This window comes from Sceloporus occidentalis, unplaced genomic scaffold, assembly GCF_023333645.1.
Source record: "Sceloporus occidentalis isolate IW3139 unplaced genomic scaffold, rSceOcc1.0.p SCAF_31, whole genome shotgun sequence".
NCBI classification, from domain to species: domain Eukaryota; kingdom Metazoa; phylum Chordata; class Lepidosauria; order Squamata; family Phrynosomatidae; genus Sceloporus; species Sceloporus occidentalis.
This window is the reverse complement of record NW_028317011.1, coordinates 3617339-3689427: the sequence shown is the minus strand read 5'-3', so window position 1 is coordinate 3689427 and position 72089 is coordinate 3617339. Positions and strand designations below refer to the sequence as shown.

The 72089-nt window shown below is 37.8% G+C and overlaps 1 protein-coding gene across 7 annotated transcripts; it reads left to right on the top strand.

The window, feature by feature from the left end:
* Nucleotides 1-25682: 25682 nt before the first annotated feature.
* LOC149298741 (filamin-C-like) lies at nt 25683-68386 on the top strand. 7 transcript variants are annotated; one of them, XM_089487213.1, is made up of 49 exons: nt 25683-26031; nt 39891-40139; nt 41943-42040; nt 42584-42734; nt 43720-43838; nt 44452-44529; nt 44713-44875; nt 45025-45225; nt 46299-46430; nt 47780-47917; nt 48235-48361; nt 48720-48856; nt 49298-49491; nt 50267-50380; nt 50570-50713; nt 50902-51025; nt 51282-51442; nt 51552-51642; nt 51911-52080; nt 52322-52439; nt 52609-52871; nt 54789-55386; nt 55691-55864; nt 56139-56301; nt 56411-56571; nt 56897-57064; nt 57458-57581; nt 57692-57848; nt 59317-59506; nt 59713-59736; nt 60227-60474; nt 60555-60650; nt 61706-61805; nt 62187-62327; nt 62424-62552; nt 62880-63053; nt 63246-63407; nt 63932-64135; nt 64244-64396; nt 64865-64987; nt 65108-65347; nt 65601-65873; nt 65958-66095; nt 66535-66650; nt 66783-66915; nt 67007-67183; nt 67337-67555; nt 67759-67968; nt 68145-68386. In XM_089487213.1, the coding sequence occupies exons 1-49, from the start codon at nt 25683-25685 to the stop codon at nt 68330-68332; spliced, it is 8304 nt and encodes a 2767-aa protein (XP_089343339.1). In that variant the 3' UTR covers nt 68333-68386. The 7 variants fall into 7 exon arrangements, with proteins under 7 accessions (XP_089343339.1, XP_089343341.1, XP_089343340.1 ...); XM_089487215.1 differs by lacking the exon at nt 46299-46430; XM_089487214.1 differs by lacking the exon at nt 60555-60650.
* The last annotated feature ends 3703 nt before the right edge of the window (nt 68387-72089 follow it).

Sequence of the window (72089 nt, the reverse complement as noted above, 5' to 3'; positions counted from 1 at the left end):
TATTGGGAAAACAAGGCTTCATAAATGGGTCAAGGTAAAGAAATAAGCCATTGAGTTTTATAAATATGATAGATCCTTTTCAAAAGGGATACTGTAAGAACTGTATACATTGATATAAATAACGCCACCACAATTCTGGAACCCCACTGATTCCAAAGATTATATGGACTGTGGTCCAGTAAGAGCTTGTAAGAGCTTAGTTCTTGAAATTAAATATCATTTCTGTCTGGAACTGTCTTGGAGTTGTATGTGTGTGACAGGTAAGATTTCCTCTGACATTTTCTGCTAATAACTTAATTGAGGTGTAGCACATAATTCTGCTTTATTTATGACTTTTTAATGAGAATGTTATAAAATGTTTGTATGAGTAACATGGCAATAAAATTGTATTAAATTACTTTATGCCTGACGCAATTTTTTTCTGTGTGAATTCCATAGTGTTGACAAACAAAATTTTGTATGAAGCAGTAAGCTCTAACTTTTATATTAAGACCACTGAATATACAAATATAGAGCTACAACTTACATTTTTAGGAATAGTCAATTCCTTTGTTAGTTTGGAATCCTATATGTAGTTTTTCTAGAAAGAAGAGTATTTGGAAGAACACTTCTATATTATAGATGCCCAAGCACTATAGAAAAACAAAAAAGAATCTGTGAATGGAACATGGAGCAGACCAATAAAGAGCAAGAAGATAACGGGTCACAGTGGCCTCTACTACGAGGGACGTTCAAAAAATTTCCACACTTTTGTTAACTCTATTTATTTCAAAACAAATTACATCACTTTTCTACATAGTCACCTCCCTTTGTGATGCAATTTTCCCAAAGTTGTACCAACTTTTCCCCAAAAGACGGCCAACATCAACTTTACAAACATCTAAGCGCTGGCGCTTATGCTCCTCTGTCAGCTGCCTAGGCACCCACCTGGCACACACTTTACTGAATGGCTGCCAACACTCAGCTTCCCTGTAACCTCTTCAATTGTTATTCTTCTCTTCCAGAGTTTTTTCTTCATTCCTCATGATTGTGGCTGTAGCTGGACGTCCAGAGCGCTCTGCATCTGTCGCACCAGTATGGCCATTTTCAATCCACTCATAGACTACTCTATGAGAGAGAACTTTATCCTCATACTGAGCACACACATGAAGCTGAATTTGTGCTCCTGGCACACCTTCTGCCCATAGAAAGAGTATGACAGAACGCTGTTCCTCTTTGGGGCAATTTATATGTTTTGCAGCCATCTTCACCCCAGGGTGAAAACTCTTACACTAAACTGCAAGGGCAGCCTGCTTGCCATACAGAACTAAGACACAACTAAATACTACTCACCGTTCACCTTTTCAAACGAAAATATAAAAGTGCAGAAACATCCATCATATTAATATTACTATATTAATATTACTATATACTGCTTGTAAATGTATAATTAATTAATAATAATTGTATTGATTAGTAATAACTCGGGCTATAATGTTACTTAAGCTATTAAGCAAGCATCCGCCACCAGATGGTGCATTTTACATTCTGATTGCTCCTTACATTTTGGAATAGATAAAGCAGGACTTCGTCATGGCATTTCATAGTATACAGTACTATGATATGCACATTGGGAAATGACCCAAAACTTCTAAGATGTTTTGGTATAAAGATTAAAAAGAAAAGTAATCTTTCCCAAAATGAATTTTGAGCTGTAATACGTAATGTGGGAAAGCTTCCAATTACTGGCAAATTCCCAGTACTTAATCCTTTGGCATTTTAAAACTGCTGATATAACATATTTAAGTTAAAGTGACTATGGCCTGTAAACTTTTACTCTGGGTATTGTAAATTTTACATTGAAGAAACATCTTTATAAGTTACTAAAACAAGTATTAAGTTCACAAGGAGTAACATATCACACAATTGTAAAAACATATAGGCAAACTCTGAATATAATGTCAAAGATAAGTAGTTGTTACCATAAAGGGGCAGTTAATTGCCCCTGACAGCCCTACTAAAGAATAATGCATTTTAAAGCACCCTTGGAGTACACGAGGTAGAAACTACAGCCCTGCAACTGAGCTCCACTTTCATGGGCTGACGATTCTTGCCACTGAATGGGAGTACTTTCCATGCACACAAGGGGTATGAACAGATCCCTGCCTGCTGTGTTCCCCAGTCAGCACTGGAGCTGAATGGAGGCAAGCAGGGCCGGCCTTAGGTGTTCAGGCGCCCTGTGTGGACTACTTCTCTGGCGCCCTCCTCGACAAAAAAGAAAGGGAATAAATCTAGTTTTAATTAGAGATTATTTATGTGCAAGCAAGCACAATAATATATAACTGGAAACACTGGTAACAATAATGTACTTTAAATACATTAAATATAGGAAAAAAGACAGCTAACAGTGCAATCTTTGTAACAAAAACATTTCCCCTAAATATTGAAAAAATTGGACCTAGGCAATTATTTCCTTTGCACCCCCTCCATGCTCCCTAGCATGCAATCACTCCCTCCGCTCCCACACCAATAAAAAAAAAATCCCCCCTGACTGCAGATTAGGGGAAGACTGTGAGAGTAAGTGCAGTCTTCCCTCCTTCTGACTCTACTGTACTCTCTCCCGTAGTCTTCACCAGAGTCCTTTTGTCCCCTCATTCACTAAGCCACACCTCTCTTTTTCTTCCTCCATGTAGTTCAGGTATAGATCAAATAAGCAACACGTGTAAACAACACTTGCGTGTATAGCATCGCAGGTATAGTCCAACAGATTAACACAAAAATCCAGTTTTGCAGGTATAGATCAACTGGGGATCACATGCAAACTCAGCACTGAAGGTATCAATCAAATAAACAACACATGGAAACAGCACTGCAGCTATAGATCAACTAAATAAAACCTACAAACCCTGTATTTGCAGGTATACATAAATAATGTATTGAAACATAGCATAGCAGATATAGATCAACAGAATAACACACAAATCCGGCTTTGCAGGTATAGATCAATTGGAATTCACATAAAAACTCAGCATTAAAGGTATAGATTAAAAAAAACTAAATTACAGGCATAGATCACAGGTTGCACACCCCAAAGACAGCCCACATAGAAGTTGACCAGCACCCAGATTACACACACAAATTACAGCACATCCTGAGCCATCTTTGTCCCCAAACAGCCCAGCGTGAGCCATCTTTGTCCCCAAACACCCTGCCTGTGCCATCCTTGTCCCATAAACACCCTGCCTGTGCCATCTTTGTATCAAAATCACCCTAGCCATGCCATCTTGGTCCCCAAAGCTCAAACACCCTGCTTGTGCCATCTTTGTCCCATAAACAGCCTGCTTGTGCCATCTTTGTCCCATAAACACCCTGCCTGTGCCATCTTTGTCCCATAAACACCCTGCCCTTGCCATCTTGGTCCCCAAAGCTCAAACACCCTGCTTGTGCCATCTTTGCCTTTCCCCAAATCACTTATACATCTATCATACACACAAAACACTTATACAGTCACTCTTCTATCTGTCATTTACACAATTCCTTCACACAATTATTCATTCTCTCACTCATTCACACAAATCATCTGCACATATTCATTAATGCATTTTCACCATTCATCCACACATGAATTCATTAATTTTCTAATTCATTCACACAATTCATCCACATCTGAATTTATTAATCCTCTATCATTCACATAATTTATCCACACATTAATTTATACTCTCACTCATTCATGCAATTCATCCACACATTAATTCATTCATTATCTCCCTCATTCACACAATTCATACAGACATTAATTCACATTAATTCATTATCTCACGCTTTCACACTATTCATCCACACATGAATTCATTTATTCTCTCACACATTCACAAAATTCATCCACACATTAATTCATTAATGATGTGTTCCCATTTTCCTTATCCACTCCTGCTTTTCTCTGTTACCCTCATTACCTTTTCTTTCTGTCCAAATTGTTATATCCTCTATGTCATTTCATGCCCCCCAAATGTCCCAATTTGGGCAGGACAGTTTGTGTGTGTAAGGGCAGTGTATGTGTATATGTGTGTTTATGGGCAGGCGTACGTAAGGGCAGTGTATGTCACCTGGCTGGCTGAGCATCATGGGAATTGTAGTTCGCATCTAACATCTGCAGCTTTATCTACTGTTAACTGCACTTCCAATGATTTAAAAAAAGTGTCCCTCTTTCACATTTTGAAATGTTAGGAAGCATGCCTATGATAGTGCTACATGAATAAAATAAAAATAATAATAGCCTACTACTTAACCCCTAAAAGCTTTTTGAGGCTCCATAAATTAAACATTCACAGTACTGGTGAAAAAGGAAAGGAACCTTTAGATTTAATAACTGGTCAAACCTCCTTTGGCAGCAATATTCTCAAACAAGCGTTTCTGTTATTTGTGTATCAGACCAGCACAACATTCAGGAGGTATTTTAGATTCTTTTTTACAGAACTGCTTAAGCTCAATCATATTCCTGTGATGTCTGTTGTGAATGGCTCTCTTGAGGTCATTCCACAGCATCTCTAATGGATTAAGGTCTGGGTTCTGATTGTGCCACTCCAAAAGACAGATTTTTTAGCCATTCTGAGGTACATTTACTTTGATGTTTAGAGTCATTGTCCTGCTGCATCACCCAACCTCTACTGAGCTTTAGCTGGCAGACAATCACCCTGACATTATCCTGTATGATACCTTAATAAGCTTGGGAATTCATTGTCCCCTTGATGATGGCATTCTGTCTAAGCCCCGAGTCAGCAAAGCAGCCCCAAATCATGATGCTCCCTACACCATACTTACATAGTTACATAGTTCATAAGGTTGAAAAAAGACATAAGTCCATCAACTTCAACCCTTCTACCTAACCTTCCTATTCTTGATCCAAAAGAAGGCACTTTACCATTGGGATGATGCTTTGGGTATGCGGTAGCATTTTTATACCATATGACCATATGTAGTGCTGCCTGCTCTTCCAAAACAATTCAACCTTTGTTTCATCAGTCCACAATACATTTTCCCAGTAGTGTTGTGGTATGTCAAGGAGCTCTATGGCAAACTTCAGGGAATATTGATGTTAAATTGGAGAGCAGCAGCTTTCTATGTGGTGTCCTGCCATTGACTCCATGCCTGTGAGTGGTAGACTCCATGAGTGGTAGACTTATGAACAGAGATGTTAATCAGTTTAATGATTCCTTCAAGCTTTTTGCTGCTACTCTATGATTTACTTCATTGAGCATTCAGCGTTGTGCCCTTGGAGTCACCATGGCTGGGTGCCCACTTCTAATGAGAGTAGCCACAGTAGTAACCCCTTCATGACAAAGCCTGTACAAGTATGGGCTCACAATGCATTGTTTTTAATGGGTTTAAGGTCAACCCATTGTCCTTAAGGGGCTAAGTTGTCTCCATTTATAAACAATTTGTCTAACTGTTGACTGATGAATATGGAAACTCCTTGAGATTACTTTATAACCCTTTCCAGCTTTTTGCAAATCAACAATTCCTGATTCTCTTTTATTGACTGCTACTAAAAGGGAAAAAAAAGCGGGCACACTGGAAAAACCACTTGTTACCTGCTGTCATTTGCAGCCACTCCTCTACAAATCATAAAATCACATAAAATTACCCTGCACCAATGTTTTTTAAACATATTATTATTATTTACAAATGGGCAAATGATTGCTTTAATTTTCCTATTATGTTCAAGGGGTTGGACCAATTATTACTGCAAATCAATTGAATACATGAGTAAATAGATAAAAAATTATGAATCCATATTTTATTAATTAATTAGAAGCAGCCATCTCAACACCAAAGATCCCTGCGACAACAATTTTATCTTATATGTAATTCACACATGGTGAATGGAACCAGAAGAAACTGCAGGTTACATATTGGGTTTGTTATACAGTTGTGGATCCATTCACTTCTCTAGTGCCTCTACATTCATACCTGGGAACTTCTTCACTCCGGCTTCCCGGAGCCTTCCCTTGTGAAAGTGGCCAGGACTACCCACTGGGCGGTCCTGTGATGTCAGTGGGAGTTCCCGCTGACATCTGTGGGAGTTTCTGCTGATGTCAGGGGCGGTCCCAATGACATTGGGCGCAAATGGGCGAGGAGCCAGGCATGTGAACACCCCACGACCCGGAGGATTTGGGTGTTGCTCTCCGGGTCAAACCTGGATATTTCCCAGGTATATCTACATTAGTTTTGTCATTTATTGGGGCTAAAGAAAAGTGGGGAGCCACCTGCATATCCCAAACATGACCAGTGTGTGAAATGGGTGAGCTCGAACCAAACAAAAAGAGAATAATTAGAAACGGTCAGACTCAGCCCCCACATGCACCCAGTGAGTGACACTAAATGCAGCAATGCAACACGAAGCTATGCACAAAGAAACTCTGGCATCATCTAATTTACTTGTGTACTTGACACAAAACAGGGGAATTCATGTACAGTACATACCGTGATGACAGTATTAATAGAAAAAGGTTCAACACATTAGAAACAGGTAAAAGAAAAAATGTCAGTGCGCTAAGCTAGGTTGTTGGCTCCTCATTAGTCTGGTTGCAGCTTGCTGTCCAGGGGTTGAATTGCACCTCCCCCAACACATTAATACGGTTTTGGTAGAAGTACAAACTGCTTTGTGTGCCCACTATGTAGGAGGTGACCATAGGTTCTCACCCTATTGAGAGTGTGCCTTGACATGGCGGGTGAGCTTAATTATGCTTTGGCCAATTCATACAACCAAAACGTATCATTTATATTATGTTTATATATTTGTTGCCAACTTTATTAGGGTGGGAAGCGCAGACAGTTTTTGTTTTTTGTATACATTAGCAACAGACCTGGGGAGGTGGGGTGGTGTTGTGACATGGGTGGGTATAAAGTGTGGGCTTGGGGTGAAGTAAATGTGGGGTTGAAGAGGAGGGGAGCGCGGCTAGTCCTCTTCCTTTTTGAGAGAGTAGTCCCTTAGCAGGGTGTGGAATGGCTTGTGGCAGTCATGGACTGTAATCTGCTCCCTTCTGGCAGTAGCTGGCAAACTATAAAACATCCTTTTAAACAGCTCATTAAAAGCCACGCATCCTCAATGGCACCCTCCATATGCGTGTTCCTGGAAGCACAATGTGATAAGACCAGTACTTTCTCTCAATAGAGTCCTTGAGTTTGAGCTCTGGGGCTCCCAACGAAGCCTGGGATGTTGTTAATTGCAACAGTACAGTTAATCTGTTGTCATGATTGGTATAGTAGGAAAGTGGGCTTTAGTAGAACAGTATAGTAAGCCCTTCTTACAACTCCATTCTACGTTTTGCTCACTTTCCATTTGTAAGGAGTGACAAACTATAGTTATGCAGAGCACTGTGCTTTTCTACCTCTTTCCACAGTAATAGAATGGTGAGGAATATTTAGCTGCATTAACTGACATCTTAGAAAGGTTGATGACTCTGGAGAGATCAAGAATACTCATAGATAGTTTTCTTTGTCTGCCAGCAAACACATCACATTCTGTCCAGTGCAGGGTTATGGAGACCACTAACTAGGTGATTAAAGTAATCTATTTTTATGTGGGTTTTTAAAAAAGGCATTTGCCTCGTTACTCACAATGTTCCAGGCTGACAAAGTGGGACCCTTTCATACACATACTGCATGTATACTTTCTCTGCACTCCTGAGGAAGTGCCAGAACATGGTGTCAATAGTGTAATTGGATTGGTTACAAGGCCCAACCTAGGCTGTGCCTTCAAGACCTTCTACACTAGGCCTAGGGTTAGTGAACTTAAGCCTAAACATTGTTAGGATAGGTCTAATTTGCTATAATTCCACAACAAATAATGAAAGGGATAATGGGGGAAAGGCTGAATATGTTTTAATGGTGCGGCAGAGGAGGTGGAAAGCTAGGTTAGACGGAGGGGTAGAAAAAATACTTGAATGAGAGAAAAATGGGAAAAAGAAAATTAATTAAAAGGGGAATTGGTAATACCATTTTAAAAGAAGAGATATATGGAAAATACAGCTGAAGAGGAAAATATTCTATATAATATAATACGTCATGGTTATTTTTATCACTTCAGCACATAAGGCCCAAAATGGTAACATCCAATAAATTATTACAACATTTCTGGATTTTCAAAAGAAACACCTTGTTTGTCCTCATGTTCTTAAATATGGGGCTGCCCTGACCATTCACTGTAACATTAAATATTATCAGTATACTTTTGAAACAAACATTGTACAGTGCTTTTTACAATTGAATGTATATTTTGTTTTATACAGTAATTTTAACAGTTTAAAATTATTTTATGCTCATTATTATAATAGGCACTTAGATGCTTTAGTGCAAGTATTCACTAAATCAGGAGTTTATAAGTTGGAATGTCCAACTCTCTAGCAAACTTTACTGTATGTCATCAAAAGTCAATTCTAGTAGGCTTTTCTTACAAGAAGGACTGAGGAGGAAGTGATGCCTTTCAGTGGCCCTGCTGGCTATTAGAAATACATTGAAATACATTGAAAACTGTAGGACATGAGTTCCAATACAGCAGACTAAAGCACTTGCTTAGGGCTCCCTTAAATATATTAAATATATATTATATATTATATTGTTTAACTTGTGGAGAATGACTATAGTATATGTGTTATATACTTACCTGGGAACTCTACCTACCAACCTATATAGATAGATTGATATAGATAGATATATATAGACACACATTTGTGTATCTGTGTGTTATGTTTAAATGTATACTTTAAATGTTTCATCATTTCCAGGAGTACCTGTTCTGAAGATAGTTCTTAATGATTTTGGCTTTATGTTTGGGGTTGTTGTTATATTGCAGAATAAATTTGGGGCCAATCTGATGCATCCCCAACTCTATTTGCAGAAATGCACCCCCAAACTTGCCTTCAAACACTCATTCTTATACTGCTCTTGGTAAACAAACTGTCATCACTCCAGAGAATCTGCTGCCATTTCTCTGCCGAATTTTCATTTCATTTCGGTGCATCACTACTATATACTAAGCCAGACACTGAAGTGGTAGGCTTACACCACATCAATGTTTGGCTTAGTATATAGTGATAGGGATTACGCAGTACCCCCTGTCAATGTCTGCCTCAGTATATAGTGATAGGTATTATGCTGTACCACAGTCAGTGCATGCCTCAGTGTATAATAATAACAGTTATCCTGTACCACCGTCAATGTCTGCCTCAGTATATAATGATAACAGTTATGCTGTACGCCCGTCAATGTATGCCTCAGTATATAGTGCTAGGTGTTATGATGTACCACCATCAATGTCTGCCTCAGTATATAGCGATAGGTGTTATGCTGTACCACCATCAACGTTTGCCTTCAGTATATAATAACAGTTATGTCTGCGATAAAAGCTATGCAGTTTTAAAGTGTGTGTGCCACATACAGGATCCGCCCCAGGTGCCAAATACTCTAGGTATGCCCCTGATTAACCTACATATTAAATTGATGATCATTAGCACCTGTTAGGTATAATTGTTTAATCATATACCTAACTATATGCCTACAAAATACCTGACTTTGTGCAAGTGTACCTAAAAGAATTGATGCTGTTTTTGAAGGCAAAGGTGGTCACACCAAATATGTAATTTAGATTTTTAGATTTTTAAAACTACTTTACAGCATTTTTTTCACACCTGTCTTAAACATTTGCAGAGTATTCTATGTAATATATATATATATATATATATATATATATAAAATATATATATATAATATATATATATATATTATACAGATATGTAGAAGTAATGTATTAGGCTTTGCTGGTATTCATTATGTGTGTTTATAACAGGAAATGCTTTTCAGAATACAGTTAGCCTAAATACACTTTATGTACAAGATGGAATGTCTAAGGATTGTGGTATGTAAGGCTTTATAGATCTCTGGAAATAAGTGGTCTGATCTATAAGACTCAATGTTCTGCAAAGACTCAGTCAGATGCTATGGATGTCATAGTCCTGAATTAGAGGGTGAGGCAGCCCCCTGTGCTCTCTGACTCACTCAGACTGGGACAGTTTGTATTCTGGGCACAGCTGACATTGCCTGTGAGGGGGGTAGAGGGGCAGCTGTCTATCTCACTCACTGATAACCCCTTCAAATCCTGGTTTTGTTATCAATTTAATAAGGAAAGAGTCAATGAACCAACCCAGTGATTACCATCATTGAATAGCCTTTGAGGGGTTGTTGACTATGTGCCCTCAAATAGGAAGATGTTGTTCGCAGATGAAAGTGGAGTTGATGGGGCAATTGGCCTCTCCTTTCTGCATTGGTTCTCTGTATTTTTCACTCCAGTCTGTGGCAGCAAGGATAACTATTTAACATGAGTTGCCAGGTCAGTTCACAATAGGTTATCAAACAAACCTGAACCGAACCCGATTATACATTCCTTTGTTTTATCTATCCAGACCAATATTTTGGCATAAAACATAATTGGTAATCCATCTGCTTGTTGTACACAATCTAGACATTATGAAGGTTTTGAAATAACTTTAAGCTATCAATATTAAATAAGATATCCATGGCAAATGTTTGAGATGGAAGCACCCATGAGCAGGGCATCCAAGACATTCCTACAATATAAATTTTGGATTTATGCTGGCTTTTTCCAAATAAATTATACCATGTACATGGTATAGGACTTAATAGGTAAAGAATTCATCTGTCATAATATGTTGGGGCAGTGGAGAAAAGATACCAAGAGGGTTTTAGGGGATCGGTACTCACTGGGGAGAGTCTCATTATACATACCTTAAATTCTGTCTTTCAGCTGTTCAGTCAAGCCTAGGGAATCTTCCGGAAATATGCCATCTCTTTCCTAGGAATTGAGAATTTCCTACACCAGACACAAAGACATTCCATAATCTGGCAATCCCCACTCCCAAGGCAGTAAATGCATTTTCATATACAACATTCAGGAACATTTCAAAGCATAGGATGCCAGACATTGCTCACTCGGTCATAGGAAGTGATTTGATAATAGATAGTAATTACGGTAATACTGTAATACAAAGGAGAAATTGGCCCAGGGACGGGTAGTTCTGAGGGTCTCTACAACAAATTCCTCCAGGGCCACACCAGTTGCGTTTTAACAGGTCCATACCTCTTATCTGTCCCATGAAGCAGCAATCTGATCGGGTTCTGTTACATGCAGCTATCGTCCTCCCTCATTGACACTGAGTGCCAAGATGTGATATTATTTCCAGGTGTGCAGCACAGTGAGGGAGTTACAGACCATAAGCCATGTAGAGGAAGGAAGTGGAGGATACGGTTATATATATGTGTGTGTATATGTATGTTTGCGGGGGGAATAGACGTTACTAAGAGGATAAAAATGTAAAAGACAGGCAAGCAAGATAAAAGGAAAAAAGGGAAATAAGATAGAAAAAGTATCGAAAAGTTGTCTGAAAGTGAGATGGGCAAAATAAATTGTCAAAGAACAATAAAAGAATAGAACAGAAGAAAAAAATATCAGAAAAAAAAGAGCTTGGTAACGGCAGGAAATCAAGAGAATGGGCCCTTCTTGTATAATTGCACCAGGGCCCAAAGCACCCTAATCTGGCATTGCATAGGGGGTTATATATAAAAGGTAATACATTTAATAAACTTGTTAACACAAGTTATCAATACAACTCTTTTGGGCAGTACACCAAAACATGTATGTGTGCATATGTGAGTGTTTTGTTTTTTTGTGGATGCAAATGGTACATCAGATGCATAAAACATTAGAATCTACTGGACTTTTTCCGTGTTTGTTAGACAGCTTACCCGATCGTGTGTTAAACTATACGATCTCCATTGTTTTGGACTTAAATAGTACAGAGCATACAGACATAGTTATATCCACTACTAATCATGTTACTGGTTGCTTCAGTCCTGTACCAATTACATACTTAGTGCTTTTTTACATTTAGCACCATTTTTATATTTTATTATATAGTCTTGGTTTAACTTCTATCTGATCAAGCCAAGTCTGTCTCCATGATGTAGAGGCATTTTAAGGAACCATGTTATGTTTTCCACTACTATATTGCAAGTGTGAACCTTCATTTATTAGGGAATGCTTAGCTGCCACGCGAAACATAAGCAACTATTGAATATTGAAAAAAAATAAAAAAAATAAAAATACTGTCTGCGCTTCTCACCCTAATAAAGTTGGCAACAAATATATAAACATAATATAAATGAGAGGTTTTGGTTATATGAATTGGCCAAAGCATAATTAAGCTCACCCGCCACGTCAAGGCACACTCTCAATAGGGTGAGATCCTACTCTCACCTCCTACATAGTGGGCACACAAAGCAGTTTATACTGCTACCAAAACCTTATCAATGTGTTGGGGGAGGTGCAATTAAACCTCCTCCCATTTAACCCCTGGACAGCAAGCTGCAACCAGACTGATGAGGAGCCAACAACCTCAAATATGTGCAAACAGGGAAAAGAAAAAATGTCGGTGCGCTAAGCTAGTCTCAGGCTCAAATAATACAAATGTATAATATGAGGCCTACCAAACAGTGTGAGCATGCTGCAAATACAGTGTGTTGGCTGTACAATGTATACATTACACCTTTAAGTGTATTGATTATTGCACTAGAAACTGGAAGTAAGCTTCTTAACGTGTCCATTCGTTATAGTAAAAAAAAATATTGCAACTCTAAAATATAATGATCCTGGTATTTAACATGACATTACATTTAAAGGTTAAATATGAATAGGTTTTCTTTTTATAAAAAGACTGGCTTTAAACCAACCTTTCAACCAGCAGTGTAACTATGCCCTTCTGTCTGGCAAGATATCCAAAACTGACTATGGCAACAGCGCCCTGTACAGGGGCAAATCTGGTTTTACAGAAGTAGGCTTGATTGAAATGAGCAGATGGTCTCATTTTATATCAACCCGATAGCTGTTTAGGGTGCTTGGCTCCCAGTGCAGTAGTTATGCTGCATCACTGTAGTATTTGGGATACCTTGACAGGGCATACAATACACACACACAGATTATATTCATCTAAAACTGCCAGCCGGCTGGTCCCTACTGCAAGTGTATCTCTAGATTGGGTAGGAGGCTTAGTAATAGTATCTCCCTCCCCCGCTGCACACAGTGTTTTAAAATAGTCTCTGCCCTTTGTCCAAGCGGGAACGGTCCAGCTGACACAAGACCTATTTCTGTCTCTCATACCAGACACTGAATCCCTTAAAGGTGTAATGACCCACAGCTCTGTAAAGTGCCATAATATCTAAGTTATGTAACAAACTGATTTTGGGGGGAAAAAACTAAATAGAACACCAAACTCCTCATTGGGGATCATCAAGCTGGATGTACTATAGCCATCTCTACCTAATGTATTGGTTTGCTGCAGTCTGTCAGTTCTAGTTTTGTAATACCATTTTGAACATATGTCTTGTAAGAAACACAGCGTAAAATGTTGGCGCTATAAATACAAGATAATAGTTGCACTCAGTGAGTGCGAGTAGTAGCATTCATGTGCCACTCTGGAAAGTGTGAGGTCTTGGCCTATAATGGACTGAACATCTTGCAGCATGGACAAGCCAAAGGAAGGAAAAATATGTATTTATATTCTAACAGAGAGTATACAAAACCAATAGAAACAAATTTCAATAGGCTCTCTAACCATAATAATAGCATAAGAAGTTTAAAAAGAAAATAAAGGCATTCACATTTCAGCTTGTACTGATTGAATTAAATATACTGTCCCAGAGATCTAAGACCAGAACCATTGCCACTTACGAGGTGTCATCTCATATATAACACATATATGAGATGTAGAAGATGAACATTCATACAATATCAACCATTTCTCGACCTATGTCCTACTTATTATGTCATAAAAAGTTGGCCCTACAGAACCAGTGATGTACCTGGTACATCATTGGTTAAAAATGCTGCCATGTCATCATGTATTAGTTTATATTGTGTAGTGTTGGGTTAGTTGATGGGAATTAGACAGAGTTAGGTTTAGGGTTAGGTAAGAGTTAAAAATATTAAAATCTATAAACCTTAAAATAAATGAAAATGATATGGTAATACTGGGTGGTTTCCAATGGGGGACAAGTTAACAAATAGATTTTTTGGTATTCTTTTATCATCTATAATAGCTATGTATAATGTATACAGCTATAAATCTGTGAATAAATGTGTTTTATTTTTTGTATTTTTTCATAAAAAATAATGTATTATGTATATGAATATGGTGTAAAAATATATATTTGGGTACATCAAGTCAGAAAGAGGGAAACGTATCTCTGGAATCTACTCCCAACAAAGCTTCAGCATTCACCCTCCCTCCTAACATTCAAGAAACATCTCAAAACCCACTTCTTCAGAGAAGCCGCACCATCTTAGCTGCTAGAACTTCCTTGTCACTGATACAACCACCACACTACCTCTCACCCTTTCTCTGTGTCTTATGTTGGTCACCCCATTCCCTCAAGATTCTAAGCTTGGGAGCAGCGCTCTCTCCACCTAATGTATTGGTTTGTCTTAGTCTGTCAATTCTTGTCTTATCATAACCCTTGAATATATTTATTGTATTAAGGGCCGCGCAAACTGTTGGCGCTATATAAATAAAAGATAATAATAATAATAACAGCGGTTGACGAAAGATGAAAAAAATGCATAAATGGCTCTGATCCTGAAGCGTAAAAACACTGGTCCTTAAGGGGTTAACTTAAAAGTGACATCTTTGCTACCTGGGGTAATTGTCATTCCACAATACATAACATGCTTTGCCACAACCGAATACTATAGGCACTTTAGTCATAACAGCTAATAGTAACTGTTTTCACAATTCCTAAACTGGCTTCACCATCTTTAGAAAGTGTACACATTTTTTTTGTAAATAGTTTTTTAATATTCTTGCTGGTTTTCATCAGATTTCCCAGATTTATCCATATCTTTCAAATATGTGAGAGTACTGGTCTACCTGCTGTTTTTTTTTTTTACTTTTCTTGATTGGCTGTGCATACAAAAAAAAAAGTGGGCTAGATTCCATATGATTATATCTAGTGGTAGTAGAAAGTACAGAATGGTCATTCTATACCCAATATGAACATTACATATAATACACCTTTGCACATATCACAAACACTGCATTTATTTTGGTGTTTAGACATTCTGCACACTTTGCTTTAAGGGGGAGTTTTCTATGGTTTCAATGTAGCAATTGAATACAATTTGTTTTTGTGTGAATTCCTTAATAAATATGAGATCCCACTTCTACTACTTCTTCGGGGGTTATTAAAATGCTAAAACTGCGATACTCATCATGATGCCCCCCAAGACAACACTAGATCATTTAATGACAGATGAATTGTAGTATTTGTGAGCTCAATACAGAGATCTGCATATTCTGATTTCTCATTCTGATAATCCATGACTAATAGAAGGACATTTTCTAATCTCTTACCTAAACATCTAGGAAAGCTCACCTTGGTTGTGATTAATACTGTATTTGCTGCATATGCCAGATGCATTTAAAACATCATTTTTTTAATTGTGGCTCCAGAAAAATTTGTAGAATATTATTATTTTCTTAAGATTTTGTTTTGACAAAACCCAAACTTACAAAAAAATGCGCTAGCCTCCAACGCTATTCCAGTACTACAATCTTTTTAAAGTATCCTTGGTAAAAGTACTATAAAAAGTACTATGTGAGTGGGGATAAAGTAGAGGGGGTAAGGAGTTAACATCTGGTTAAACTTAGCAGTTCGTAAAAGAGCAGAATGCTTTAGAGGAAAAAATGTAATACTGAAGAGTGCAACAATCCAGCACCCGCAGTGACTGTTTCAGAAGCATAAATTACCATTTAGGGTTACCGTTTAGAAAGGAGAGACCATATTGATAACAGGCTACATGAATATTTTGTTCTAGTCCAACTTTCTGGGCTAAACAATGGCAAGTTACTCAAAATCTTAAGCACAGCTGTTGCTTATAAATATGCAGTCTTTAGACTCTTTGATAAAAATATGTAAAAATGGACAACAATAAAGAAAATATAACATAGATTTCTTTAATAAATAATGATAACCTATCCCCAAAAACGAAAATGAAAAATAACATTTCAAATTAAACTTGCATATGAAAATCATACTCGCAATCAAGAAAATACATCTCCCATGGCACAAATCTTTTTTTTATATTTCTTATTAAAGGTTTTTTCATTTGAGATTTTAATTTGCCCAAATGCACATACATATTTAACAAGCGCATCTCATAATCACAGGGCAGCATTCTGATTCTACATCTAAACCACTGGGCACCTAATAACATCCAAGGAAATCTTCTGCTCTGTCAACAACCTAGCACATGTTGTTGACAGAGGAGAAGTTCATTGTAACTAATGCGGTATTTTTATGTTTGATGATGTTTCATTTGATGTCTGTTTACTCCTGTGATGGGTTAAATTAATATATTGGTTTTGCTTATAATATGTATTTACTTATTTACTTAAGTTGGAAAAAGATTACATTTAAAAAACTGGTAAAATCTATTTGGATAACAAAACCATTCCTGTTGAAGTCATTGTGAATAGGTGTGGAAATAAACACAGGCATACCCCACATTAACGTACACAATGGGGTCCGGAGCGTGTATGTAAAATGAAAATGTACTTAAAGTGAAGCACTACCTTTCTTCACGTATCAATGCATGTACTGCACTGGGATTTACTGAATAGATGTATCCATTTAAGTTACTAATGAGCTAAAACTCTGAATGCCCTATCGATTCGGTTAGTAGAAGTTGTTTACTACTGATTTTAATGCAGCTTGATTTTAGAGGCCACATTCTAGAACTGACAATTGCTATTCAAGGTTAAGTCTTGGAGTTGAATTGTAAACCATGCATTTTCCAATACCATTAACACAAATTAAGCATTAGACAGTACATTAAATAAAGGCCAGGGTGTCCAAGGGTAGATAATGGGTAGGAGAAAGGTCTGTGTCTCTACTGGCCCATACTCTGTATTGGTTTCCTCACCATTGTAGCAAAAAAAACCCCCATGTTAATTAATTAATTATCATCATGGTGTAATTTGTACCATGGGAGACTTATAGAACATAATAGTCAATACAGAGTGCTTAGGTCACCAAAAGTAGTTAAGTGGAGAAGATACTGAAGTAACAAGTCATGTCATTGTGAGTGATCACTATTATTGCTGACTAGTTGCTCACAGATCAAGGTTGTCTTGGCCCTCGGCTTTTCTAGATATTACCTCACAGTATAAATATATGATAAACACCATATATATAACACACAGAGGAAATTTAGTCCCAATGGTTTTAGGAACAATTATATAAATGTCATGTAACTGTAAAAAAAAAATCGAAACCACGCATCACCTAACACTGCAAAAATAGACTTCCAACAAAGCAACCGAAGTACTTTAAAAGCCTGTTTTCCCAATTACCAAGCTTCTTACGAGTGATTTTTTTTTTTGGAAGGGGGTCATTCTTTCCTGATCTTTGGGCTACATCTGCATCTTGTTTTTATATTTTTCTTGCAGCTGTGACCTCACACATTGGTTTCTTTGTCTCTGACACAGAATTGCTCCAGCTTTAGTTTGATAAATATAGTCCATGATACTATGCAGGGCTGCCATGAAAATATATCACAAAAAAAGAATGGATCATTTAATTGATTGCATTATTTTTTCACATTTAGGTCATTTCTCTTGTACATATGTTAGTTGATGACTAATTCTACAGGGGGAAGCAGCTCAGGGTCTCTCTAGCCTTGTTTAATATTATACTATTATCCTCAAGATTGTAAGCTTGCGAGCAGGGCTCTCTCCACCTAATGTATCAGTTTGTCTAAGTCTGTCAATTTTCGTCTTGTTATATCCCTTGTATATATGTATTCTATTAAGCGCTATATAAATAAAACATAATAATAATAATAATACTATTTGTATTTCCCTACCAGTTATATGGAGTATGCCTTAGTGGTTACAACAGAAAGCTTTTATACAGTCAGCCTGAGTCTCCTATTCTTCTGTTCTAGAACATACATTCTTGTTCAGGGTGCTTCTTTTGTCTGAAAAATGATCTGAGTGACCTAATGACAAGGATATATTTAATAGGTTAAAGGTTCTGTCTCACTAGGGAGAAGAGTGATGTCACCTCTGAGATTTATTTAGTGTATGAAGGGTCAGACCCTCATGGGACCAAAGTGATGTAATAACAGTGGTATGCCCTGTGCATTGTAAATTAGCCCTGTGTGACATATTGTAAGGAAGAAATGCATATGGCGCAAGCGAGACTAGAGATTCTTTCATGGCATTGACTGTGTGCACATTGTAAGTTATTACAAAATGGGAAAAGAAGATGAGAGGGAATGAACAATTGTGCGATTACTGTTTACATTCCTGTATCATTGGGTAGCTGAGCTTTAATGGACCCTCTTGTTCTCCTCACTCTTCAGAGTCATTCTTCACGGCTCAGACATAGAATCTCAAGCCAACTCCAGCTGAGAATAGAGTGTTAGTAAAGAAGACATATTCATTGGTAACAGAGTATACGCTTTCTGGGAGTGATCTTTCTAATAATGATTTCCAATTATATTAAGCAGCTTAATCAGCAAGTTCTAGTTTTACTCCATTTGACTCCTACTAGGATTTGTTACTCTCCAGTGTATAAGCTTTGTATTCTGCTGGAAGTAGAATGTACCAGGAGAAAAGAAAGCCTTTCTCTGTGCTATGCAGAATATGTGGACCATCTCAAAAACTGAGACCCCTGGACTTACACAAACATATAACATCCCAAAAGACCTTTCAAAGTCACTAGACAAAATGTCTAGGGTGGAAACTACAACAGCCTCCACAACAGGCTCTCCACAACCATGTGAGGTCAAATTAAACATTAGGGAAAATTTTAAAGATAGCTATCAGTCTTGATCTTTGACTTCCCTAGAAAGCAGTCATGTGAAGCATAGTGGGTGGGTAACTTAGATCCACAAACAACTACATAAGTCTTTAACAAAACTATTATTGTCAAGGACTTACAACATAATTGGTCATTTCTCCTTTGTACAACTCAGTGGTAGTATTATCCTGAACTCGTATCAAAGACTAAGGAGAAAAGTGATGTTCATTTTGAGGGTAATTTAGGTGTCTCTTTACCTACAGTATATTGTGGAGAGGGTCATAGCACTGTGTAAATTCACACTACAGTTGGTTATCCAGGTGTTGATTTAGAATAATAGCTCATCGCCTTTATCAAGATTCACCCACTGGGGAGAAAAAAAGATCTGATAAAATTCTGCGCTTGGATTGGTGTTATGTTAATTGTTTACATTTGTGGATTAAATCAAGAGTGTATCGTTATATTCTAGAGGCATATTCTATTTATTGAATCTCTTATTATTAAGTGAGCACTGGTGTGTTTATCCTTTTTATGGGTATTACTTCAGTTAATTTTCTAGCACCTTTTCCAATCTGTTTTGATCCCTGACTAATTTTATTTGTAACTAGCATTGCCTAATGAATATAGCAAAAACAGAAAATTATTATTAAGTTAATAAAGTTAAATTAAATTAAGTTAAATTATTACTTAAAAGAATTGCATATAGTCACAGAGCCTTGACCTGGCTATGGTGACCAGAAAGAAAGTAGTAGTAACCTAGTGTACTACGGTAGTGTGACCCCAATAAACGAAGGTCCAAAAATCTAAAGTAGCTTGACAATATTACACCAGCTGTGGGTTAGGGATTTGGACCAGAGCTGAGGCAGTAGGATACCGGTTAGTGTTTTGGCATTGGGGTTAAGGTCAAGATCAGAATTTGGGCATTAGGCCTTGCAGAAAGGCTAGAATTGTTGATTTTATGGTTTCTGTAAAAGCTGTGATTATGATATTTGGATTATGGTGTTAGCTTTGAAATAAAGTCAGCAACGTGGCATTAAGGTCTGAAACAAAAAGCATAAAAAGAAATATATTTAAAGGGAAGTAGTAATCTTAAAATGAGATGTGGTCACACAAACGGTATCCATCTTAATCTTTACATGGAGACAGACTAAAAGATGTACACATAGCATATCTAAAATATTGGTGGAATTTGTGGATTATCTCATAAACAAGTAATATGTTTTGGAGTACAAGTAGAACAATTCTTGAGCAAAGTGCATAATTTGAATCACCGCAGGAACCAAATTAATGTTCCTGCTCTCTGTTACTGTCTTACCTTTATAAGTATCTCCTCTCTAGTCACTACAAGAGGGGGGTAAATTACCTGAAAAAATACTCCCCTTCAATAGAACAGTTCTATATAAGCATCTGACTTCACAGTATCAGAAGAGTGAGGGGAGTGAAGAAAAAACTATAATGAAATATGTGATGGCATAGTGTCAATATCAATAAAGAGGCACAGTGTGACTATGACTCTACAGCTCTGTGTGATGTCTTAGGCAGGAGGGGGGTTGTGGTTAAGCTCTGAGGAGTAAGGCTAGTTAAAAAGTAGTGTCAGAGAGAGACATGCTCCTAGTGCTCCCTACTCGGTGACCACACACATCATTTGCTATTCTAGGAGCAGCATCAGAGGAGAAATATGAGCCTCCCCTCCCCATCTCTGTTCTCTATCTTCCCTTTACTTGCTGTCTGTATGTTCCTCTTCACTTAACTTCAACCATGACTTTTTTCTTCAGTCCTTATTTCTGTATCTCACTGTAACCTTCCATAGGCATGTTTTTCTACACTTTATTAATCTCGGCCCCCTTATTTTCTAACCATATTTAACTTTCCGTCTCTGAAAACTGCTTTATACTTTCTTAATTACCCTGATCCTGGTTTCTTAAAATCTGGTTATACACATTGACCCTGAAGAAACCTCACTTTTTATGGGGTCCCATAATTGTGTTCATTTCCAGGCAGTTTTTACTACCACTGTCTGTCCTCAATGGTTTCCTTGTTCATACAAATGTCTTTTCTTCCTCTCGTATAAAGATCGTATTTTCTGTTATTATATTTCTCTTCATTTCTATAAGCCTACTATTGTGATTTTGTTTGTTTTGTATCATACAGTACCTTTTTTCACACACAACAAAAATATATAACATATTCAATAATGTTCGAAAGTGTCTCTCCTTTGGCCTCTTTTCTGACCTTCGTTCAACGTATTTAATCCCATCTGCTGATTTTTACAAGTATTTACAGATTAGGCATTTACTACAATCCAAGTCTACCTCTTTAGTAGTCGATGTGTTCCCCCCAAATCCTATAGTTAAGTTATGTTATAAAACCTCTCCCCAGAGAGGAATGATTTCTGTATGCTACTCCTTTCTTCTCTCTGGTCTTTGAGAAAATAAACTCCCTCATATGCTGGCATGGGAAAGGGAGTTAGATACTACATTCCCGCTTGAAATATGGCTAGATTCTGAAGAAGCTATGAGGGGAGTTTCACATTGTACAAATCACATTGAACTTCAAAAAAAGGTTACGTGCCGGTGGTACCTCACTCCAAGGAGGTTGTCACACATGTTTTCCTCCTGCTCGCCCCTTAGTTGGAGGGGATGCCAATCTGAAGGTTCGATGTTGCATGGATGGTGGTCGTGTCCGCCAATATTTGAAAAAAGATGTTTACTTTACTCGAAACCTCACTACAAGTTCACCTCCCTCTCACGCCAGAACTAGCACTATTACATATGTTTCCGGATGACATACACGCTCCTACATACACGCTCCACAATGGTATTGCTCAGAAACATCAACGAGTTTTAGAGATGTTAGTGTCCAATGACTACTGTATGTATTCATATCGGTGAATGTTATGTTTCATTTGATGTTCTGCAATGCCATGATGTTCTCATATTCTCTGTAAACTAACTACCTGTACTTGTTGTTTTATACATTTGTACCACTCAATAACAATAAAAACAAAAGTGTCTGCCTACTATCTAATCACCAATACAAGAACCAAAGAAAGAGCCACATTTAAGAAGAGGATTCTGCCAGCCCATGAAATCAAAATTAATCGAATGTAAGACTTTTTTCGGCCCATAACACAGGGATTTACTCAAGTGCTTAGATAGATACCCCTAAATAAAGCATATAAATTAAATTCTTGAAAGTCACCTCACTGTTTGAGCTATGCATTACACAGGGCCAATTTAGCCTTTCTAGTAGAGAAATAATGCATAGTAAATTTGGAGAGTTGACATCACAACTCTCCTTACAGTTGCCTACTTAGTGATTAATTTCCCCAATATTACAGATAACTTAGTCTACGTAAAAGGTTGGACTACTTTCAGAAATTCAGGATTTAGTTATTGCTGATAGAATTTTAGTGGCCCTCATTATTTGCAGTTAACAATCATTCTATCAATATGTTATTGTAAATAAATTAATCTCCCTTAATTTCTAACCGTATTTAACTTTCTTTCTCTGAAAACAGCATCGTTCTATCAATATGCTATTGTAAATAAATTAATCTCAGCTCCCTTATTTTCTAACCTATTTAACTTTCTGTCTCTGAAAACAGCATTGTTCTATCAATATGCTATTGTAAATAAGTTGGCGTGAATATACTAAAGTATAAACTATGGGAATGCAAAGATGTAAATATGAAAAAGAACAAGACCGATCTATGGACTATCAAGAAGCCAGTTTGATTTCTTTATTTGTACACACATACCAGAACAACTAAATATACTAGCACAGTGCTAGAAGATTCCAGAGTTGAAACTGGAACTCATATCTGCCATTAGAGAGACATCTCTGTTATTTATTTATACACTGCAATTTAGTGACCAAATTTCATAAATTAAATAGACCGATGTTTACTTAATACTTTGTGTTTATACAATACATGTGTATTATAACAACGTTACATGGCTTAAAATATACCCCCTTACTTACCCTTTCCGTGTCCTTATCTCTTTTTCACATCTCCGCTTCTTCTCTTGCCTTTTCTTGTTCCGTCTACTTTGTTTGTCTGCTTATGCCCGGTATCAGCTCCGTTAACCAGGCCTGCCATAGCGCTTCCACAAAAGAGAGGAACCTCAGCAAACACCCTCTCCTCTGAATGGAGAGATCTGAATATTGAAGCCCTTTTGACTTTTGTCCGAACCGAAAGGGCAGGAAAATAAATTTGTTGTCCGAAAATGAATAGACCAAAAATAAAAACGAAAAATGTAACCAAATCTTTTTTTGGTCCATTTGCACAACTATTTATATAATGGAGTAAGGCATTTGGAAGACAGACCAACACAATTCATTTTTTCATTTTATCAGTGATTTTTAGGGCTGTAAAAATCCCTTGTACTCATACAACCAAACATTCTGAACTTCTTTAAAAAAAGGCATGTTAGCAAAGAAGAAAAGGTGTGGTTGGGGACCAAAGATGAACTGTCCCACCTAAACAGGGACCCTTGGGAAGTATGGTATAACCAAATGAAGCATTAGAAACATCATTCCTAATACAGTTAATGTCCAAACACCGCCCTGCCCAAGATAATTCTTTGATTGTGTAAAATAGTTTCATATTTTTTGTCAGGAATGTTACGTGTCACGTGACAGTGATTGTTGCTTCAGAAACTAATGAAACTTCATAAAAAAGTTTTTAGGTTTTTGCATGTGATTAAACACGCAGAGGAAAGACTAAAAAAAAAAGCCAGATCTGCTATAATTTTATTGAGCTTATTGTTTTGTACAAATGGAATAACACCTTCAAATCTTCTAAGCCTATACATAAATAAACCTAAAGGTAAAACACAGCGATTTAGTAACTGCTTCATTTCGTGCACATGGATGGCAGATCCCTCTATCCATAATTAAATGAAATACACACTGTTTGGCTTCAGAGAGGCTTTGAAATCTCCAGTGTTATTTCACATAACCTTTTTAGGTTGTATCACATGGCTCGGCGTGGCTGCTGTTTAACTGCAGCCTGTAGGATTTTTTTTTCTGTGGAAGCCCAGAGGACATCCCCACTCTCCTGATCATATTAGCAAGCATTCTCGGACAGTTTGCGTGGGATGGTGGCCTTAATTAACTATTTACATGTCTAGTGCAGAGTGCTCTACACAGTGACACACGCAACACACACTTGCCCCTACATTTGTGGTGAGTCAGAGGTCTGGATGACCCATCTGGGTTTAGCCATTAATTATTATTGGCCTTTCTGTAAGCAGATGTGTCATGACACAGAACATGCTGGAAGCCATTCGAGAACCATCAAGAAATGAAAAAAATAGAGATGACACCACTATTCTATTGACAAACTGCAGGTGTGGGTTTTTAAGGAGTGATGTGATTTTTAGAAAAATGAAACCACTGCAGTTTTCAGGGAGAAAAAAAAATGGTAAGGACAGTAATTACAAAAGGGTGTTACAAATAGGATTTGTGTTAGTTTGAAAGTAATCTATTATGTGTTATTAAAACATACAATAAAATTACATTTGTTAATGCCCAGTGTACACACCCTGCAATACACATTTTTAAATCATGTTAAAAGCGGGTTGAACCCTTACATAGAAAAGTTAAACGTAAATGTATATGATATTGATTTCTAGCTCTGCCTGTGCCTCAGGACCAAAAGTGATACATTCAGAATTTATAAAGTGATCACAGGTTTTAGGAATTCAGTTTTGGCCCACATTTACAGTATCCCCCCATTTACTTTGTCTTCTCATGGCCTATGGTGCATAGAAAGGGTTAATGGAGTGAAGGTGGGGGCTTGGGAGGTGATTGATTGGGGGTGCTGATGGTAATGGCCCCCTTTGCATTACATCTGTTGCTTTTGTTAACTTGTGTTGTAAGATCCCCTTCCTCCTGACCCCTCTCCCCTTCCCCTCACAGACAGACCTCTCTGACATGGGATATCTAAAAATACAGATATGTTACAAGCTGTTAGAACATGGTCAACCTAAACCAATCCCAGCCCCTGCTATCCTTAGCACCCAATCCAACCTCCCCTCAGTATCTCACTGGGGATTAGGAAAATACTCATCTTAGTTGTATATGGTCATGGCTTAGGCATTCCTGGGAGTCCATGCCTCTGACGTTGGGGGGAGGGAGAGGGAGACCAGACCAAAGAGGAGGGGGCATAAGTTTTCTTTAAAACCAACTCCAACCTGGACTCCACATTTTCATACAAGTTGCTACAGCTTTCTGATCTCTGCTGTCTCTCTCTCTCCACTGCTTTCTTTTTTCTCTGCCTCCTTGCTGGGACAATTACAGATCCTGAGTTCAAGCATTTCAGCTTCATCTTTTGATTCTTCTTCTATATTTTTCTCTGACCAAAGACTTGACCTGCTGCACTTTGATTTTGTGCTTATGTTATCCTCCTAAAAAGAGAAAGGAAACAGAAGACAGGAAGAAGAAGAAAGGTGAAAGAGGATTACAGAGTGATAACCCAATTCTCCCTCCCTGCTCTCTCCCAGCACAAAGGGGGGTGTGGAAGCTCCTGGAGGGGTTAACCAGACCCTGCCAAGAAATATCTCACTGTTTCCAAAGAGGAGGCAAAAAATAAGGGAACTAATTTAATTGTTGAGGTCAGTTTCAACAGCTTCAATTCGATTTCACAGTGTGAGGTTTGGATCCAGCCATCCCTGCATACTCTCTACTTTACAATCCCCACCCTATTTTTTCTATTGTTGATCTCCGTATAAAAAGCAGAAAGCTCCAAATCCAAAGCCATCATGAGTAGCAACGATTATTACGACCAACACCAGTATCAAGGCGAAGAAGCAGAAGAGATGCCTGCCACAGAGAAGGATTTGGCAGAAGATGCCCCATGGAAGAAAATCCAGCAGAACACCTTCACCAGGTGGTGCAATGAACATCTCAAGTGTATGAACAAGCGCATTGGAGACCTGCAGAAAGACCTGACTGATGGCTTGAAGCTTATAGCCTTACTCGAGGTGCTGAGCCAGAAGAAGATGTACAGAAAGTACCACTCCAGACCCAACTTCAGACAAATGAAACTGGAGAATGTATCGGTGGCTTTGGAGTTCCTGGATCGGGAGCACATCAAGCTTGTATCTATAGGTAGGTCCATGTGGATGTTAAAGGGACCTCATGCCCTTACAACATTGTGAGAGCGATCGATCTATCTATCTATCTATCTATCTATCTATCTATCTATCTATCTATCCATTCATCCATTATTTATCTATCTATCTATCTATCTATCTATCTATCTATCTATCTATCTATCCATTCATCCATTATCTATCTATCTATCTATCTATCTATCTATCTATCTATCTATCTATCTATCCTTCTGTCCCTTCAACCTAGGAGATCTATAAAGTGCTTGTGAATTCATTGTATTAAGAATATTGCTTCATCCATCATCTAAGGGTGGCTTGTAACTAGTTTAGATGTGTGTCTGTAGTTATTAATAAGCATTGATAATACAACAACAATAATAATAATAAAAATAATAATAATCATCTATACTCAAGGGACATGTCTCCACAGGAAAGTGATAAAATGATGACTGTGGTATAGAACATTTCTGCCCATCTAGTCTGCCTGTTTTTAATTATTATAAAGACCTTAATAAGTGGCTGGTCTTGTCTTAGATTCAAGATACCTTTTTGCCTATTACATGCATGTTTAGATTTCCTCACCACATTAGCATCTACCACTTCTGATGGAAGGCTTTTACATTTATCTACCACCTGCTCAGTAAAGTACACTTTTTTTTTTGAAACTAATTAACCCCCCCCACACTGTATTTAACTGTTTGCTGTCATCATGGGGGGACATCATGTTGCAGAGTGAGCTCTGTTGTTACTAGGAAGTTAAAAGGATTAGCTCTCAAGATTTTTAAAAACACAATGTATCTTCGGTGAATTAAAAGATTAATTTTATATCTATAGGTGATGTCATTTTAAGGAAAAATTATAGATGAAGTCATTGTTGCAGTCTGATAAATAGTATAATTTCAGTCAATCACTCATCCTCTCCCTGAATGTATGTATTTTGCTTCTCATAGAATGTTTAGGATTATAGCCATAAGTTTCAGAAAAAGCCCTGGGCAAGTCATTTGCCAGTTAATAATGACAATATACGTTCAGTAAAATTTCAATTAATGTGGAGCAGTCACCATAGTAAACCGGTGAAATGTCCCTCTTTTCTTGCCCACATTTAGCAGATTTTCCCAAAATGAGTTATAGATAATATTACTTATTACTTATGTAAATTATTACATTTTGCATCGCCCTGGTTATGTAGGTTTATCTCATTCTTTCTGTTTAACCGTTTAATCACAGAAGGAACGTAACATGCCCATTATGTATCAAATTCCCCCAAATATTATATGCAAAAGCAAGGCCTATTTCTGTGACTGAATTGAGTACAATGTACCGTATAAGCTCAAAGTTTGACATGAATGGAATAAGCAGAAGGTTATCCTTAACATAACATATGGCCAGGGAGCATATACAGTTGGACTTCTACAACCAGTAGAAATGGCTCTCATGTGCAGTCAATGTCTTTGCTTCATTCAGCATTTAAACATTTGTATATTTATTTTTATTGAAAGTTATCACTTTGGAAAATAATATTATTAATGGTAACTTAATAGTAATTGAGCTAATAAGATACATGTGGTGGCGTTTAGGGGGGATGGTTTGAACTGCTTTCTGCAGATCACTGGGCAGTAATTGAAGCACATTGTGTCATTAAAATACATGTATGTACTTTATAGATGCATGTTATAAAACATTAGGAACAGATTTCAGTGTTGGTTAGAAACAAGTGGACTCCCTCATAGACACCCGCACCTTGTAAAGCGGCTCAGGCCTGCGTCGTTGGATGCTACAGTGGTAAAGAAGACAAAGGAATCTACCACCACACACTAGTTGTTCTGTCCATTTGTCCTCTACACTCTTTACAATTGCAGCAAGAGGGAAGAGAATCTTGATGTAGGAATGAAACTTACTCTTCGTAAAGTATTTATAGACCCTCTTATGTATCTGAGGGGTGACAGCTGTGTTCAGGCCAAGGACTTTAGAAAGATTGTAAATAAATGTTTAGAGCGAACAATCTGAAATTCTCCAGATATTGATTTTTATTTATAATCAGCTTCCTCAGCCAGAATATAAGAAATATAAGGGTAACATGAGAACAGCAATGTTGTTCATCATAATACGCAGGAGAAGCTTGGAAAAAAAGGTCTTCTGGAGTAAAGGTTGAATTTCTGTACACTGTGTGCCATCTCCAAGTTCTCTGTGAAGCTCTAATGTGTTGATGCATATACTATTCTTAGCTGTAGATTAAGACTTGTGCATACGCAGATGGAAGTCACATCTTATATATATATATATATATATATATATATATATATATATATATATATATATATATATATATATATATACAGTATATATGATGTACAGTACTGTAAGTTTTTGGCAGGTGTGAAAAAAATCTATAAAGTAAGTTAATGGTTTATTTCTATAACAAAATGCAAAGTGAGTGAATAGAAGAAAAATCTAAATCAAATCAATATTTGCCTTCAAAACAGCATCAATTCTTCTAGGTACACTTGCACAAAGTCAGGGATATTGTAGGCATGGGTGCTAATGGTCGTAGGTTGAAACTCAATCATGAAACATGACTGAAACAGAAACAGCTGTGTAGGAGGAATAAAATAGAGGAACAGCTGAACTCACTAACAAGATGCGTCAAGGTAGTTAAGGTAGGTACAAGACACAAGGTAGTTATACTCCATCAGCAAAGTCTCTTCCAGGCAGAAATCTCAAGGCAGGCAGGGTTTTACAGATGTTCTGTCCAAGCTTTTTTGAAGAAGCACAAAGAAATAGGCAATGTTGTGGGCCATAGACGCAGTGGTCGGCTTAGGAAACTTAGTCCAGCAGAAAAAAGACACATCATGCTAACTTCCCTTTGCAGTTGGAAGATGTTCAGCAATGCCATCAACTCTCTATTGGCAGAAAACAGTGGGATCCTGGTACTCCCAACTACTGTCTGGAGAACTCTGGGTAGAAGTGGTCTTCATGGAACACTTGCAGCCAAAAAGCCATTCCTCCAACTTGGAAATAAGGCCAAGCAACTCCACTACTGGTGAAAACATAGGAGCTGGGGTGCAGAAAATGGCAGAAAGTGCTCTGGACTAAGGAGTCAATATTTGGCTGTAGCAGAAGGCAGTTTGTTTGCCGAAGGGATGGACAGCGGTACAAGAATGAGTTTTTGCAGGCAACAGCTGCATTTCTGCAAATGGAGTTGGGGATTTGGCTATAATTTATGGTCTCCTTAATGCTGAGACGTAGAGGCAGATGCTTATTCGTCATACAGTACCATCAGGGAAGGCATCTAATTGGCCCCAAATGTATTATGCAGCATAAAAACTGCCCTAAACATACAGACAAGGTCATTAAGAATGATCTTCAACGTAAAGAACAATAAGAAGTCCTGAAAGTGATGGTATGGCCCCCACCAGGCCCGGACTGGCCATCGGGCACACCGGGCAATTGCCGGGCTGCGGCAGGGCCGGATTGACTTAGGGGCTAATGGAGCGGCAGCTCCAGGCTCCTACCTTAAAATAGGCCCAGTCAGGACCGGACTGACTGGGCCTATGCGGCCTCTATGGCCGCAGTAACGCAGGGCAAAAGGGGCACCTGCCCCTTAAGCCCGCCGCAACTGCGGCCGGGAAGCCCCCACCAGGGCCAGCCTTACGGGTGTGCGGCCGCACAGGGTTTAAATTAAAACATCGGGGGTTTTTTTTTACTTTATTTAACATCCTCCATGTTAAATAAAGTTTTTGTTAAAAACCCGATGTTTTAATTTAAGCCCTGTGCGGCCGCAGACCCTTAAAGCCGGCCCTGGTGGGGGCTTCCTGGCCTCTTAGAGTGGCGGACCCGGTCGCAGCTCCATCAGCCCCTAAGTCAATCCGGCCCTGCCACGGTCCCGGTCGCAGTTGCTGTTTGCTCCAGCAACAAGGTAAGTAGGGTGAGGGAGGGGGGTGCAGTGAGAAGGGGCAGAGGAGGGTGAGAAGTGGGGAGAGGGGTACATATTGAGAAGTGGGGAAGGGAGTACATAGTGAAAAGGGGGAACATAGAAGGGGCAGATAAGATGGGGAGAAGGGGTAGTGTGAATGCGTATGAGAATGAATGAATGAATAAATGTGTGGATGAATTGTGTGAATGCGTATGACAATTAACAAATTCATGTGTGGATGAATTGCTTGAATGATTTGTGAGACTGCATTAATGAATGTGTTAATGATTTGTGTGAATGAGTGAGTAAATGCAAAGATGGTACATGAAGGGTGGGCTTTAACAATAAATAAATAAATAAATAAATAAATAAAAATGGGCTACTCTGGCTTAAATGCCCGGGCCTAATTTTTGTCCCAGTCCGGGCCTGGCCCCCACAGAAAACTGATCTGAACATTATTGAGTCTGTCTGGGACCACACAAAGAGATAAAAGCAACAGAAAAACTGTGGCAAGTGTTTGGAACAACCTTCTATTCACTCAATTTTGCATTTGTTAAATGATAAAAATCAACTATTAATATGCCTTTTTTTTAAAGCATTCTTTCTTTCATCACTTAATTTTTTCACCTAAAACTTTCGCACAGTATTGATAATCTATTGTTATAGCAATCCAGAGTATTTTTTGTACTCACACAGGATGTGATGTATTACAGACTATACTATGATAAGGCTGCTAATGAGTATTTGAATGTTTACCTCCTGCTAGTAATAATAATCATCTTATCTTTAAGAGATAAGATTACAAGTGCATATGAGGTTTAAAGATACCAGATAAGTGAATAGTCAGAGTCACTGTTGCTCTAATTACTCCTGAGACATTTGACAAAATGTTTTTTATTGCGTTATTCTACCAGAAGCAGGAGAGAACCTTTCAGCAGATGGGCTGTTTGTTGTTTATTCAGTAACTGAAGTTAAGTTCCATGCAGTTGTCACTTTTCTGACCTGAAGTATTTAGCCTAACCCACACATGACACCGTACTTAGCTTTTTCCCAGAGTAAATGGTCTTTTAACGCTGGTGTATGAATAATCAAAAATAGAAAAAATTTTGATCTTGAAATTATATGAAATTAACCATACTCTGAATATAATTTGGGTGTTTCCTGAATCCAGCTTTGGGCTACAGAAATGGTCTCAAGCCCTGCTCCATAGATTTATATTTTTACCTCTTAGATCTTATATTTACTCATATGTCCTGCATTCAAGAAATGAAATACTTTTCTTCAGATCCACCATGCTTTAAAAGTGTATAATATACTCCATAAATTAATTCTACTGAATATTAGTATAAAACCATTCGCTTTCTGACCAAGCACTAAATATGGTGCAGTCACCATAGAAACGTAATGCTTATGTTGATAAAAATAGTGCTCAGAATCCAACAGCAATGGTTGAAAATTAGATGGGATCTATAACGAAAAAAACCTGCTTCATTGAAAAAACAAATAGCATGCTGAGTCTTACACAATAACTCACTGTGATTTCATTTTGTATGTCCAGAGTTCCTATGTTAGAAGATTAGATATATGTTTTAAATATTTAGCCAGCACTTTATCATCTCATTTGATCTGGTTGCCTGTGTCTTGAATAGATATGACAGGTGTGTGTGACACAGTGCAGAACATACAGTGATATGGCATGACAGCTTGGGTAATAAGGAATGGAAAGGAAAGGTTGGGGGATGGAATGGAAAAGGAAGTTTGGGGTTTTATAAAATATATAGAGTAAAACTAACCAATGATTATCACATGGAAAAACAGCAGGAAACATTTCTACTTATACAGATGGAAATATATACTAGAACTCACTATGCATTATTCAAGAAACGTTATATTTATGCTGAAAAATGCAACGCATTATAATCAAAGCTGAACAAAAATACACTATGTTATTGTATGTGGCCTCTTAATCAAACAGGATGATTTTAGATATTCTGTTATATTTGGCAATAGTTTTTGCCACTAAATGTAATAAGGTAATAATAAACTTTTATTTATAAAACATATATTATTTGCATTCCTTCAATGTAAATTAAACCAATAGATCCAAGATAGTTAGACCAGGTTTAAAAGATATTCAGAATGTCTGAGGAAGAGGAATCTTGTTTATTGATGTACTCTAACATAACATATGCAGGACATAATGTTTATTTTAACATCTCCATGCTTGACAGATAATCAGATGGAGAGTAGAGAAATGTTGCCTTAAATGAGCTTTTCCTACCTAGAAAAACATACAAGATAATAAAGTGCTAATATACTTGTACTGATAGCTGATCTTTAAATACTGGCTAATAATGCCTAAAATGAGAAGTCCAAATTGACATGCACATTGTGAGATCAATCAAAGCTGCCAAGTCATTACCGGGGCTGAGCCCAGCTTCACACTCGAGAAGTGGAGTCCACCATCAATACAATCACTCTGGCAGATACGTGCATACTCCCATTCATACTCAACAACACCCAATTTAGTATCTTGCGGCTGACACCTGTCTCACGGGGCATGTGTGAAATACTAGAAATATAGATTTCATACAGACACACCAGGGTAAGGTTGTCCAGCTAGCTGTAGGATGATTTATTGAAACTGTTTAGTTAGACTGAGGGTGTGTGCCCACAATTATTAATCAAATACATGCAAGTAACAAAAATAATACAATTCTGTCTACAATGCAAAATGTTTCATGTCCAGATTCCACTACCAAAACGTTTTAATGACACGGTGTAGCACGTTAGTCTAAGAAAATTCATGGCTTCCACTTGAGTAGTTAGTGTTATCTACCTACACTCAGTGATGTGACAGCAGAATTAATAGAATTTTGGAGCCCAGCAGAAAATGTTACTATCCATTCACTTTTTAAGAAAGGGTTCATCCTCTGAAATTAATAGAAGGTCATAAAAGGTATGTGCTATCAGTGCTATCGGTATCATTTTAGCCACAACTAAAGGGGATTTATCCAGGTCGTACATGATACTCCATACTATATTATAATCTGTCTTCTTTTCTGGTATAACGTCAGCTGAACTATTCTAAGGGCCCATTAGTGGCATGAATGTATTTCTTAAATATCTGTACATACTGTATATGCCTGTACATATGCAGAATGTTTATATATATGCAGGATTTAGACACATTCCAGTGGAACTTTGATGACAGCTGGCCAGTCCTTGCATACGTAAATACCGGCAGAGGGTCTAAATAAGAAAAAAATAAACATGATATTTGAGAAGCATAGGTCAATATTTATTAAATGTGGAAAATTACTATAAACATCTCTCCAATTTGCAACGTATGTGCCTGTGGTACTTGCAAATTAAAGGCGACATATCGCCTTGGTATGCAGAACTAATATAGTTTATGTTTTTTAGGAAAACTATACAGCATTGCGGTACTAATGACTTACATGCACTGTTCCAGATGGTATCCAAATATGTTGTGCATATGGCCAACAAATTATGCTTGTTGTAAATAAGGGTAAATTATGTTTTAAAAAGAATTTCTCTTTATTTTGTTCATTCAGATTAACAAGCAAACGATATTAAAATGTTGAAACCAAAAGACTTTAATAGAACTGATGTTGAGATCATAAATGTCTAAAACTCAACATAATTTAAATGATCAAATATATAATACTGTTAAATATGCCAAATTACTGAATTCTTCTCCTTAAATGTTTAACATTGGTGTAAACACTGAAAATATAAGTCACAAGTTGATGGGATCATGGTAACAGTGAGTGTATCTGTTTGCATTAGTGGCCAGTTTACTGGTTTTGAGAGAACATTACATGGTACAGCTGCATGAATGAATCTGGTGTTACATTGTTGTCTTGTAAACCATGTTGGATGTAAAAATAAACACTGCTAGAATGTATTCATTTTGAGTACAATAAAAAAAAGAAATCCCTTTCTTGGTAACAGCAGCCTCTGCTATCTGAGAGCTCAGCTCAGGATCTTGATTGTTTTGTACTTGTACCACCATGTTGCCCGCATGTCTTCGATTTGATCCATGGCACCTACCCTAATCTCTTTCCTCATGCCTGTAACCTCTTGCCATGTGATTGTAGTTCTCTGTCTATTGCCTTTATTACTAAAAGACAATATAAATTGTGTATTGGTCTTGCAGGATACCTACAAAATGTATGTGAAACTTGTGTTTTGTTTTGCATATGAGTTACAGTTGAAGGCACATACATAGTGATCATGTGAAAATAATTTTCTAATGATCTATATATGATTTCCCTTCCATTTGTATAAATGTATTAAACTTTGTTTAAAAATACACTGAATATGCTTCTAAATGAGAAAAAAAGTGGTTACCTTTCATTATGATCTCTAAGTGGCAGAAAGCATATAAACTGTTCTCTAACTAATTTACAGGAGCAGTCGGTACCTAAGCATTTTACAACCCTTTGTGCACTATGTTCTTTTACTGTGTACATTATTGAGTCTCCTGACTGGATAATTTATTCTCCAAAGGATCTTTAAAATGTGCTGATCAGTTAAATGTTTTAAAGTATGGAAATACTGTTTATGGTTTAGGTAATAAAGAAGCTTTTAATGATAGGGTTTTATTAACAGCATATGTGACATGTATTTGGCCAATGTGAAAGACATTTGGAAAGGGTATAGTTGAGGGACAGCTTTGTGACAACAGAGAATGTTCTGATATTAGGTTAGATTTACTAACAGGTGACATTTCAGGATGTGAAAATTTTCTATGGAGACATCTCAAACAAACAGGCCTCCATAATTTGCACTTTTCAAGCCATATTTAAAGTTCTTGAATATCATGGTATTTAGTCATTTATTTTTTCTTGGCCATCAACGAGATGAGTAGTTCTTCATTGCCATAATACAAGTGTAGGGTTGCTGGTCAGTTTCCGGCACTGTAGAAAAGTCTTTATGAGATTATGATTGGCATGGTTCCTTTCTTCCGTCTTGGAATCCTAGAACACAGCTGTTACAGGTCCCTTGAATAAAGTGTCTCTCGGTGACACAGCAAATCGCACAGAACTTTCGAGAAGGTCATGCTGTGAAAGACTGTGAACAGTGAGAGGAACAGGAAAGAAAATGACAGCCCACGGTGTAATATTTAATTATATATCCTAGGCCATTATCATAAAGAGCAGTATAGGGCAACATGTTAAATGTGGAACCACCACCAGGTGAATGTCCCTGCCGACCAGGGCCGGTCTATGCACCAGGCATCCCAGGAAACTTCCTGAATCACAGGGGGCACCAGAATGTGACATATTCATCTTAGGCAGATAAGTCCCAAGTGGTGGCAAACCCTGGACTGCTATAGTAGGGACAGATCGCCCAATATAGAATGAAATTCTCTATTTCCACCTTTCACCCCTCATGTACTTTTGTTTTCTAGTTGTGTCACGGTGTATCATGGTGTTCCACAGCCCTAAAAGTCACAATAATATTTGGATAGGTCAGCAAGGTAAAGCAGAAAATGTATTTGTAAATTAAATTGTGTAAATTTAAAACATATTGTCATGTAAAATAGAAAAAAAAGGATGGAGAATATTTTTGCATTGAGAGACATTTGGTCTAGGACTAGCCCTGCCTCAGATAGTACCAGATAGGGATTTATTTGGCTTTATAGTTTGGCCCAGTGTCACTTGATGTACTAGAGAAAACAGCCATCCGCACCAGTGAAGGTTTTTAGAGACCATTCTGTACCTTTCAACTAAGTAATGAGATATCTGGTCAACCCCATAAGAAAGAGTCCAAATACAGACAATTTAATGCTTTTTTTTTTTGTATCCCCCCCATTCGTAATTTTATATCAAGGAAACTGATTTTTCTGTCAAAGAACACGGGAGCTGCATTCGCTATGTCCTTCTTGTGAATCCCAGACAAGGGAGATAAATAAAATGTCTGTGTCTATAATTAGCAGTTCGTAACAGAGTCAGATGACAACTGTCACCACATTAGTGTATTACTTTCCTTCATAAAATTCCTTCACCCACCGTTTTGCATACATTACTTTCAACAGAACAAATGTTCCTCATGTATGAAATGACAGGCGTCATACATGTTGGGGTATAATGAAGTGTTGATGAGGGTATAGCAAGTGAACCTTTTAAGGAGACATTCAGGTTCCTACTGATCACTCCAACTTTTAACCAAATTTGCTGTGAAACAAAGTGACCTTTGATGTATTATGCTGCAGCCGCCATGCACAGGTAACACATTAGGGGAGAGCCACCAAACATAATCTAGTGTTGGTTTAAAGTTGGTTGCAGTGCTATATTACAATAGTAATAGTAATAGATTATTATATATAACAAGGCAAAGAGGACGGGAAAGATCGATGGCTGTCTGCACAGCTCCTGTATATTGTTACTTACACGTTGTTCATTGATAAGCAGGTAGGAAGGTGTTGAGCAGTCTTTAATTGACCCAGATAAGTATGACTCTTTTGATCCATATGTTGTGGGCAACAATGCCATTAACTCACTGAATACTGGAAGGACATTAACAGCATTGTGAGGCAAAAGTCTGCAACTCAAGAGGCAGGTGGTGTGGGGCTCGCTGGCTCAGCGACAGGTGTAACACAGTTGGCTCTGGCACTTTAGCAGTTGTTTCGGATCCTCCAGCAGCAAACAGCTGAAAACACCAAAGTCTGATGAATGTGGAGTCGCAACAGCATTCTTTTGAATTGCAGCTGCTTTCCTAGAAATGCAACTTTTATCTCTCTCATGCTATTGGAGATATTAGTAACGTGTGATTACTTATGTTTCTTAACAAGCAAAAAATAGTTTATTATTTCTGAAGATGGAGTGATGATTTTTTTTAATCTCCTATAAGAAGACAACATACACCAGCAAGATTTTGCCATCTTGTAGTCTTTCTAATTTAACCAGACCATATCAGGGAATATGTTACAAATTCACAAAGTGTGTTTGTGAATTTTACACATAACCCTAGTTTTTATTGTATGGACAATGGGAGTCATAAGTGCAATTTTTCAGATAATTTGGTTTTTAGGAATGTGGCTTGATTCCACGCTTCATAAAGTTTTAATCAGTGAAACAAGTTATTTTTGGAGAGCCATTACTGTAGGTACCCATGTGCGCATGTTCAAATCTGTCAGCCAGCACCCCTTCTCAGTTTGGTTCTTTACTCATTTACATTTTTTTATTGTCACACATCCATGGATGAAATTATGTGCGACGAGGATCTGGCAAGCAGTTAAATAAGGAACAGATTTTAAGTGTGTGATCATGTCTCTCCCCACCATACAGCTGATCCTCTAATCCTCTCTTCTTATTTCACTCGCCCTCCAGTTGACCGGGGGGGGCATCCACCTCTTCTTCCCTTTTCCCAGCCCTTTAATACTGGGCATTGTATCTGCTTTTGTTCTTTCAGTTTATGGAAATATTGAGAACAGAATGGAATGTGGAGGATGTGTGACTCACAGTGTGTGTGTTTGCAGACTTGTATGTCCTATGCGTGTGTTTGCATGTATGTTAGCAGGTTTGTGTTGTATTCTGCACACATCCATGCATGCAGAATTAAGACTATATCTTTGCTGAAAGGGATTGCACATGGATAACTAACTTAATACTCTTTTGCTGCCAAAGGCTGTTTGCTTGGTGAGCGCTGTGACACTTGCAGATCACAGCAGCTGAAGATCTTGGGCTGTTTATCCCTGTATGAATTACATGGAAAGCAATGCAGGGATGTGTACATTAGTCAATTGTCACTTACGTCTAGTGTTCTGTGGATACATTTCTTTCTGTTTTTCTTCCAGAAAATATTAAGTCTCTGGAAATATATAATTTTTTAAAATTTGTGTTCCTATGTTAGAGCTACAGATCATTTGAAAAAGAATCTGTTCGCTGAACTTTTGTGCTCCAACCACTTCCACATTTTATCCAGAGCTTGACTTTATCGGCGGTTGCCATGGTGATGTATGACAACCAGTAAGGCCATTGTGTTAAAGGAAGTTACTGTAAATGTGTGACGGGTCTATTTTCCTTTTGAATTTCCTTCTGATGACAGTCACACCTGAATCTAGTATTTCTTTTAGCTTGCAGATGAACAGACTATAGTTAGGCCATCTCTCATTAGATTTTGCCGCAGTTGTTCAAAATGTTTCAATTTTTTTCTGGATGGCAAAAGCTACTTTTTCTCTAATAAAATTCTGCTACCTGAGAATGTATACAGAACTTCACATTAAATGTAATTTTCTTTAAAAAACAAACAAGGACATTTCTAAGTGGCTTTAATCTTTTGAACTACTGTGTATATATATATATATATATATATATATATATAAATATATGTATATATAAATATACATATATATATATATATAAATATATATATGACATTACTGTTTTAAAACCATTTAAAACAATGCATTATTGATGCTTCACATTCTAGTAATGTGAAACGACCAGGAGAGTCAACCTTTGCTACTTTAACTGTCGTGGGCAAGGGTGCCTTTTCACAAAGCACCTGGTCAGAGGACCATCACTGTCACTTTTGCACATTTATTAGGGGTAAAAAAGAGATTACATTCACAGCATGTAAAGTGGAGCACATTCTAACTGCTCTTGGTAGGCAAGAACACCTTGACGGCAAGTAGCTGCCTGTCCCATTGTGTCCTCCTTAAGGTTGTATCAAATGTAAATTGTATGCAAAAAAGTAATTCGTTTTCAGGTCACACAACAATTACTCAGGTCAGTCTAAATCAAATAATAAACTATGCAAGTTTAGTTCCCATACACACTGATGTTTTAAATATAAAAATTAGCAAATATTTTGTGGCACTTGTACCTCCCACAGAGATCCAAAGTTCTACAGAACATGCTTCAAATGCACTTGTACTTCATTTTTCTTACTGTTAGTTGGGAATGTAACACAACCACATAGCATGTGCAGAATACGGTACTGTATTTCTGCCCTGGTAATGCTCAATGTCTACCATATGTCAAAGCAGAACAGCTGTAACCACTTCACTCTCAGTTTGTTGGTCGTATACATCTGGGGGGGCTAATGAGTTTTTTTTGTTGTTTTTAGTTGTTTTTTTTTAAAACATTCTTCACCGACAATAAAACTCTAGAATCTGCTTAAAACATGCAATATAACTAAAAGAACTAACATCTTTTTTTACCAAAATAAGTCAGCCTGTTTCATTGTAAAATCAGTAGATGTTGCTGTTTGGTACGGTGTTAAGAGGCATATATAAATAGCATTTATTGTATTATAAGAAATGTTCATATCTGCCTAGGTGGAGTCCTAATTAATTAAAAAGGATATCCATTGTGATGATAATAACAGTAATAAATAATATGGTCACTTTATTACTAAATAAAAAACACATAATAAAATGATAGATTCTAGTTTTATGATGTCTAAACATTTTTTCTGTGCAGATCTTTATATTTTCATGTTGGCATGAATAGCTTGGCAGGTCCTGCCTTGGAGTGTCTATTACATTTGTCACTGTAAGAGTTGCTGTTGTGCAAGAAAAGCCATAGAATACATACCCGATATTGTGGGTTTTTTTCTTTGTTGTCTTGAACACACTTGTCAAGAACAGAAAGCATGCGTTTATGGAAAAACTGATCAAATCTTATCCTGAAAGGAAACGATAATGGAAACAGAAGCCTGCTTTTTAAGTAATGTAGATAATAAGGGGTAAGCAGTTGCATCCTCTAGAATACATTGTTTTCCAAACTTCTACTGTGTACACTTTAGTGAGGTCTGATTTGTTTTTGGAAAACCATAGTGATAAAATGAAAAATGTTTATTGCATAGCATTAATATATCCCTTAGTGAATGCTAGCGATTATTAACATTGCATCTGCTTTCAGCTCTTGAGGCTATTTTCTTATCCTCTGAACTTCTTTTTCCAGACTCAAAAGCCATTGTTGACGGGAACCTGAAGCTAATCCTGGGTTTAATATGGACCCTCATTCTGCATTACTCCATCTCCATGCCTATGTGGGAGGATGAGGATGAAGAAGATGCCAAAAAGCAGACACCAAAACAAAGACTTCTGGGATGGATCCAGAACAAAATACCCCAGCTGCCAATTACCAATTTCCATCGGGATTGGCAGGATGGTAAAGCTTTGGGAGCTCTTGTGGACAATTGTGCCCCAGGTAGGACATTCTACATATATGTCTGGCTTTTCATGTTTCGGGAAATCTCATCTGGAGTGATATAATGTATATGCTAAAAGTCAAGGTAATACTTACAATACGGTTGTCTCATTAATGGGAGGGTAATCTGTTTTGCAGGACTACAGTTTTACTCACAAAAGGGCAATTTTACATATATATACAAAACTCCAAATTGCCCTCCCCAGTGTTTGTGGCTGTATGGACATAATTAATTAGAAATTTCATAAGCAGTAGCTGAGCGTTTATAATATTTAAATGTATATGAACCATTTTTATTTTTCAGCATGCTATCCCATTAAAATGCACAAACATTGAGCTATGTATCCATGAAGTTCATTCAACAAAACCTCTGTATCTGTTTTACAGATTAAATCTGTCTGCATACTTTTTAATATGGAACAGGTCTATGTGATTCATTCAAACAATGTAGACCCCAAATTCATCAGGAATAAAGTGGTTACTAAGTATTATCTAAAGAGCACACTCCCTCCTGAAGCCGATCATGGGACTCTATGATCAACGTCCAAGCATTAGCTCATAGACAGAAATATCCCAATATATCCCTAGGAGATTGCCACTTCCAAACCCATCTGTGTCCAGGAACAGCTGGCAAAACCATGTATAGGGTTATATATATATATATATATATATATATATCTTTAAGAGAGGACCTGTGGTTGGTCACTTTTTTTAATCAAGGCTTACTCCTTCCCTTCACCATAAATAGCACCATTTAAAAGTATTAGAGCACTCAAAGATAATTTTATTAAATGAAATTTAATTAAATATTAAATGAAAAGGCAACCTTTAAAGTGACTTTACTGGTTAATGGTCCTAAGTACCTTTTTCTTTACTTAATTATACATTAATTAATGCCTGATTAATTTATGGCCAGGTATGGGTCAGTCTGTCTTAGAGAAAAGCGCCCTTACATTTTGTGGGGACTTCTCAAAGGCTGTCTTGCCCAGGGATCTGAATTTGGAGGGCTATCTGTATTATATTTACATTGAACATGACCAGATCAGAGTGTTGGTTATAGTAATTATCCTTGGATTTCATTAACATTCTCTTGCTTGAAAGTGTACACTCATACTCTGTGTAACTGTATGCTGCTGCTTGTTCAGTTCCGTGATAGTGGTGAAATGTGGCTGCAACACTATCCAGCTAAGCTGTTTGTCATCTTGCCAGAGAAGAGGGAGGGAGAGTGGGGTAGAGAAATGTGTAATCTCATATAAGGCAACAGTTAGAGCGTATAACCTACCTCACTTACTTATACATAAAGCATGCATATTAAACACACAGAGACGGAACATTAAATATATCTTTATCCATACATGCAGTGAAAAGTAGAATTAAGATGACAGCTTTTGTTGGAGGCCGGGACAAGATTATACTGCAAGGTTCCATGATTGTGTCTATTTCAACTTAATGAAAAGTCCAGGTTATAAAAAATATGTTGGCTACAATTGTGCGTTATGAGCAAAACAGGCTGATTTAAAAAAAAATACAGAATAATTACATTAAAAAATGTAGCAATGTTTAAAACAAGAGTATTGTATATTAAAAGTATCAGTGCCCCAGAGCTGCTCTGAACCAAAAAAAAACTGCAAGCAGCAATACAGTCCTAATACTATGATTAGGACCACATAATATTTCTGGTAAAAGACTGCAGATGATATGCCACTTTACAAATAAAGAAATAATGGTGGGTATAAATGGTGTTATTGAGTTATTATTGTGTTATTTCTTGCTGTCTGACCTCAACTCGCCCTCTTCCATCAGGTTTATGTCCAGATTGGGAGGCTTGGGATCCAAACCAGCCTGTGGAGAATGCAAGGGAAGCCATGCAACAAGCGGACGATTGGCTTGGAGTACCACAGGTGAGAGACGCTATCTAACACAACAGAACACTGGGCTAAAATTGAGTTAGGCAACCGGTGAGAAGTGAGTCGTAAGTCCGTAGCCAGTGATGAAAAAGATGGCGATAAGTGATTAAAAATCAATTTATGGGTATGGGTGTGGGTACAAAGAGAACTACTTGGTAAAATCTCATTATTTAAAGTTTTTGTCTTTCTAAAGCAAGCGGATAAATATGATCCTCAGGAAAATCACACATAGATATTCATGACCTTCGCTATGATATACCAACTCAACACAAGGTTAACATGAAGGTCTGATATATTGTATAATTTTGGGGATTTGGTTTATGGTGATCACATTAGGTTTATATTAATTCAAGAATGATTTAGCTTTGACAAAATGATGAGAGATGGCGGCTCATTTCCATACCATGTGGTTCAGTATGTTTGGCTTTTTTATTAATAATTCTAGCTCTTACCAGCAGGAGCGTCAGATATCTTAGTTGTGTTCTTCTGCACTCGTAATATGATAATTAATGAATGTCATGACTTTCTCTCTTGTAGGTCATTGCACCTGAGGAGATAGTGGACCCCAATGTGGATGAACATTCAGTCATGACCTACTTGTCCCAGTTCCCCAAGGCAAAGCTCAAGCCAGGAGCTCCCCTTCGTTCCAAGCAGTTAAACCCAAAGAAAGCGATTGCTTATGGACCAGGTATGGATATAACTAACCTCCTAAGGACTATTTATGATTTCACATGAATATTTGTTTAGCAGTCTTCTACAAGATTTTATTACATTTTTTGCATCTTGCAGACATAAAAATAATCTTTTTTTCTGCTGTTAAGAAGGGGTTACAGTGAGGTCTCAGGTAGCCCCCGCAATTCTCAAAGTGCTGGCTCACTCACTGTAACACGATGTCTGGGTGAGCTCATGCTCTCAATCCGCTCTGCTTCATCTCCACTTGGCAGTGTCACGATTGTTACAATATGTTGATCTGAAGCAGTCAAGCAGCCTGCTGCCAAAACTCCCAAATGTGGACAATTAGGAGACAGCCAACACCAAAACATAAATTCCCATACAACCTTATGTTGCCCCTGTACAGATTTAGAGAAAATGAAATGAGAAGATACATATAAATCAGGCTGTTATAAACAGGCAATGTGTGTCTAATATGCATTTCACCTGAGCACTCAGTTGACTTTAAAACACAACTCATCTGTGTTATGAAAACGTACACAGAGTCCCCAGGTTTCCTCCAAAACCCTTATAAAACCCTAGCCAAATGATTAATAATAGAGATCTAGAGAGGTAAACTATGTCCTATTCTTCAAACAATCATTTCAAATGATTATGAGACATGTAGAAAAAGCTAAACTCTATCAGTTCAGTGCCAAAGGTATACATTTGGAACAGAAGCATTTGGATTTAAGTGTTTTCCGTCATCTCTATAGCCTTAATTTTTTTTTCTCAGAAAATTAGTTCCTTTTCATGAATACAATTATAGATATTACCATACTGTAAATATATATATATATATATATATATAGATAAAGATAGATAGATAGATAGATAGATAGATAGATCTGTATGGTTGATAATATTGTCAATGGGATTCTCTTGGCTCTTATGTTAGGGTTTGGTATATTAGTTATATTATTTAGTGACTAACAGTTGTGTTATCTAACTTGCTTCAATAGGTATTGAGCCCAATGGAAACATGGTCTTAAAACCAGCCTTTTTCACAGTAGAGACCATTCAGGCTGGTCTCGGAGAAGTCCTGGTATTTGTTGAAGATCCTGAAGGGCACACAGAGGAGGTGTGACAATTGTAGTAAAACTATGGTTTCCCAACAAGAGTGATTTTGTTTTAACGTTCATTAAAAAGAATATGTTGTCATTCAGATCATTGTACATGGTCTGAAACTCATTTTTTTATTTGTAATACCTAATAGGATTTACTAGCCAAGAGAAATTTGTACTTGCAGGAGAAGAAGACATATAAACTTTATATGTAGCATTCATAGTACACCTGCTTTTCTCGGGAGCAACATTTACAGTACAATGAACAGTGTAGAACTATTTTTTGTTGTAAAGTTAAAATATGTTGCAGAGACGTTTTAGGCACATTATGGCAGCGTTGTAGAGCAGAGACTGCAGCTCTGGATATCATATTTGATAACATCATTGATATTGCAAGAACTGATTAGAAATGCAGAACCACTCTGAAGGCCAAAAATACTGTTATAATGTCTATTATTTCCAGCTGTTTTGTCATATTAGTAAGGCAATCATAAACTTTGGGGCTATACAATATGCATTTGCAGTGAATGTGTAATTCAATTTGGTTTGGTTCATAATTCAGTTCAGTCCTCGTCTAGAGTTTTCAATCAGTCTTTGTGTTGGATCACTAACTCAATATATGATTTACAGGCCAAAGTTATTCCCAACAATGATAAGAACAGAACTTACTCCGTCAGCTATGTCCCAAAGGTTGCTGGTCTTCACAAGGTAAGATACATTCCTCTACTGAATATACTTACATACCATTACTACTCTTTCTTGCATAAACTGCAATTGGCCATTATTTTCTGTATTACGCATCTGACACCCTAGTTAAATATGGATTGTTATATAGGGAGTTGTGTTACTGCTCCTAGATGTTGTCTTCACTCTACAACCTTACTCATCTAGGTTACAGTGCTGTTTGCTGGTCAAAACATCAACAAAAGTCCATTTAATGTCAATGTGGCCATGGTATTGGGAGATGCCAACAAAGTGACTGCCCGAGGACCTGGATTAGAACCTGTCGGGAATGTAGCAAACAAGCCAACATATTTTGATATCTACACAGCAGGTAAAAAAAATTTTAGTCAGTAAAATCCCTAAAACTCGGATCAAAATATTGCCGTAGCTAAACACCATGTGCACAAACATCTTGCCTCATATCAATTTATCAACCAAAGTAGAAACACATAGTCTGCAAATAACCATTGTGTTTCTTAGGGGCTGGCTCTGGAGATGTTGGAGTGGTAATTGTAGATCCCCAGAATCGTCAGGACACAGTGGAAGTAGTTCTGGAAGACAAAGGAGACAATATATACCGCTGTACCTACCGACCCATTACAGAGGGACCTCATAAGATCTTCATTACCTTTGCTGGGTCGCAAATACCAAAGTGTCCTTATGTTGTCAATATCTCAGAAGGTACGATTATTTAAGGTTTCCCAATTTTGAAGTGTATACAACTTGCCACTGCTTCATTATCGCAAGATCTGTGTTTTTTAAAACTATTGTTTCAGCTTTTCGTTTTATCGATCCTGTTACTCCTGCATTCTTAACTTTCCTAGAAACATCAGGCTTTCATTTGTTTTTAGTGTAAATGGTTACCATAACTGTCATTGTATGTAGGATGCTGCCTGCCAATCTCCATTTGTAAACAAAATCACACTTATGAATACTGTTTGAGTTTCCATTATAAGAGCATATTGATCATGTATATTGGAAGAATTCTATTTTAGTTGTAAACTGATCATCTGACCACACAAGGCTCACACAGAATTAAGATGACCGTCTGCATTTAATTTTGTTCTCCTAATTATAACAGCATATCTGATATTAATTTCCCATCCTCCCTGGAAATATAACATGACATAATATTTGTTTATCGATCATAGGACCTCTATCGTATTTCGTTCAATAAGTATAAAATGTGGGATCGCCATTGATAATAGATAGTTTCTAGTAACGGTTGTTCTTTATGACATATATGTAGGCATGAGCGCATGTGTATGCATGTTTGAAAATGTTATCTTGTCTTATGTCTAGGATATGTGTTAATAATGTTAAGGTAATATGAAACCTCTCAATGTGTAGTTACACCCACTTTAGTTTTTGTTTTATTATACTCAGTCATTAATGACCAATTAGATAATATTTCCTAATAATAGGGATTATAGTGGACATTGTAAAATTTCACTTTAATGGTAGTCTGACATGTTTACACATAATGAGCTGTGCCTGATAATGAAAAAACTTTGCATACAACTCGAGTTATATGTCTGAATGAACTACTTTTTTGTAGCCTGTGTGCTATGTGTGCTTTTCTTGTGGATCAGTAGGTGGGAATACATAGATCTCGTTGTGCTTTCACATGTGTTTTTACTTTAAATAAGATGTTCAAAGTCTCTGGTTTTCACTTTGTGTCTCTGTGTTTGTGCATAGCTCAGTTTCTGCTTTATTTAACCTCTTTTGCCCACGTATTTCTGCTTTCCCCATAGCTGTTGTTTTGCCCCCTGCTCCAAGCACCCCACCCTTGCAGATCACCCCCCAGGCCATTGTCACCCCGCCTCCTGATAAAGCCAAGAAAGTGGCACCCCCACCTCCACCCAAACCTAAACCACGCAAGTCAAGTTAGTATGGCCTGAGCATGGCCTACCAGAAATGAGTAGGCACAGCCTGAGCATGGCTTGCCAAGAATAAGTCATAGCTTGAGCATGCCTGACTTAGTGTGAGCAGGCTGTATAAGAACAGGCACCATGCCCATATGTGATTGGGCCTTGCTTTAGCATGTCTTGCTTTAATGTGGTATTGTGTAAATATGGCTGTAAAGAGCAAGTTTAAAGCTGAGTAGTGTCTGGGTATGGATATTTGAGGCTTGGTCGAAAGATGTGAACATTACCTTACTTAATATTATATATAGCCATACCTTACATTGCACGTGAGCAACATCTTTCCTTGGCTAGTGGCCTGGTCTGCTTGTATGATCATTGATTGGATGCTGAAATATAGAAATTGGGAAGTTCAATCCAATTAGTTCATATCTTAGCTGAGTGAACACATTCTTTACACAGCACTCAGAACAGAACCCACTTCAGTAGACACACAGTATTTAAGCACTGCTTATCAGAGCGAGTAAGAACAGTCTCAGCATTGCCTGTCATATTGTGAGCTTTCAGCAGTGTACCAATGGTTCACATTACTCATATTACAATTGTTAGAATGTAAGGTGAAGGTAGAGGCATAGCTAAGGTGGTAGAGAGGGTCCACTTTGGAATCCCTTTCTTGGTGAAGGAGAATGTAATTATACAGTCTTAGAATGAAGGTAACAAAAGCTGAAACTGAAGTCACTGAGGTTCATTGGATAATGATCCATAATCCAAACATGCTAGAGCTAGCTGATTTTCTTATAGGTTACAAAAAAATGATTAACCTTACCAGGGGTAGAATATGTGGCTGGGAAACGCCAATTCAATGTAACTGATCAATGAAAGAATCCAAACCTCAGTTAAAAGCTTAAAGTACTCATGTAAAATTTGACTGTGCTCATTAAAAGGTGCGATGAACATTATTTTTGAATCCACTGTGGCCTGTTTTACACATTGAGGTTCTAGGCACCATGATGCATCTTAGTTGCATACTAGCAGGTTAGGGCACACGGAAATGTAGAGGTAGGAGCATTTTCTGCAAGTTCATTGTATGGTTATGCATGATACTTTTATGTACAAATGTGCAAATGTCAAATACTCTTCAATGAAGAGTATACTTTGAATGTGTAAGTTTTTCCAGGGAGACGGGCCTCTGTGCAGCTTGAATTCTTGAGTTGAGTTTCTGATATATATTTTTTTCCTGTGATTATTGTTATTTAAAGTATATATTGTATAAAGAGGCAATGATACCTTTTCAAGTAGTAGTTTTGGTCTGTGTGACTCCAGAAACTTTGGCAGAGGGACGTCACTTGAACGTTTTGTTTATTTTGCAGCATGTAATCCAAATGCCTGCAGGGCTTCTGGTCGTGGACTGCAACCTAAAGGTGTGCGCGTGAAGGAAGTAGCCGACTTCAAGGTGTTTACCAAGGGAGCTGGAAGTGGAGAATTGAAAGTCACCATCAAAGGGCCAAGTGAGTAAAGATAAAGAGATATTTCTAATAGGAGGGTTGATAGGGCACAAATACCAAGTTGTGGAAGACTATATAGACAATAAGAATCATTTATGGGAATCACTAACTAAATTAAATGTTCGCAAGCTTAATTTTTCAAGACTATGGATACACAGAATATGCAGGCAGCAGTTGGAAAGTAATTAAGACTATATATATGAATACACAACTGAACTAGGGAAACATGAGAAGTATTATTGTCAGTTTTGCAAAAAAGATGATGGTGTATTAGTTGCAATTATCTCCTGAAACAGGCTTTTGCCCTCTCTAATTTCTAGAAGGAACAGAGGAGCCAGTGAAAATTCGTGATGTGGGAGATGGTGTGTACGAATGTGAATATTTCCCAGTTATACCAGGAAAATATGTAGTGACAATTACATGGGGAGGATTTGCCATTCCCAGGAGGTGAGTATTTAAAAACATTAGCGTTTTTAAAATTTTCTGTCCATCACTTATCATGGAGGACCAACATTTATGTGTATTTTACAAACAAAATGATGGAGAACATTCAATACTGTATATTTGGATGTTACCTTTTGCAGGAAGGGGTCCTGCAAAGTTTTCTACCTATCTTCTATGACACTGCTTAGTAGAGCACAATAATTCTGTGTAATTATAAGATTTATAAGTGCTACCACACTCTCAACTCAGTTGACCTACATAAGCCATAATACAAGCTCTTTCTACTTTGCGTCAATGTTTCTCCTTTGCTTCATGACTTCCGCTAACCTCCTTCTAAATTTCCCCTTCCTCAATTATTCAGTCCCTTTGAAGTTGTCATTAGCCCAGAGGTCGGTGTACAGAAAGTGAGAGCCTGGGGCCCAGGTCTGGAGACTGGTATGGTGGGCAAATCTGCTGATTTTGTCGTGGAAGCTATCGGCACAGAGGTTGGAACTCTTGGTAAGTAACTACCACAAAAAGCCAAGCTGTGTAGTTATGGCCAGTGATGTATGCTGGCCTAGGCCAATTTGTCCCAAGCCAAAGGTGCCTGGTCCAGGAGGGGAGCAATCAAGCCCCCTGGTTTCCCAGCACACAGTGGGCATGTTGCAAGGGAGATCAACAGGCCTATTTCCACAATAGACTTTATTAAAAGGTGCTGTGTCATATCTTGGTTCGCAGCTCCTTTTATTTTACCGGAGACACTGACCATGCAGGCGGAGACCACTAGGGGCACTTCCCTGGGTCAGGCCTATGGCAGACCCACAGCTAAATACATTACTAGTTATGGCAGTGATTTTCTTGAGTCAGGTAACTTGGGGAATTCTGCTGACTGCTTTCTTCATATAATTGTTATGTCTAGAGCTCATAATCCTAATAATACTTTCTATTTTCTCATTTTAGGCTTCTCCATTGAGGGACCATCCCAAGCCAAGATTGAGTGTGATGACAAGGGAGATGGATCATGCGATGTGCGCTACTGGCCCACTGAACCTGGCGAGTATGCAGTTCATGTGATCTGTGATGATGAAGATATCAAGGACAGTCCATTCATTGCACACATTCTACCAGCCAGCAACAAAGGATTCCCTGAGAAGGTACGAACTTTGAAAGGGAGTCATAATTGAGGTCTAATACATTAATTAAACTAAAACAAGTAAAAGGAGTGGCTCCATACCTTTACATTTACATCTAATTCACATTTATCAATGTGCAATAATAACTGTCAATATCATCATATCAGGTTTATTTACCCCTTAAATACAATTTATTATTGTTGTGTCCTTTAATGGTTTGCCTGCTCTGTTGAATTTCTTCTGCCTTCTGTAAGCTCCCTCTGCCCCTACATCTTACCAGCAGCTGTTCTTTTACACATTGATGGATTATGATCTCCTTTTGGTGGGTGTAGGAGAGGGTGAAGAGGATGCATTTGTCTGACTGAGCCATTGACCTTTATAGGCTCATCTTCTAATCCCACTAGCTACTTTCCAAACATTGATATGACTGTTAAATTATTACAAACATCAAAGGCGTAGAGGACATCCCTGGCACATGCACACATTACTAGAGGGGACATCTCAAAGAGAGGCGGGAGATCATCATTGGCTGTAAGCCAGTATGAAGTTTTCTGTCTGGGAAGGAGTGAATAGAGTAGGAGCAGGAGTAAAGATAGTAGAACAACTAAGAACATGAAAGTGAAGGGATCATTTTTAAATTAAATGTTTTATGAAAATGATAAAGTATGTAATGACAATGAAACACGGAAAACAAGGAATAAAAAAGGAAAAAAAAATAGTAATTATTAGTTATGAACTTAATTGACTTTAGTATTTCAGTTTGTGAGATTTTTCAGGCTGTGCATCTTTTTTCCAGGTTAAAGCATTTGGCCCTGGCTTGGAACCTACAGGTTGTATAGTAGAGCATCCTGCTGAATTCACCATTGATGCTCGGGCTGCTGGCACTGCTGAACTGAAGATTTATGCCCAGGTAGGTGGAATCTGGGACACCTCAGTAGGAAGACCACTGGAATTAATAAGATGCGATAAATATGTACAGTTCTTAGTTGTATGCTGGAGGTTAAATATAAGGGTGACATAGTGTGACAGTGACAATATTGTTTAAACATACACTCATGACAAACAACAGATTAAAAAAAATCTTCCTCTGTTTTACCAGGATGCTGAAGGATCACCCATCGATATAAAGATAAAGGACAATGGCGATAATACATATGTATGCGTATATGTGCCAACCAAGCCAATCAAACACACCATTATCATCACATGGGGAGGAGTCAATATTCCAAACAGCCCATACCGGGTAATGGTGATATACCTGCATGTATTTAACCATGGGATTACTTATGTTTTTTTTAAATCTGAAAAGCTGTAAATTAACCTATATGGTCACCAATGCATGTCATTGTGGGTCTACATGTATGAAAGTTTTTGTTGGGATGAGGCATAAACATGTACATGTACTGAAAATCTCCTTTTCATTACATTCAGGTATCTGTGGGTGAAGGGAGTCACCCTAATAAAGTTAAAGTTTATGGTCCAGGAGTGGAGAAGACAGGCCTGAAGGCCAACGAACCAACATATTTCACTGTTGACTGCAGTGAGGCTGGACAAGGTAAGACCCATTGATGACATTTTATTAAAGCAGGACATTAGAGCTTCATTTTTGGAGAAGGGGTATGACTAGTGTGTGGTGCCCCACCCTTCAATGTGTTAGCTAATTTATTAGATACAGGGAATAATTAAAGTTACAGGTGTTTTAATGTCACTTTTGTCTGCAAATTGAGCATGTAGTATAGTAATATGATGCAGTAGTGTAGTAAAAATGCTGTCATTAAACTAATGGTAATTCTGGTTGCCTCTCTGCACAGGTGACGTCAGCATAGGCATTAAGTGCGCTCCTGGGGTGGTAGGACCAGCAGAAGCCGATATTGACTTTGACATCATTAAGAATGATAATGACACTTTCACTGTTAAATACACCCCTCCTGGAGCTGGGAAATATACAATCATGGTTCTGTTTGCTGACCAGGTACGAGCCAAGCATAACACAATCTTCTCCTGTATTCATGCATATACAGACCTTAATAAATATTGAAATCACAATACATTCCATTAAATAGTTTGCTTCTTCCCTAAAGGAAATCCCTATCAGCCCTTTCCGGGTAAAGGTAGATCCATCACATGATGCCAACAAAGTCCGGGCAGATGGCCCAGGGCTTAACCGCACAGGTAAGATTTGTGATTTAAAGAAAATTTTACATGCATTATTAGGGACCACTTCTAATCTTCTAAGTCCATTACCAAGTAAGGTAACTAATATATATTTAAGCCTTGCCCCTTTAATTACCAAAATGTCTTATAAACAAACATTTTAAAGTAAAGTTACATGGCTTTCCATACAAATGCAAACTGCCTTCTCATATAAGTATAATGAACTCCTGTCTAAAAGAAAATATGAATTTCTACAGACAGAACACCTTCTTCTCTTTTGATACAGGGGTTGAAGTTGGAAAGCCTACTCACTTTACCGTGTACACCAAGGGAGCTGGGAAAGCAAAACTGGATGTTCAGTTCACTGGAAGCCTAAAGGGGGAAGCTGTCAAAGACTTTGAAATCATTGACAACCATGACTATTCATACACCGTGAAGTATACAGCAGTGCAGCAGGTATATATATTTAAGACTTGTCTCAAGCAATGGTATTTCTAATGGAATTCATTTTCAGTTGGGAATCAGTATTTAACAAAATACATAAGCATAGGACCTATTGTCATATATTGCTTTGTACAATCCTGTATGTTTGCATTTGGGATAAATCATTGTTAATTATGTTTCCATTCTACAATAACCTTGCATGAGATCTATACATGATAACAACACAGGCCTCCCTGTCCTCTCTTCCATCCAGGGTAATATCTCTGTGTCAGTGACATATGGCGGTGATCCTATTCCTAAGAGCCCCTTTATTGTCAATGTGGCTCCTCCTCTAGACCTGGGAAAAGTCAAAGTTCAAGGACTAAACAATAGTGAGTAACAGCTTGTGTGTATGTACTTACTCTGAGTCTCTGCAATATCTATCAATTTCTGTATATCATGAAGGAAGAGCTTCTGAGTTACAGTGAAGTATATATGTGAATGATCTGACTGATTTCTTAAGTGCTTTATGTGGTTATGATCTTGCTTCTACTTTCACAGAAGTGGATGTTGGGAAGGACCAGGAGTTCTCCATTAACACCAGTGGGGCAGGAGGTCAGGGCAAGGTAGATGTGAAGATCACATCTCCCTCTCGCCGCCCAATCCCATGCAAGGTGGAGACTGGAGTTACCAGTGACATTCACACAGTAAAATATATGCCCCCTGAGGAAGGACCATACAAGGTGGACATCAGCTATGATGGGCATCCCATTCAAGGAAGTCCCTTCACTGTTGAAGCAGTAATGCCCCCTGACCCTTCCAAGGTACTGAATGCCAGGTCTTGTGGCACTGATCTTTATTAACTGATGGATAAAAAATAAGTGCCTAACATTTTTTAATGTCTGTAGTTTTATTTGTAGAGCTCCATCTCTACAGCCCAATAACTTTCATATGCTCAGTGCATAGCTGTTTTTCTGTAAACTGAGCCAATGCAATTTGTGTTGCACACCATCGGTAATTTTTGACTCCAGGTTCTACTACAACTCCTTGCTATGTACTGTATATACTAATGATATGATTTCCTAGCACTGGCATTGAGAACAATCATTGTAAAACGGGGTAACCTGAAGCCTTAGCAGAGGGAATCATAAAACCTATGTCTTCTTAGCTACAGTTTTGAATCCTAATCTCCTCCCAGAATCTATGTCTAACAACTATCTTTTATTCATTTTTCCATTATATTTGCATTATACATATAATTTCCTCCCCCGCATCTCTGAGTGTGCGTCCATTTAGTTTTCTCTACTGCCTTATCTCTGTGCCTCTCTCTTTATCCCTCCAGTTTAGTAACACTCTATTTCCTGGCTCACTTATCTACCATGTGTTTTTATATGTGGAAGATGCAAAGTGAGTGTCAGGAAAGAATAGTCAGAGTCGGAGATATACGTGTGTTTAAATAAGACATTAGCTCTAAAAAATGAACCCCATGGGAAACATAAGACCCAGAAGGAGCAATGAGATTCCCTCCCTCTCTTCCCCCAAACAGATCTCTCCCTCTGTCCCAGAGAGTTTAGCACATATTTATCTCTAGCTGCAGTTAACCTAAGCAATGTCAGTGGGTAGAACATATGGAGCTATATGATGAGTTTAGGAAACAGTTAGGTACATGTTACATAGAAAGAAAACACTGGGATTCTAGAAAACCACTGGTAACAAGTCTGTGTCATGAAGAATACACATACTGCAATGAGTTGTATGTTATGAGATGTTGACTAGTACTGAGCATTGGAGCAACAAGTAATAAAAGTAAAGTCATACAGAGCATTTTAAGGACTGATGATGATGGTAGGACTAATAAATATATAAACCAAAAAGAGGGATACCAATAAAATATCAAATAGGATTCTTAAAGGAGTTTGGGGCACTGTTATATTGATATACCAAAATGTGTGGTATAAATATCGATAGAACTTGTATAGAGCAATAGAAGGAGAAATAGTGCTGATTTGTATGGAACATTCTAATGTGATATAGAAATTTCTAGTACATTTAGTAAGTGGTGTACAATATTGGGTAATGAGGCAAAAAATGCAAAATAATTTTCAAGAAATAATACAAAGACTTGAAGAGATCATTTATACATTTGCTGTATGTGTTTTCTAATTCCTGTTGCACAATAAATTGCACTCAGTTTCAGGCTGTCTTGATTACATCTTGGGAAAACACAATCTAGTACTAAACAAACAAACAAAAAATGCAGATCACTAGTCAGTGAATTAATGAAAGACTTTGTGTGTTACGGGCTGTTAGCCCTGCATGCTTGACACATGATTTTCTTGAAGGATATCTCCCAACATAAATATAAAGTTTTAATTTCTATCCAACTGAAATGACTTTAATGAAATAGTTTAAATACAAGATGTAATTCTGGCAGCGTTATTTATTTTTTACAGCTTTGGATTTCAAATTGTGAGCAGTTTGCAGACATTTGGAGTGTGTTAGGAATGTATCCTTGTATAAGTCATACACAGATTCTATGTTATGATGCCATTGTGTGCGGTTTAGGCACTACTTTCAATCAATTTTGGTCTGGATAAACAATATTGTAAAATGTTAGACTATGAAATACTGGTCTGTTTGAGAAAATTATTAGGCTGCATAAATGTGTTATTAAGAGTGCAATTTGATAGACTAAAATGATTATGATTATGATTAAATACCTTTTTTGCTCTCTTTCGTAGGTTCGCGCTTACGGCCCAGGTTTGAAAGGTGGTTTTGTGGGTAAACCAGCCCCATTTGCCATTGATACTAAAGGTGCCGGTACTGGTGGACTTGGCCTCACAGTAGAGGGACCATGCGAGGCCAAAATTGAATGTCAGGATAATGGAGATGGTTCCTGCTCAGTGTCCTACCTTCCCACAGAACCAGGGGAGTATTCCATCAACATCCTGTTTGCAGAATCTCACATTCCTGGATCTCCATTTAAAGCAGATATCCGCCCTGTGTTTGACCCAAGCAAAGTTACAGCTAGTGGTCCTGGCCTAGAAAGGGGAAAAGCTGGGGAAGTGGCCACATTCACGGTGGACTGCTCCAAAGCTGGGGATGCTGAACTCACCATTGAGATCCTGTCAGATTCAGGAGCAAAGGCTGAGGTGCTGATCCAGAACAACAGCGATGGTACCTACAGCATCACCTACATCCCATCCTGCCCTGGGGCCTATACCATCACCATCAAGTATGGAGGACACGCAGTACCTAAATTCCCAGTCAGCGTCAATGTGGAGCCTGCTGTGGACACAAGCGGTGTGAAAGTGTTTGGTCCAGGAGTAGAGCCAAGAGGTGAGACAAAACAATTAATTAAAAGGACAGTCATAAAACCCCTTAGTATATATTTGTTTTAAGACCTTAGCAATAAGTAAGTAATTCACTTACACCTGTAAATTAGACCTATGTATCACTAATCAAATAGTTAGCATTCTGAAAGAAGGACAGATCGAGAGGATGTGACCGGAATACTTAACACGCTTAGGATTAACATCTTTTTATCATATGTACACCTAATAAAAAACTTATTAAATGTATGGGCAGTTGACAGCAAATTGAATTGTTGGACACTACATTAACTAATTCACTTACTGTCCAGGTGTTCTCCGTGAGGTTACCACAGAATTCACAGTTGATGCACGCTCCCTAACCAAGACAGGTGGTAGCCATGTGACTACTCGTATTCTCAGTCCTTCAGGAGCCGTCACCGAAAGTTTTTTATCAGACAAGGGCGATGGAACATACCATGTGCAATATACAGCATACGAGGATGGTAAGGCTCCAGGATCACCTCATAATAACTGAGTTGTTCAAGAAACATAATTGTGTCTCAGATTATGGTAATATAGAACTGGTTGACATCTTTTTCAAACCAATACAAAACTGTAAAAACAAACAAGAAAACATGGAGACATGAAACGCCACCACCATCTCACATCATTTGTAATTTGTTTATCAGGGAAAATAGTGGGTTTTTTTTGTCAGTAATGGGTTGGCACAGTCTGAGTTATTTTGCCCAGTCTGATCAGTGATGTATAACCATGCAGGTGTGCACTTGGTGGAAGTTTTGTATGATGATGTTCCAGTACCGAAGAGCCCATTCAGGGTTTCTGTCACTGAGGGTTGTGATCCATCTCGTGTGAGAGCATATGGCCCAGGGCTAGAAGGAGGGCTGCTTAACAAATCCAATCGGTTCACTGTGGAGACCAGGTGAGGAACTGAGACTTCATGAAACCATCCTTAGTAAAAATTCTGCTGTATCAGCTTATACTTGCCCAAAGACCCTTCCATGTTCCTTAATCTAATATGCTTCTTATAGGGGAGCTGGTACAGGAGGCCTTGGTTTAGCCATTGAAGGTCCCTCTGAGGCAAAGATGTCCTGCAAAGACAACAAAGATGGCAGTTGTAGTGTGGAGTACATTCCATTTACTCCTGGAGAATATGATGTGAACATCACCTTTGGCGGGCGCCCAATACCAGGTATAATAATGACAAGGTGTCATCTATTCGCATGCTGTCCACACACATTACTTTAGCCAGACATCTAATAATGACTGTGTCAATTAACATGGGACCAAAAACTCCCAGTACAAGTGATATTCTTACTTTTAAACATCTAATATCAATGCCAGTTTCCAGTCATATATATATATATATATATATATATATATATATATATATATATATATATATTGATAGTCCATTTTACATATTAAATACTATATATATATATATATATTGGGTGTTTCTCTTTATACATTAGTTAGGGACCTGTGACTTATGTAAGAAAATTTTCCTTTTACAGGAAGCCCATTCCGTGTGCCAGTAAAGGAGGTTGTTGACCCAAGCAAAGTGAAGTGCTCTGGGCCTGGGCTTGGGGCCGGAGTAAGAGCTCATGTGCCACAGACGTTCACTGTAGACTGCAGCAAAGCTGGACTGGCACCTCTAGAAGTGCTTGTACAGGGACCTTCAGGTACTTGGAGAGGATGACCAGATTTAGGATTGCAAGTAATAATTATATTTACTAAATATGCTAAACGCAGGCAGTTAAAATTAACCCCTGTTAATGTACGGGCTCACAATGCATTGTCCTTAAGGGGTTATGGATTATTTTGAAGTGGCAGATACAGAAAAGAAGAGTTTGAAGAATCATAATAGTAAATTTAAAAATGTATAGGGGTAAAATGTAGAGTAAGCAGCTCTACCAAGATTAATATTTAGTTAACGTTCTAGTTTGCTCCTTGCTTACTCTACTGTTTTCAACATTTTTGAGTGCTTGGCCTAATTAAAATTGCTGATAATAATAAATGTGTTCTTGAAAAGCAAGAAGTGTTAATTAATGAGTTACTTTTTGTCTCTGTGTCAGGCTTAGCAGAGCCTGTTGATGTTCGTGATAATGGAGATGGAACTCACACCGTGAACTACACTCCTGCAACAGATGGACCTTACACAGTGTCTGTAAAATATGCTGACCAGGAGGTGCCACGCAGGTGAGATTTAGCAGATAAATTGGTGTTACTCAGAAGATGTAATAATTTAATCCAGAGGAAGAGGAGATAGAACGTTGTCTGAAATAATTATTTATTATTAATGATACTAGCCCATTCAAGATTAAAGTGCTGCCCACTCATGATGCCAGTAAAGTGCGAGCCAGTGGCCCGGGTCTCAACACAGCTGGTATCCCAGCCAGCCTTCCTGTGGAGTTTACTATTGATGCCCGCGATGCAGGGGAAGGGCTGCTGACAGTTCAAATTCTGGTGAGTGTCAAAAATTGAGTTTTTTCTTGACAGGCGCATAGTTGAGTTTGTGCCCCAGGAAGCTCATACCCCCATACCCAAATAATGACTCTGACACTTTACTTGGGTGCAAAATATTTTTGTCCACAGCTTTATTAACATATATACAATATTTAGAGGTCATTGTCAACCCAGCCACCCCGGTTAACATTATTAACAGTTTAAATCTTATTAGCACTGACAATGACCTCACATAACCAATAAATTAACCATATAATGGCACCAACACATACCAGGTGCCTCCACATTAACATATTAACATATTGACCACAATAGGGATGTACCGAGACACCCCTACCAGACCGTTTAACCAAATTATAACTATGTAGGGGCATACCGAGACACCCCTACACCACCGATTTAACCAAATTACCACTGCAGGGGCATACCGAGACACCCCCACACCACCAATTTAACCACACACCAATGCAGGGGCATACCGAGACACCCCTACACCACCCCAGGTTCTGAGCCACAGGCCAGCTCGAAACCTACACCAATAACTTGAACCAAGTCAAATTATTAACCAAAAACATAACAAAACACCGTATTAGGCAATAATCCCCAACTAACCCCGCCGCTGTGACAAAACGGGGTAGTCACCCCCCACAACCCACCTTAAAGGGAGGGAGGGTGGGACAACCAGGATTTGGATAAGCAGTTAAGTGACAGTTTACAAAATGGTTGCCACTTATATACCTTACCAATAACCCCACCCATAACAATTCTAAACCAATTAAATTAAATCCTTCCTTTTTGCACACCACCTAGCTCTGTCAAGGCCCACTCCGCCTAAGCTGCGCTGCTCCATTGGGCTTCATTCTTACAGTTTTGATACTGATGTTCTAATGTTGATAGCCACTTAAAACCTGTACCTGTAACTCGTACTACCATTTCTATCTTTTCCCTTACTCGTCAGACAGCTTGAAAAGGTTAATAGAATCTCTACTTATCCAGAAATTCTATTCTAGTCCATATGGTATATTTATAAGAGTGTGTGACCCCTGGTGTGCTCCTGGAGCAGCTGGGAGATTTGTACATCCCATTAGAATGAGCTCATTCATATTCAGGGCTTGGCAGTTCCTTCAGAGTGTAATAGTGCCTCTAAGTGAATGCCATGAGAACTGCATGTATTAGCTTAGGAGAGCTGAAAAGGTAAATTCTCTTAATTGCCCATATATTAACACTATGACATTTTCTTGAATTCATAGAAATTGGTTTAGGTCAATGCCTCAAAAAACTGCATATCTTGTAGTGCAGTGATGATTGTTGGCTTCAGCTGAACATTTCTAAATAAAAAATGCAGAAAGCAACCACTATTACATTTTGACCTTTAAGTTAAGCTTATTGAATAAAGGTACAGACAGGTGTATATCATAGAGACATTTAATGATCAAGCCAGACAATGACTTTCTAATCTAACTCATAGGATCCTGAAGGGAAACCCAAGAAGGCCAACATTCGAGGCAATGGAGATGGCACATACACAGTCTCTTATCTACCAGATATGGCAGGAAGATACACTATCACTATTAAATATGGTGGGGATGAGATTCCCTACTCTCCATTCCGTATTCATGCAGTGCCCACTGGAGATGCCAGCAAGTGCTTAGTAACAGGTAAGCACTGGGGTTTTAAAACTTGATAAGTGAAAAGATGTGCAATATTTGTCTGTCTAGTGTTGAAGAAAGTAGTTTTCTTCGATTGACTGGGGGTTTGCAAGCATTTTCACTTTCCTAGCACCTGGTTATTGTCTCAACTTAAGTCTCTGATAACTAAATGTATTTACCATGCAAACAATTTGTGTTTTCTGTTTTCTCTGCAGTGTCCATCGGAGGACACGGATTAGGTAAGTTAATGATTTGTTGTTCTTCATTCACAATTAAATGGGTTTGTATTTTAAAAGAGCATATGTAAGACAAAAGTCAATACATGTTGCCAAGTTAATATTATTAGTCTTAGTATAATGCTATAAACTGCACCATTTAGTTAGCAAGATACTATAGGTATGAATAGATTACAGTGAAAATTTACATTATAGTATAGTGATTAATTGCATATTGTGAATGTAAAGTTGTATTTCAGTGATATGTTTTTATAATTGCAGTGATAGATTCTAACCTTCCTGAATGGGTAATGCCTATTGTCTAATTAATTCATTCAAAATGTATCTAGCTACATAGCTCAGGTGGTAATTCATTACACAGCATACAATCCTAGATGCATGCCCTGGATATTATCTGGAAAGGTTGCTTGCCATTTGTAGTTATTAAGGATTAAGTATATGTCCAGTCAAGTGTCAATATGCTAGATAGCAATAACATCTTTTGGTTCTACAGGAGCCTGTCTGGGACCAACTATCCAGATTGGAGAGGAAACTGTTATCACAGTGGATGCTAAGGCTGCAGGAAAGGGGAAGGTGACTTGCAAGGTGTCAACTCCAGATGGAGCAGAGCTAGATGTTGATGTAGTTGAAAACCAGGATGGAACCTTTGACATATACTACACAGCACCTGAACCAGGAAAATATGTTATCACAATTCGCTTTGGAGGGGAACTCATCCCTAACAGCCCCTTCCATGTAGTGGTAAGTTCACTAGACCTTGTGAGACATTCTTTAAAAGTAAAACTCCCCACATAACGCTTGCCTTCCCTTCATTTCGCTAGGCATGTGACACAATACCAATCATAGAGGAACCGTGTGACACTGTACAACTACACCAGCCTTACCCTGCACACCTGCCTGGCTATCCAACTCACTGGGTATAAAAAGAGATAGCTCTCTGCTCCTCATTCATTCACCACCCTATCATACTTGATCTCTTATTTCCACATGCTGTTTCCTCCTGAAGGAGCTTCTGTTTTTCTTCTTTGCTCCACTGTGCCTTTAGCATGGTTGATCTTTTGGCCAACATCTTCTTGCCTATTTGTATAACATAAATCCAAAGGCAAATAGGCAACAGGACATATGAATACAGTTTGTGTCTTTATGTTTCAGTGGGACAGATAGTATAGATCATTATGTGAATAACCTGATATGGTAATCCTGGTGTTATCCTACAGTTAATGTTGGGTTCAGCCCCTTATTATCTAGAAGAACCGCTCCATTTTTTGTAAAATAAATACTCTGTTTTTAGCCCCTGACCTCATCTACTGGCTTGCAGGTGACTATAGAATACATTCACGAAGCGACAAGTCCAAAGAACATAAATGCATATATAATGTAAATAATGTTGATACCCATAGGAAGCATTTTTTTTAGAACATCTCTTGTGTTCCAATAAAGTGTGAGCCATATAGAAGCAAAGCAACATACCGGTATTACTAATACAACTGCTTCCTTTCATGTTGTGTTATGGATTTTAATACTTTACACATTCATTTGGATACTTATATTGGGCATAAATTAAGGATATTACATAAAAGAGCAAAAGAGCAAAACTCTTGTGAGTCACGGGCCTCCAATCAGCTATTTTTTTTTTTATAGTTTCTAGGTTCCGTTTTTTTCACCTTTTCACCCTGTTGTCTGCAATCTATTTCTGATGTGTATGCTCTTCTGTTTAATGTTTTATCTTGAAGACCTACTGCTATCTACATACTATACTATTATTTTTCTCTCATCATTTTCTCATCATATATGTCATTTATATTTTGCCATGTATATGCCATTTGATTTAATTAGGCTGACTTCACTTTTCTCATCTGTTTCTTGTATGTTTATGCTGCCAGAATATACTACAACAGTTTCAGCTTGTCATTTTAACTTTTGATCTAAAGGTACCTAATTATTAATTATTCTATGTATCACTTGTTCATAGGCCACAGAAGAACCTGTTGTCCCAGTGGAGAATTTGGACACCATGCTCAGACCATTCAATCTTGTCATTCCCTTCACTGTGCAAAAGGGTGAAATCACAGGTATTTTACTAGACACAGACAATGTGATTTTAACAACCATTAGAGGATAGATACCAAGGAACAATGACCCTTACTAGTGACAATGTCTTTTTCGTATGTACAAAGGACATGTACAATCATTAATAGCTAATTATTCATTAATAACTAATCAGCTAACAGGTAAGAATACACTGCCCAACAACTGATTGTTTCTAATCAATTACACTTGAATATTCAAATAAATAAAAACAAAACAAACATTTGTATTAAATGCAATAAGCCAAGTTTGGCTTGACAGAGGTTGGCATGCATTACTCTTTGATCAAATATACTGACAAAAAAAACAACCCAGCATGGGCTTTTACCTTTTGAACCCTAACTGACTTGTGTTTTTGGACATAGGAGAGGTTCGAATGCCTTCAGGGAAAACAGCTCGTCCCAATATTACTGATAACAAGGACGGAACTGTCACTGTAAAATTTGCACCTGTGGAGAAAGGACTGCATGAGATGGACATCAAATACGATGGCAATCATATTCCAGGTTAGTAATTCTGAATGAGATGGTCACAAGGCCATTATCATCTATTTATGATATCAAAAGGTTTTAGGATTTTAATTTGGACATTTTGTCTTCCAGGGAGCCCTCTGCAGTTTTACGTGGATGCCATTAACAGCCGACATGTAAATGCATATGGACCAGGCCTTAGTCATGGAATGGTCAACAAACCAGCCACATTTACTATTGTCACCAAAGATGCTGGGGAAGGTATGTTTATTCATCTCACAAAAATATGAATGTCTAGTATTGGAGTGTCGTCACCAACTGAAATTTTGTATTTTGGTATCTTACATCCCATGTCTATCTCATGGATCATGTGATAAGTAATACCGCCCATCCAACTGATTTTTAGTCTAATAGCTGAAACTGCCTCTGTTTATGCTCGTGTGTAAATGCAGTAAGATTTGGTTACAACAAATTTACCATTACATTTCAATTAACAATGTTCTGTAGTCTGTGTTGGTTTATTATCTCAAGGAGAAGCTTTGCTTAACATGAGTTTTAATTTAAATGTAAATTTATCTCCTAACACAGGTGGATTATCCTTGGCTGTTGAGGGTCCATCAAAGGCAGAGATCACTTGTAAGGATAACAAAGATGGTACCTGCACTGTGTCCTACTTACCCACAGCTCCTGGAGACTATAACATTATTGTGCGATTTGATGACAAGCATATCCCAGGCAGTCCTTTCACAGCCAAGATAACAGGTGATGAACGATACACAGAGTGGGGCAAGAAAGGATTTCAGTGTAAAATGTATTTGGTGGATAGTATCAAATGAAGCAAACTTCCATAGTATTTTTTAAATTCCCAATACATATTATGCATTTGAAATAACAGATAAAATATTTGTTCAGTGGTACCTAATATTGCAACTAATGTTTTTTCTTCCCTATCAGGAGATGATTCAATGAGAACTTCTCAGCTCAATGTTGGATCTTCAACAGATGTCTCCCTCAAGATCACCGAGTCAGACCTGAGTCTGCTAACTGCCAGCATCAGAGCGCCATCTGGCATTGAGGAGCCTTGTCTTCTTAAGAGACTGCCAAATAGGCACATAGGTAAAGCCTCGGAAGGACAATAAACTGCTAGAATACCATCAAAGGTTACAAAGATTGTCCAGTTTGGGTTTGGTAGGCAGTCTCATGGCATTACTGACATATTCAGAGTTTAGCAGCCTAAGGGAACAGGGAATGCAGACCAGAGTAACAGACAACTCTTATGTATACTTAAATTTGTCTTTCTCTATGGTATGTGGATAAATTGACATACATATTATTATTTTACACTTTTTATGTGTGTGCATTGGTGAACTGCAATTTTGTCTCCATTTAGTGTTTCTGGAATTTTATAACACACACTTTGTAAACTACAAAGAAAGCCAAGTATCATAATAATATAAATGACAATTTATATTAAAACACAATGTGTATAGGTTAGTTCTATGATGATATGCTTTCACTGAGTGTTCGAATGTACTTAATATACTCATAATGTGTTCATCATGGAGAATGTTGTTTGGCTAAAATGAACCAATTAAAATCTGAAAACTATCTCTTCAGTGCAGTGTCTTCACCTTTTACAGGTATCTCCTTCACTCCAAAAGAGGTGGGTGAGCATGTGGTAAGCGTGAAGAAGAATGGGAAACATGTGAACAACAGCCCCTTCAAAATTATGGTGGGACAATCTGAGATTGGTGACGCAAGCAAGGTGAAGGTGTCCGGAAAGGGATTAATAGAAGGAACAACGTTTGAGGTTTCCGAGTTCCTAGTCGACACAAGGAATGCAGGTAAGTGCAATATCAAAAATCCTATAACTGATCCCACACAGATTTTGTCTTGTTGCTTTTCAATTATTGTACTCTAACCTCAACTGTCCTGATTTCTGTATCTCTCAGGATATGGAGGTCTAGGGCTGTCCATAGAAGGTCCAAGTAAAGTGGATATTAATTGTGAAGATGTTGAAGAGGGAACATGCAAAGTGTCATATTGTCCTACTGAACCTGGAACCTATATTATAAATATCAAGTTTGCAGAGAAACATGTTCCAGGTGAGTGGACAGAATTTCATGTCAAAGCACACCTTCTGTGCCACATCAAATCACCATTTAAACACCTTTCTACATATACAATAGAGAACATTTAGTCTTCTCAGAAACACACATACGGTTTGGATAATACACACATATCAAGGACCTTGCACATATATACAGCAAGCTCTTTTGTGCAGGTCCCTCCTCACCTTTTGTTTCTGTAAGAGCAAATTGTTAAGTTATGTCCCGCTTGCTATCTTCTGTTTACAGTACAATATGGAGCTATATAAATGAATAAATAATAATATATCCAATATTGTGTTGTGTTAAAGAGAATTTTAAAAGAACCACAGAACCCAGAAGAAAAAAGGTTTCAATATTGTGATATACTGTAGGCATCAAATGAATGCATAAATACAAAGACACTTTCTCAGTTTATTTTAGTATTATGAAAGTAATGAACCACTCTTGTCACCTTTTATACAGGAAGCCCATTCATGGTGAAGGTTACTGGTGAGGGGCGTATGAAAGAAAGCATTACCAGAAGACGTCAGGCTCCTTCAATTGCCAGCATTGGCAGCCCATGTGACCTCAACCTCAAGATCCCAGGTATAATAGGCACAAAGTAGGACATAAAATGCAAAGGCAAACTGGGCTTTCTGGATAGAAGATGGCCAGTCCAAAGAGGTTGAATTATGTTTATTTTCTGTCATTCTTTCCTCCTGTCAGGCAACTGGTTCCAGATGGTGTCGGCACAAGAGCGTCTAACTCGTACATTTACACGCAGCAGCCACACATACACTCGTACAGAGCGTACAGAGATCAGCAAGACAAGAGGTGGTGAGACAAAGCGTGAGGTGAGAGTGGAGGAATCAACACAGGTCGGAGGAGATCCTTTCCACAATGTGTTTGGAGACTTCCTTGGACGTGAGAGCCTTGGAACCTTTAGCAGTATTGCAAGGCAAGAAGGTGAGTACTACAAGACAGTGCAACATCTTTGTGCAAGGAAAGGCCACTACACGGTTATAGCACAGGATACACACTGTCTCATACAGCACAAGCCTGAAACCTACACACCAATACAAAAAAATAAAACTTTGTCAGGAATAATAATAACATATCGCAGTGGCACTTTGTAGAAATAAGTAGGCATCTATTAGCCTCATTGTAGGCTTTTATCTTATTCATACATGTTCTAAACAGTATTGCTATTCTCATTCAGGAGGTGAGGCTGGGTCACAGGATATGACAGCCCAGGTAACCAGCCCTTCTGGAAAAACAGCAGATGCTGAAATCATTGACGGAGAGGACAGCACATACAGCGTACGTTTCGTGCCACAGGAGATGGGAGCCCACACTGTCAGTGTCAAGTACCGTGGTCAGCATGTACCTGGGAGCCCATTCCAATTCACAGTTGGCCCCATGGGAGAAGGAGGAGCACACAAGGTCAGGGCTGGAGGCACTGGCTTGGAAAGGGGAGTTGCAGGGGTTCCAGGTAAGATTGAGTTTGAAATAGTTTTAACACATGTAAAAAGTCATATTTTTTGCGTTATACAATAACTTTATTCATATTTTATAGCTGAATTCAGTATCTGGACCCGTGAGGCTGGAGCTGGGGGTCTGTCCATTGCTGTGGAAGGCCCAAGTAAGGCAGAGATCTCCTTTGAAGACCGAAAAGATGGATCATGCGGAGTGTCCTATATTGTACAGGAAGCTGGTAAGTTGGCGAGATAGAATAATTTATTATTTAATATTTAGGAGTGGAAAAACTGATGCGCCATCGCCTAAAAAACTGTATACTGAAACATTGCTAACTGTGTGGTCCTTTTATCTTATTTTAAATGGGTGTACTTTTTTAGCACTATTTTTAATGTTTCCATTTTGGAAGAATGCTAGTACTCTTTACTACTTTAATATGCTGTCCCCTATATTAGGGGTGTTAGTAAAATAATATACTCAATATTTCACCTAGTTTATGTTAATTTGCTAACAGATCCGTTGTTAGCAAATACATCATTATAGCAATAATTTTTTAAGAAGCATACACATATGTTAACTTGATATTTCTTTATCGATTATTTAACATATGCAATCATGAGACTGAGATCTGATAATGTGTATGGCATTGATGCAAGTCTACTTGTCTTCAATTACAGGTGACTATGAGGTGTCTATTAAATTTAATGATGAACACATCCCAGACAGCCCCTTTGTAGTCCCAGTAGCCTCGCGCTCTGACGATGCTCGTCGTTTGACTGTAACCAGCCTTCAGGTAAGACAAGCATATTATTTCCATAGATAACCAATAATATAATCATATAATGAACTAATCCCAAGCTTCTGGCAAGTACAAACAATTCCCAACTCTTTGATAGATTTATATACCCTAATCTCTTTACCATAGGAGACAGGATTAAAGGTCAACCAACCAGCCTCATTTGCTGTGCAGCTGAACGGAGCTCGAGGAGTGATAGAAGCCAAAGTACACACTCCCTCTGGAGTAGTAGAGGAGTGCTACGTTTCTGAAGTAGACAGTGGTAAGAGGAGAACATTAAATGATACTATAATACCTTTATCGTTTTTTGTTGCTGTTTATTTCTGACATTGACCTTCTTTTTTATTCTCAAGATAAATACTCAATCCGTTTTATTCCTCGTGAGAATGGTGTGCACTCCATTGATGTCAAGTTCAATGGGCGCCACATCCCAGGCAGCCCCTTCAAGATCCGTGTAGGAGAACAGAGCCAGGCTGGAGACCCTGGACTTGTCACAGCATATGGACCAGGCTTGGAGGGTGGGGTCACAGGTAATAAAAAGAATAACTCTTGGTTATGTACTTCTGATATTTTTGAGCACAGACCAAAATATGGTGGTCTTATGAGCAATAGCCAATTCTTACCATTCTGATTCTTGTACAAGCTGGTGAATTAATTTCTCTCTCATCTTGTAATTTCTGCAGGAAGACCTTCAGAATTTATTGTAAACACATTGAATGCTGGACCCGGGTCTCTCTCTGTAACCATTGATGGTCCATCCAAAGTTAAGATGGATTGTCAGGACTGTCCTGAAGGCTACAAAATTAGCTACACTCCAATGGCTCCTGGAAACTACTTAATCTCTATTAAGTATGGAGGTCCCCAACATATTGTTGGAAGTCCATTTAAAGCCAGAGTAACAGGTCAGTGAAAATAAAAAACCCAATATATACATATATATATACAAACCCCTTTTATGTGGAGTGTGCCTTTGCCACAGGTTTATTTTAAAGTATGTTTGGGTGAACTATGATTCATAGAGTAGGTTGCCAATACATTTCAAGAAAAAGTGTTTCCTTTATTCTCTGTTTATAACTCTGTGTTTTCTCCTTACGTCCTCTGTTAGGTCCACGCCTCTCAGGTGGCCATAGTCTACATGAAACATCAACAGTGCTTGTGGAAACTGTTACTAAATCTTCAGCCTCTGTAGGAGGCTATGGCATGGCTGTACCCAAATTTACTTCTGATGCCTCCAAAGTAGTGTCCCGTGGTCCTGGGCTGTCAAAGGCTTTTGTGGGACAGAAAAACACCTTCACTGTAGACTGCAGCAAAGCAGGTGAGGGCATGGAAATATATGACACTGAGCAATCTGTGTGTCCATTGTTCTTCACATAAACACACATGCTTACATTATTTGAAGACATGTACCCTATTGTTTAATACGTACTGTTACATCACAGCAACACGTTTTAGTAATTAATGTTAGAACTAAATTCTGTTGGCATTTTACAGGAACCAACATGCTGATGGTAGGAGTTCATGGTCCTAAAACCCCATGTGAAGAGGTATATGTCAAGCATATGGGCAACCGATTATATAATGTGACCTACACCGTAAAGGACAAGGGGGACTACATCCTCATCGTCAAGTGGGGCGACCAAAACGTACCTGGGAGTCCCTTCCAAGTCTCTGTGCCTTGAAACCCTTCTTTATCTTCCATCGTATAGGAGGCATTGTAGGAAGCCTACCTGCCATTCAAGGACAAATCAATCCCCTTTATGCAAATGCACTGATGAAAATAAAAAAACAAACTGTATTAGTAGCATAACAACTAGTAATAACTCCACAGAGTGCCTTTGTACGTCCAGTCTAAGAATTTTCCCATTGCATGAGGGCATTTTAGTGGTTCCACTATGAGAAGTGGGTGGGGGATTTGGGGAAAGGGGGAAAGCATGCACATACCCACAATGCCCTTTTCTGCTTTTTACATTGTTTTTCTTTATATTCCGGTTGGCGTTTTTTTTTTCTAATCGCTACCTGTTTTGTTTTCTACGCGCTTTGTGTTTGTTTTTTTAATTTGCGGGGGGACAGGGGTTTTAAGGAAGAATGAAGGGACGAGGGTTAAATATGGCATCAAGGGTCAGTGGGTCACTGTATTACATGACTGCTGGTTATTGGCAAAATGAATAAGCCTGCAATCTGGAGCATCATCATTGTATCAATGTTATTATCAGTCTTATTATCTGTTTGCATAGCTAGTTCCTTTGTTTGTGTTTCCTCACTGATTCATGTGACTTGGTACACAAGAACTGAAGCTAGCATTAAAAGGTCAAACCCAATGTACCAATGATTTTTCTCCCCAATTTATTTCTTTTGGGTTTGAAAATAAATCTCCATTTTCAAAATGAACTCAGTTCTTGTGAATGGAGTTCCCTTTCTATGCTGTCTGTGTTCTAGAGTGGACACGTTCCCTGTGGCATCTGTCCCATGTCCCAGAAAGTAATTATATGCTAGTTGTTCCTGTAATTTGCTGCAGACTTGCAGCTTTGACCATTAGCCTTTTTGCCCCAAGGGCATCCTGACCCTTTAACCTCTGACCTGGTCAGTTTTTTAGGTATATGATTGATTGTCCTAGCACTGTGATTTGGGCAGAGGAGACGTCATGCGGCCCTATGCCACGTGACTGCGTTTTGTAGACAGTTTGTTTTCTATGCATTGTACAGGGCCCACGAAAGCCCATGTTCATTTATAAGAGATCTTTAAATTGGTGCATACAAAAGAAAAATAAAGTTTTATTGCTAATGTGCCAAAATAATTTCCAGTTTCTTTTTTAGTAATCACATTTTACATTACAGTGCTTTGTATGTCTCACACTTTTATTTCTTACCTGAATGTCTAGAATTAACAAAATTCTGCAAGGAAACATATGTGTGATTTTAAAAATTCTATTCCAGGTTTCAAATATTTGTCACATTTCAGAAATAGAAGGTGTAGTGTTTGTTAGGTCACTGACAACAATACTTCCATAAAGAAGCACATTTCCTTGGGTAAAAAGGGAACACATACTGTAAACTACTCAATGCTCGTGACCAAAAAGTACTATATTGAAAACACATAGAAGAAACACAGAATGGATTCCATCATGAATTTATTTCTTCAATTGGGTCTATTTACTTTTAAGTCAAGTGGTCATTCGAGTAACTGACCAGACTTGACTCTGTTTATATGCACTTGCGTGCTAGTACCTGCAAAACAACTTGTAGACCCACCATTTGATAAGCAGCTTGTTAGCTAAGGCTTGCAAGTGGCTATGACTTTAAATGTAGAGAGTTGGGGGCATGCAAATTCAACATGAGCTTCCATGTCTTTGACTGAATTTTGGTAGCCATTTTAAAGTTCAAAAGTCAACTTTTGATTGAGAACAAAGTAAAAGCTGAAATTGTGTTTTTATTTTTTTATTTTAAATAATCTTTATTTACGTTTTCATTAGACAAACATTAATATTACGTATGAGCATTATATCGACACAACAATAAAAATAAATAAATAAGTAGATATTCAACATATATGAGTTCTACAATACAGCAGAAAATAATCAATTTCATATATTTCTTGCTTTCCTCGTATAGTAGGCGTTAGACAAAAAAAAAAACAAAAAAACAACAATACATAATCTACATAAAACATCATAGAATCCGAGATGGAGCTGGGGAGGAAGGTATTACGAGACGGGACTCATTGGTTATTACTGCTAAGTAAACTTATATTGTTAACTTTTTTAAGACATGTTTCCCATATTTGTGTTTTTTTGAAAGACATATGATTTATACGCGATACTTCCCTCTCCATTGTGATCTGAAACTTAATTTGGTTTACCACTTGGGACAGATTAAAATATCTATTTTGTTTCCACTCTTTGGCTATTAATTTCTTAACTGCTATGCAGGTATGGATAGTTGTGTTTAATTGAGTTTGAGTTAAAGGTGGCCATCCTAAATGTAGTAATAAGGATGCCGGGGTTTCTGGAATTATAATATTGTCTATTTTCTTTAAATAAGAAAGAATTTCTTTCCAAAAAATATTTACTTTAGGGCAGGACCACCATATGTGGATGTAAGTTCCAGTAGATTGCTCTCATCGCCAACATATATTAGAATTTACTGGAAACATCCTGGTAATACGAGTTGGGACTAGATACCATTTGTTTATAACTTTCTATTGTGTCTCCAAAAGGGAGAGGTCATGTATCCTTGTGAGACAGGTCTTTTATCCATTCTCCAACCGGAATCAGAATATTAAATTCTTTCTCCCAATTTGAGATTATTTTCATAATAGAATTATTCCCTTCTTTTATCCTTATTATTTCTGCACATTTAGAGAGAAGTTTCGTTTGTTGATTTAAACTAAAAATTTGATCAAGTTTCCTAATGTATGTATCTTGTGAAGTTAGGACATGTTTATTAATACAATTTTTTATTTGTAAATATTTAAAGATAGTTGGTTTAATTGATTTAAATTTAATTAAAATAGAAGGAAAAGAAATTATCTCTCCATGTGCCATTATGTCTGATATAGTATTGACTCCTGCTTGTTGCCAATGATCGAGTGAGATATTATCGATAAGTTCTTCCAAAATGTTGAACTTTATTGTATCAATTAACTTATCTTTGATACCCAATTTTTTTTTAATATTTAGCCATTCTGATATAATATTCTCTAAGATCTTATTTTTGCTTTTAACTTTATTTACTATATCTTTATCTTTCAAGGACCAGATAAATCTATTTAAACTGCTTACCTCACAAGACTTACATTCTATCTTGTACCATACTTCTTGTCTAGATATTTCTTGGTAGGTTTTAGCTATATGGTACAGTATACTGATTTCATAATATTGTTTTACCTGTGGAAAACTCATACCTCCATCCCTAGCACGTGTGCTCATAAGATTTGCATTGATCCTGGGAATCTTTCCCTTCCAAACAAAATTTAAAAAGGACGTATGTATTATAGCAAGCCAACTTTGTGGAAATTTTAATAGTAACTTGCGGAATAAATAACTCCATCTTGGCATTAGATAAGAGTTTAGAGCGTTAACTCGGCCCCACCAGGACAGTTCAATTTTTCTCCACTCCTTCATAAATATAGTTGACATTCTTAAAAGGTAGAGAAAATGTATTTCTACTGTATTATCAATTTTCTCGGGGATAAGGATTCCAAGGTGCTCAAAGTCATTTACTTTTGTATTTAAAGAAAAATGTTTAGATAAAATATCTCTAACATGAGCGCTAATGTTTTTAGCTTGTACAATGGTTTTATCAAGATTACGTTTATAGTTCGAGACTAGACTATAGTTTTCCACTTCTCTTAAGAAGTATTTCATTGAGGTTAGTGGCTTAGTTACCGTGATGATCACATCATCTGCATATAACGATATTTTAAATTCCTCCTGAAATT

Bases quoted from the DNA above. Each gene is read 5' to 3' on its own strand.
- LOC149298741 (XM_089487213.1), top strand. From the start codon at position 25,683: ATGAGTAGCAACGATTATTACGACCAACACCAGTATCAAGGCGAAGAA. The intron at 57,582-57,691 runs GTGAGATTTAGC...TAATGATACTAG, and splicing joins GACCAGGAGGTGCCACGCAG to CCCATTCAAGATTAAAGTGC. The intron at 67,184-67,336 runs GTAATAAAAAGA...TAATTTCTGCAG, and splicing joins CTTGGAGGGTGGGGTCACAG to GAAGACCTTCAGAATTTATT.